General features: G+C 35.3%; 3 protein-coding genes across 5 annotated transcripts; 1 reads left to right on the forward strand and 2 right to left on the reverse strand.

Annotated features, from left to right (window-relative positions):
• Window positions 1-1601: 1601 nt before the first annotated feature.
• LOC111882671 (probable protein phosphatase 2C 33) lies at window positions 1602-6467 on the forward strand. 2 transcript variants are annotated; one of them, XM_023879043.3, is made up of 7 exons: window positions 1602-1978; window positions 2291-2338; window positions 2419-2783; window positions 2877-3239; window positions 3494-3611; window positions 4993-5216; window positions 5777-6467. In XM_023879043.3, exons 3-7 carry the CDS (start codon window positions 2529-2531, stop codon window positions 6128-6130), a joined length of 1314 nt encoding a protein of 437 aa, XP_023734811.1. In that variant the 5' UTR covers window positions 1602-1978; window positions 2291-2338; window positions 2419-2528; the 3' UTR covers window positions 6131-6467. The 2 variants fall into 2 exon arrangements, with proteins under 2 accessions (XP_023734811.1, XP_023734810.1); XM_023879042.3 differs by lacking the exon at window positions 2291-2338 and having other exon boundaries at window positions 1603-1978.
• A 23448-nt stretch (window positions 6468-29915) lies between these two features.
• On the reverse strand, window positions 29916-35080 carry LOC111882666 (probable auxin efflux carrier component 1c). The gene is made up of 6 exons (XM_023879038.3): window positions 33735-35080; window positions 33444-33660; window positions 33262-33347; window positions 31771-31928; window positions 30446-30522; window positions 29916-30254 (listed from the first exon to the last, which is right to left on the reverse strand). The coding sequence occupies exons 1-6, from the start codon at window positions 34921-34923 to the stop codon at window positions 30182-30184; spliced, it is 1800 nt and encodes a 599-aa protein (XP_023734806.1). The 5' UTR covers window positions 34924-35080; the 3' UTR covers window positions 29916-30181.
• A 1313-nt stretch (window positions 35081-36393) lies between these two features.
• Window positions 36394-45063, reverse strand: LOC111882642 (uncharacterized). Of its 2 annotated transcripts, none has more exons than XM_023879014.3 (11): window positions 44222-45063; window positions 43889-44146; window positions 43534-43776; window positions 43301-43450; window positions 41622-42904; window positions 38052-38125; window positions 37802-37883; window positions 37603-37728; window positions 37359-37465; window positions 37041-37192; window positions 36394-36946 (listed from the first exon to the last, which is right to left on the reverse strand). In XM_023879014.3, the coding sequence occupies exons 1-11, from the start codon at window positions 44666-44668 to the stop codon at window positions 36722-36724; spliced, it is 3147 nt and encodes a 1048-aa protein (XP_023734782.1). In that variant the 5' UTR covers window positions 44669-45063; the 3' UTR covers window positions 36394-36721. The 2 variants fall into 2 exon arrangements, with proteins under 2 accessions (XP_023734782.1, XP_023734781.1); XM_023879013.3 differs by having other exon boundaries at window positions 37041-37195; window positions 44222-45062.
• Between the last annotated feature and the right edge of the window lie 27026 nt (window positions 45064-72089).

The raw sequence follows: 72089 nt of genomic DNA on the forward strand, positions 1-72089 counted from the left end.
GTCTAAAATATTTATTGGTATTCAGGACGAGTGTTGCAATGTTATTTCTAAAGATCCTCCGATCATGAGGAAAAAGATTGTGATAATTGAAGATTATGTGTAAATTGGTAATCATTATTACGAGCATCTTGTAATTTATAGATGTTATATGGTATCTTTGTTATAAAAAAACGTTAAGCTAATTTTTTTTGTTAGTGATTGAAGGTAAAATAACACTTTTATTATTAGGGAATATGACTAATTAAGGTAATTAATTTTTCGGTTTGTTCACATGTATGCAACTATTTTTTTGTACACATTTAAGTAACAAACTTTTTGGAACTGTTCATGTATGACCATTACGACCTGCTGTAGCGGGTTACATCTAGCTACAGTAGGTCATAATGGTTATATGTGAACACTTTCAACAAGTTCGTTATCTAGATATGTGCAAAAAAAATAGTTACCCAAATATAAACAAAACCAAAAGTAAGAGTAAATTACACTAATGGTCCCTGTGGTTTGTAGGAATTTGTGTGTTTGGTCCCTAACTTATTTATTTTAATTCGGATGGTCCCTACTATTTATTTTTGTTGCGCTTGGTCCATGTCTTACCTGAAAAAACTATTGTGCCCTTATTAATTTATTTTTTTTAATTAATTTTCTTATTTATGTATTTTTTTTATATGTTTAAAAAAACTAATAAACCCCACATCTGTATCTCCTCATCTTCTCATCTCTCATCATCCTCAACTTTTATTTATTTTTCATCTTTAGTGACATCGACGTCTTCACCATTCATTTTTTTTCGGTCCTTCAACTCCAGCGAACTAACACCAAAACCCACTAAAGTGAAGAGACAATGAGTGGATTATGGTGTTTGTTCGCCAGAGTGAAAAGACCAAAAAAGAAAAGGATGATGAAGACTTCCATGTCATTAAAGATGGAAAGAAAATAGAAGTCGAAGATGATGAGAGATGGGATGACGACCGGTGGGACCCAGATTAAATTTCTCAAATGTGGTTTCAGGTTTACGATGAAGATATACAGATATGTGAGGTGTATTAATTTTTTTAAACATATAAAAACAAATACATAAATAAGAAAATTAATTAAAAAAAATAAATTAATAAGGGCACAATAGTCTTTTTAGGTAAGACATTGACTAAGTGCACAACAAAAATAAATACTAGGGACCATCTGAGTTAAAAAAATAAGTTAAGGACCAAACACACAAATTCCCCCAAGCCATAAGGATCATTCGTATAATTTACTTTTACTTTTGGTTTTGTTCACTATTTTTTTTGTACATATCTAGGTAACAAACTTATTAAAGATAATCACATATAATCATTATAACCTGATGTAGCTGGATGTAACCTGCTACAATATGTCATAATGGTTATATATGAACAGTTCCAAAAAATTTGTTACCTAGATGTATAAAAAAAAATAGTTAGCTATGTGAACAACTCGAAAAATTAATTACCTTAATAAGTCTTATATAATAAAACATTTTTAGTATATTGTAATTCATCGTAGCAAGCCCCCTTACGCGACCAATATACCGTGTCCATTTTTTTGTGTTTGACCGACCACCCTAAAAAAATCCTCTGGATTCTAGTAACTTGCTTATCCTTTCCAATTTCTATTTCAACATATAAAAAGGGGTCCATCATTGTTCCAATCACAAAACAATTCGATCTGGGGAGGTTATTAATTGATCACCAGCTCCTTTTGAACTTTGAACTCGAGTTTGATTTCTTAGTCGACATCACTGCAAAGCGAACAACGTTTCATTGAAATGTCCAGTTGAATTTCCAATCTATTAAAGCTTCAAAGTATATTGGTTTTGGTTGGTGGGTTACTAGTGAAAAAGTTGGATCCATTGATTCCAACTTTTCCCCTAACTCTTTGATCTTCGCATTTAGAGGAAGCGCGAAGTGTAATTTACGTTTTTCCAAGTTGGATCTGCTTCGTTTGTGATAGCTTTAATCAGGTACACACATTTTTCTGGTATATATCTTTAAAAGGGATTGGTAATCGTACTCCTGGGTTATTCTTCGTTTAATTACAATCGACTATTTTTCAAATTGAAAAGAAAAATCTTGGTTTAATTCATGAGAATTCTCTTTCTGGGTTTTAAGTTGTTCATTTCGAGCACTTTGTCGATTAATTCAATCGGTTTAATTCATGAGAAATGTTTTTTTTGGGGGTTTTGAGCTGTCGATTTCAACCTCTCTGTCGCTTAACTGTAATTGGTACCTTCAAAAATACTGCCGACTTATTTCAAGCGAATTGTGTATGTAAGGTTTTCAATTGTTGATTTCAAGAACTTATCGCTTAAAACTACAACTGGGTATGCTCAAATTTTACGAAAATTTCTTAATTTGCTTCAAAAGAATCGTGTTAATAGAGTTTTCGATTGTTAATTTGAAGGTGAAATTGTGTTTCCCAAACGATCTACAACGGATTCCTCAATCAATAACCGCGTGTTTGTTTCGTTTGCTGGTCTGGAGTGCATATTAGGCATCATCAGGGCCCTGAGGATGGGGTCCTGCTTTTCTGTAGAAAGCAGGAGCCCTATCCCAAATTCTCCAACTCCAACTCTTGGGATTAAAAAGAAAAAGAATTCAAAAAAAAGGCCACCTGGATTAAGGAGTTCTTCATTTGATCATAGAAGGGAAGAACAACTCCATAGAGTTGCAGGGAGAATGTGCTTAAATGGTTCTAGTCAAGTTGCTTCTCTTTTCACTCAACAAGGCAAGAAAGGAACCAATCAAGATGCCATGATTGTTTGGGAGGTTTGGTTTTCTTTTCCCCTTTGATTTCTTTAAAATTAACTTATTTGACTTTTTCTTTTATAAACCATTGATTTAATGGACTTACTTTTTCAGAATTTTGGGTCAAGAACAGATACGGTGTTTTGTGGTGTATTTGATGGACATGGGCCATTGGGTCATAAGGTTGCAAAGAGGGTGAGAGATTCACTTCCATTAAAGCTAAGTGCACATTGGGAAGTTAACCTTAAAGATAGCAATGATGTTCTTAAAGAGATCATCATGGGAAGCCTCAACTCTGAAGGGACATCCGTTAATTCACCTTCACCCTTTGAAGAAACCGATAAGAACCCTGAAATCTTTCAAACCCTAAAGGAATCATTTTTGAAGGCGTTCAAAGTGATGGATAGAGAGTTGAGTATGTATGCAAATATTGATTGCTTTTGCAGTGGGACAACCGCAGTCACGTTGATCAAACAGGTGAGATGTCATGTTTCAGGATGTGGAGGGCATTTACGTCTTTTTCCACTTACAAGATATCAAGAACAAGTATCTTTTGCATTCACACCTTTTTGGGTTTGACAAAAATTGCAACTTTTTGTCCTATTCACATCATGTCAAATACAGTACAACCTGTCATGTCATGTCTATGACAAACACAGTACAACCTGCTCTGTCTGGGCTTTAGGGTTATGAATATAATTTTAAAAAAATGGTTTCTTGTTTGGTTATAGGGTCAACATCTTATAATAGGAAACATTGGGGACTCGAGAGCTGTATTGTGTACAAGGGACAAAAACGACTCTCGTGTTGCAGTTCAATTGACAGTGGATCTAAAACCAAATCTTCCAGGTTTCTCTCTCTTTTCTCTTTGTTTCTTTGTTTACTGTGGACTATTTAAGAATTGCATATTTAAAGAAATATAAAAGAAAGAAATAGCAACGTACTTTTATAGGTTCATTTATTTGTGTATTTTAGCATTCTTTTTTAATTTCTTTCTAATTTCTATTGTCACGTTGTAATTTCAATTTATTCTTATTAAATAATGTACTTTGAAAAAATCTTCCTAATTAAAAGGCAACTAGTAGTAGTTTATTTCCATTGATTTGTTTATTATATTTATAGCATCTTACTTTCATTTCTTCCTATTACATCATTATACTTTCATTTCTTCATATTAAATCATTATACTTTGAAAAATCTTCCTAATTAAATGCAACTAGTAACAGTTTACTTTCATTGATTTGTTTATTATATTTATAGCATCTTACTTTCATTTCTTCCTATTACATCATTATACTTTCATTTCTTCATATTAAATCATTATATTTTGAAAAATCTTCCTAATTAAATGCAACTAGTGATAGTTTACTTCCATTGATATGTTTATTATGTTTATAGCATCCTACTTTCATTTCATCGTATTACATCATTATACTTTGAAAAATCAATCAATTTATAGAAATGTCATCCAAATACAAACCAATCTTCAATAAGAAAAAAAAAAAAAAAATTCAAGTACAATGCTATAATCAGATAGATTCCCCAACATACAAATACAATGCCTTAATAAGAAACGGGCTTTTGTCTTAAAAGTCCTTAAGTTTGTCAAAATGTGATGGTTTTGTACCTACGACGATTTTAGGTGCGTTAATGCCTAAAGTTTACCAAGATTTTTTCATTTTTGCCTTTAAGTTTACAAATTTGCACAAAAAACCTAAAGTTTACAAATCTTTTATGTTTTTACTCTTTAAGTTGTTTTCCAAATTTGACATGAAAGTCCTTAAGTTTGTCAAAATGCAACGGTTTTGTCCCCGTGACGATTTTAGGCATGTTAATGCCTAAAGTTTACCAAGATTTTTTCATTTTTGCCCTTAAGTTTTACAAATTTGCAAACAAAAACCCTTAAGTCTACAAATCTTTTATGTTCTTACCCTAACTATGTTCTCCAAATTTGACATGAAAGTCCTTAAGTTTGTCAAATTTTGTCGGTTTCGTCCCTAGAAACCTGCTATTACATGTAACAATCGCAAAAAAATAATAATAAAAAAATAAAAAAAAAACTTGGCAAACTTTGGGCATTAACGAACAAAAAATCGTCACACGGACAAAACCAACAAAATTTAACAAACGTAAGGACTTCAATGTCAAAAAGAGTGTTGTAATACATAAATGAATGAAAGTAGGTTGCTATTTCTTGCATATTTAGTTATGTTTTTTTTAATAAATGCAGCGGAAGCTGAGCGTATCCGTAAATGTAAGGGGCGTGTGTTCGCCTTGAAGGATGAACCCGAAGTGGCTAGGGTTTGGCTACCTAACCATGACTCACCAGGGTTAGCCATGGCTCGTGCTTTTGGTGATTTTTGTCTTAAAGATTTTGGTCTCATTTCAGTCCCTGAAGTCTCATATAGACGCTTAACCGATAAAGACGAATTCATTGTCTTGGCAACAGATGGGGTATTATTATTACTCAACCCCTCATTTATTTCCCATTAAGTCATGTCTGAATAAATGATGTTTCGTCTAAATGGAAGAAAATAGCAATGTTCGTTTCCAAAAAAAAAAGTTTATATCATCGTCCTTTCATTTCTTCTTATTACAACATTGTACGTGCAAATTATTTCTTTACGAGGGCGTTGTGCTTTGAAAAATCTACACAATTTTTTATAGCAGTAGGGTAACCGGTAACCTGCTACCTTTCAAACCGGTTTACCTTGTTGCTATAAATAATTGTGTAGATTTTTCAAACTACAATGTCCTCATAAAGATATAATTTGCACGTACATTGTTGTAATAAGAAGAAAAAAATGGAAGTATAATAATGCAATAAAGGGTTTGCATACCATGAAGCGTATTCAAAATTCAAACTACTTAGATGGTGTTACCCTATTGCTATAAAAAACTGTGTAGATTTTATTTTTATGGTAAGTCGTTCTTTCTGTATTAAGTCAAAAAGAAACAACAACCATTCAGATAAGTTAACTAACAAATTATTTATTTATTTATTTTTTGAGTAGATTTGGGATGTGCTTACAAATGAAGAAGTGATTGAGATTGTGGCATCAACCGATGCGCCTTCTCAAGCGGCTCAAGCCGTGGTGGAGTCAGCGGTTCGAGCCTGGCGGCAAAAGTATCCGACTTCTAAAGTCGATGACTGCGCGGTTGTTTGTCTTTTTCTCGGATTGGACACATCAGCAACAAAGCGGGACCCGGGGAAGAACGTGGAGGAAGAAGAGTCATCATCCACAATGAATATGGAAACGGGAAAAGACTGGTCTGCCCTTGAAGGGGTGTCTCGTTTGAACACATTACTAACCCTGCCAAGGTTCGATGAAGAAAACCATGAACCGGGGGACAATGGGAAGATTTAAGTGTGGGTATTATCGTCATTTTGCGTTTTTGTCCATGTTTTTGTTTCAAGATTGTAAAGGTTTCAACAACACAAAAAACAGCCTCGTAAGGTGTGGTCTGGTTATTGAAGAACCCCGGCTGTTTTAGAGGGTTGGGGATATTGTTTATTTTTGTTCTCTTTCGGGAGGGTAGAATGGGAATTTTGTGAAACCAAATCTTGTCTTTTTTTTTTTTTTTTTTTTTTTTTTTTTTTTTTGTTGTTGTTGTTGTTTCAGGATTGTGTGAATTGTCAATTAAATGTTATGTTGATTAAATTTTATAGTTAAATCATCAATGTTATATCAAAATCTACATGAATAGTGTGTTTATAAGTGCTTAAATACGAAAAACATGAATGGAGATACTAAATGATGAGGAAGCCTATGTTTATCGCCTATCTGGCAAAAAAAATGCAATTTTTTCTCTCATCTAAAAAGGTGAAACAAGATGCTGATATAGACTTTTTTATTTATCATATGAGAAAAAAACATAACAACCATGACCATCAAGAATAACATAGAACACCAAACATCGGGTATGCTCTTGAGCTGAAATTCTGGAAGGTTACAATCTTAGTTGTATTTTCTTTACACCAAGTGTTATCTAAACAAAGTATTGTCGAATGATGTTTAAAAAATATTTGAGAAATTGAAAAAGGTAGGATTTAATGGGAAAACAACTCAACGTGATTTCTCTGACTTTCTCTGTTAAGTTATTTTTTGTATTAAGTAAAAAAGAAGCATCCATAAATGAGGCATCACTTCAATATTTGTTTTATGAAGCTTACAATTATAAAAAGAGAACTTGCCGATATGGGACACTAACACACCCCAAGATACAAAGGCTCGATGAAATTCAACTAGAAGTTTCGAGTCCCTAAACTAGGTTGCAATATGATTTGTGAAGTCCTAAATTACTTCTAAAAGAGCCTTAAAAGAGAGTGTACTCTCTCTCTCTCTCTCTCTCTCTCTCTCTCTCTATATATATATATATATATATATATATATATATATATATATATATATATATATATATATATATATATATATATATATATAGAGAGAGAGAGAGAGAGAGGTTCTTTTGAAAACCAAAAGATTTATAAGAACCTACGAACTCATAATCAGCTCATCATTTTTCAAAACCAGAAACACAAATCTTCTCCAAATGGTGCGTCTAAATCATATCTAGGTTCAAAAAAATTGACAGAATTTTTTTTTGGGGTATTTTTGGAAATGTGGATTTATGCACAATCAACAGTCTATAAGACTGTTGATTATGCTAATCAACAGTCCATATAACTTTTGATTGTGCATACATGCAAATTTCCAAAATGAATTAAATAATTTGTCAAATCTTTTTTTAGCCTAGGAATGGCTTAGACGCATCATTTGGAGAAGATAGAAATTCATATATATATATATATATATATATATATATATATATATATATATATATATATATATATATATATAACAAAACTATTTGTTTTCTAAAATTACTATTGATAATTACTCGCGTTAAATGGTATCAGAGCCAAGAAAAGTTTTTGGAGTGGTTATGCATGATATATTTATTTCAAATTTATTTAATTTTGGTTTAGTATCCTATAAGAAATTTATAAGTTTTAATAAGCATGATTCAGAGACAAGACCAGTGATTGGTTGGACTAGCATAAAGCGCGCAGATAAGGACGTAAGTCGCGGTGCCGGACCACAATCATCGTCGGGACGATTCCCCTCTGCTCACCATTATTAAAACAAGTAAGTTTTCTTATAGAATTTTAAAGCAAAATTAATTAAATATGAGTAAATTTTCAGGCATACTATCCAAAAAATATGTTCCTGGTAAAAATATCAATAATGAACAAGATAATGATGATAATCAAATAAATTCTATTGAAGAAACCGTTAATAACATAGAACAAAGTTTGAATAATTGGACAATACCTAAAACTAATATTAATACAATATATAGAATAGGAACTTTTGATTATTTTCAAGGTTATTCTATTAAAATGACAAAACAAACTTTGTCTATTGGTCAAAATCAACAAAATTTATATTTGTTATCATCACGATCTATTCTAGAGCATAGAATGAAATATAAATTTTTACATGTCGGTTTAGTCCAAATTGTTATCAAGCCTCTATTTAGAATTGGAATAGATGCCCCTGTTCTCCTTATTTTAAGAGACAAGAGACATAAAGATTTTCAAAATTCTATTTTAGCTATGGCTGAAACAAATATTGCTAATGGACCTATTTATTTCAATTGTTATCCAAATTTCTCTGTAGGACTATTTGATAAAAATATTTTAGATACTTTGGTTTTAACTATAGAAACAAAAAATTTAGAATTTAAAGATGATACAAAGCCTTTAGCAATAATTTATCGTGTTTGTTACAAAACTATGACAACTACACTTGAACCAAAAACACGTTTATCAAGTCCTAGAAATGAAACAATTATTTTTGAAGTGAATACTAATCATACCAAAGTTCACACACCAAAAAGATTAAAATGGTCTGATATAACTCAATCATGTAATTGGAACTTACAAAATGTTATTGATCCAAAACCATTAGACTCTTCAAAACAAATCTCAAATATTATTGAATATAATGATGGTTCTGTAGATATAAAATTTTCTTCCTTAAATATTTCATCATCCAGATTATCAACTTCTTTTATCCCAGAAACAGGCTCTTCAAAATCTTCGTTATTAAAGTCGTGTAACACCAAGAATTTAAAAATAATTTTTTGCATTTTATAAGGCAAAATTCATTTAATATTCATAAAAACATCATTGTTTGTAATTCATTTCATAACATATAAAAACCCCAAGATCACATAATATAAAAATCCCGCGTGTGTGCACTGATCAGGCCGGCGCCTTCCCGCGATCCTCACTAGTACCTAAAACAATTAACACCAACACTGTAAGCATAAAGCTTAGTGAGTTCCCCAAAATACCACATAACACATATTAGCCACTCGAGGCTATAACTCTGTGGGTCCGTGCATCCATACTCTGTGAACCCTCAGGTTCTAACTCTGTAAACAAGCATAGCATAATCACATAGAAGAATGCAGTGCAACACATAACATACATAGCATACAAATTCTCTATCATATAACTCTGTTTACCTACTCAAGGTAAAGTATAGTGAGAAGACTCACCTCGCGTGTCTCGATATCTCACAACCCTGGGAATCCCTCGTGCCCGATTCTCCGAGCTCTAATCCTCCTATAACATCATATGTCCCTAGTTAACACTTTATATCTCTAATGTTGACTATCCCTAAGAAGTCAACACTGGTCCACTCTGGTCAACGGTCAACGGTCAACTTTGACCGGACTCGGCGAGTGCTAGGGCGACTCGGCGAGTCTAAACGTTCTCACCATTTCTCTAAGATTCCCTTTCTACACGTCGAGTATCCCCCCCCCCCTGACTCGACGAGTTCCTCCTGGAAGAATCACGGGGCCACCCCGACTCAACTCGCCGAGTCTGAAGAACAACTCGGCGAGTCCCAGTTCGACTCAGACCACCTGTTAACCCTCTCTAACTCGCCCTGACTCACCGATCCAACCAATAACCCGGACAGGACCACTCTAAGGCAATCTTCAAGCTACTCGCCGAGTCTGTTCATCGGACTCGGCGAGTCCATGCCATGCAACCGCTCAAACTGCTTTCTAAGGTCAGATTTGCTCCGGCAATTCATAGGTCTGGCCTTCCTAGACTGGTTCATCACGTAAAGTCCTCATTTCGGTGCTCATAATACACCCCATGACTCATAATTTACGTTTTGACCTAAGGCATAAGGATTCCAATCCAAAACCTCCATTGATTCCCGAAAAGCTCAGGCATGGGACATTTTGGATTTCCAAGGGTCCCAATATAGTGTTCCAATCGCTTGGGGGACTAAGGAAACACTCAATCTAGTCACAAAAGGGTTCAATAAACCCTAAATCCATATACACATCAACATAGAAGGGAACAACTCGAAAATATTACCTGAATAACGTTGCTTTGTGTCCCCAACCCTCAGAATATGGCTTCTCCTGTTGTTCCCTTAACCAAGCCTCCTCCTCCTTGCAAAATAACACTTCCAAGATCAATAATGGTCTTCTACCTTGCTCCAGATGCTCACAATCGAATTAGGGTTTCACTCACAGGACTAGGGTGAACAATGACGGCCATAAGGCCCCTTATATGTGTCCCAAACCTGGACGGTTAGAGTTTCGCTAAATAGCGCAGACTCGCCGAGTCCATATCCAAACTCGTCGAGTCCAGTCGCGAACCCGCGACCAGATCCGCGATCCTACTCGGCGAGTCTGAGCTCCAACTCGCCGAGTCCCCTCTTAAAACACCCAAAAATCATAAATATAACGATACCTGGAATTCCGGGCTGTTACAAGTCGAGATCTTTAAAACTAAAAACTGTTGACTATACTAATTCTATTCCCAAACCATTATATCAAGATGATCAAAATAGTGAAAATAGTCTTCCCAAACCATTCTATCACTCCCATTTTAGAGAAAAAAATATAAAGATATTATTTCTAATAAAGAAATTATTGCTAATTTTCCATCAAAAGGAGAAATTATTATTAACGATATGTTTATTGCAACTCCTTTAGTTCAAGCCCCAAATCAATTAACTACTGAAAAGGGTCTTCAAAAAATTATTTACCAAAATAATTATGCAAATGAAACCTTATCTAGTATTACTGAGCATTTAGTTAAAATTGAAGAAAAAATTTTCAAAGATAAAAACGTTAATAAGCAAGATATGGCAAGCACTAGTAATTTAAGTTTTGTTCCTTGCCAAATCGATGATAATTTTAATCTAGGAAATACATATTTAATTAACGAATTAGAAAAAAGACTTTCAAAACTTCATATCTCAAACATTAATAATATTAATACTCTTACAAATGAAGAATCTGAAAATAGTGATATTAATAGTGAAACAAATTTGGAAACTCTTGCTCAACAATTTGATACAAATGATGATATTAATCAACTCACTAATGACTTTTCAAATCTTAATAAAATTCATCAATCAAAGCAAAGCACTGTCGAAAAAAAATCCAAAACCAACCATAAGAAATTATTCGAATAGACCCTCTCTTCCAGATGTTCAACTTGAAGAACGAACTTTTCAATTTGATCGTTCTCAATATGATGGTAATTTTGTTTATGAATGATATTATTTGCCATTCTGAACATCAAACTATGAATATTGTACAAGAAATGACTATGGCTGCTAATGCTTATAAAGCTCATACTAACACTCAACTCCAAATTGTTAATATTATTACTTCTGGTTTTACTGACAGTCTTAAAGGCTGGTGGGATTTCTATATTTCACAAGAAGAAAAAGATTATATTTTATCTGCTAAGAAAACTATTATAAAACAAGAAAATAATCAACAAATACAAACGTTTGAAGATGATATGGTTAACACTTTAATTTTTGCTATTATCAAAAACTGTGTAGGAGATCCTACTACTTTTCAAGAAAAAACTTCAGAAATTTTAATGAATTTACATTGCAGAAAACTTACTGATTTTAGATGGTATAAAGATAATTATCTTGTTAAAGTTTTTTCAAAACCTGATTGTAAAGAGTCTTATTGAAAAGAACGTTTTATTGCTGGCATTCCAAAACTCTTTGCAGAAAGAGTTAGACAAAAATTAAGAGAAAATTTTAATAATACCATCCCTTATCAAAATTTAACTTATGGAGATTTAGTAAACTATATTAATAAAGAGGGATTAGCAGTTTGTGTTGATCTTAGGTTTAAAGAAAAACTCAAAAAAGATAGAATTAACAGTAAAAATGAATTGGAAAATTTTTGCCAACAATATGGTTATCAGCCCTTAAATGGTCCGTCTACTTCAAAATCTAAAGTATTTAAGAAAAGATCTTCAAAATATTCTAGGAAAAAGAAATATAATCTTCCAGAAAATTATAAAAAGGGCAAAGATTACGCTTCGAAATCTAAAAAAACTTATAGACCAAATTATAAAAAATCTAAAAGAAAATCAAAAGATATTATTATTTGTCATAAATGTGGGTGTAATAGTCATACAGCTAATAATTGTTATGCTAAGACAAAAATAAATGAGTTAAATGTCTCTAAAGATTTGAAAGAACAAATAAGAAAAATTATTTTAAATACTGATTCAGATTCCGATGAAAGTATTTCTGATTTTCAAACAAATGATTTAAATATTCTCGAAAATACTACTTCAAGTTCAGAAGATTCTGATATTTGCGAGTGTATTGGTAAATGTCACTGTAATAATTTAATCAATGTAATTACTAGTAGTTCCATTAATGTTCTTTCACAAGATGATAAAGATCTTTTAAACTCTCTTGATTCTATAAAAGATAAAAATATCCAAGAATTGTTAATAAAACAGATGCTTAATAAAACTAATAGCATAACTCCTGCTAATAATGAAAATTTTAATTTAAAAAATATATATGAAAGATTTACTAAAGCAAAACCAATTTCTATGCAAGAACTTCAAGAAGAATTAAAAATAGTAAAACAAGAAATAAAAGAAATAAAAAATAAAATTTTAATTTTAGAAAAGGAAAAACCTTTTACTTTTAAAAACAAAAATATAGAAATTAATAACGAAGAAGAAAATAAAATTGAAAATGTAACTATTGGTAAACTTATAAATAATCAAGTTTCTCAAAAATGGAACACTCAAATTACTTTAGTCAAGGATAATTTTAAAATCAACCTAACTGCTTTAATTGATAGTGGTGCTGATATGAATTGTATCCAAGAAGGAATTTTTCCTACACAATTTTATGAAAAAACTGCATCTAGACTTACTGGTGCCGGAGGTACAAAATTAATTGTAAATTATAAAGTTTCCGATGTTCATATTTGTAATGACCAAGATTAATGTTATAAAACTCACCTAATTTTAGTAAAAGATCTCTCTTTTCCTTTAATTCTAGGAACGCCTTTCATTACAAAACTATATCCTTTTATGGTTCATGATGATTGTATAAGAACCAATGTTTTTGGAAAGGAAAATATATTTAAATTTTGTGAACCTCCTTTATATTCTACGATTAATGTCCTTAATTATAAAACGCAAAAAGCCAAATATCTTATTAACGAAATAAATAATGTTCGAATAACTAATCAATTAAAATGATAATAATATTCAAAATAAAATAACAGGTTTAAAATTAAATTTTGAAAAAAAAATGTTTGTTCTAATATTCCTAATGCCTTTTGGAATAGAAAGCAACATATTGTAAAACTACCATATATAAAAAAATTTCAATGAAAAGGATATTCCTTTAAAATCTAGAGTCATTCACATGAATAATGAATTAGAAAGTCATTGTAAAAATGAAATTCATGATTTAATAAATAAAAAACTCATAAGACCTTCTAAATCACCGTGGTCTTGTTCAACATTTTATGTTATGAATGCTGCAGAATTAGAAATAGGATCACCAAGATTAGTTATCAATTATAAACCTTTAAACAAAGTTTTAGAATGGATTCGTTATCCTATTCCTAATAAACGAAATTTTCCAAAAAAGCTTTATGATTAAAAAATATTTTCAAACTTTGATATGAAATCAGGATTTTGGCAAATACAACTTCATGAGGAAGATAAATACAAAACTGGTTTTAATGTTCCCTTTGGGCATTTTGAATGGAATGTAATGCCTTTTGGATTAAAAAATGTTCCTTCTGAATTCCAAAATATTATGAATGATATCATAACTCCTATAAATAGTTTTGCTATTGCTTATATTGACGATGTCCTAATTTTTTCAAAATCAATTGATCAACATTTTAAACATTTAAATCAATTTCATGATTTAATTTATCAAAATGGTTTAGCTGTCTCTGCAGCAAAAATGCATTTATTTAAAAATGAAATTCGTTTTTTAGGACATGATATTGTCAAAAACACTATTAGACCTATTACAAGAAGCTTGCAATTTTCTACTAAATTTCTAATGAAATTAAAGATAAAAAAGCAACTTTAATGATTTTTAGGATGCTTAAATTATATCCATGATTTTTTCAAAGATTTAGGGATCATATGTAAACCGCTTTATAATAGATTAAAAGACAATCCTGAACCATGGACTCAAAAACATACATATATAATTAAATATATAAAACAAAAGGTCCCTATTGTGCCATGTTTAAATTTACCTCATCCCGATGCCAAAATCATAGTTGAAACCGATGCTAGTGATATTGGATTCGGAGGAATTTTAAAACAAAAATTTGTTAACTCAACTAAAGAGAAATTGGTTCGATATTACTCGGGTGCATGGAATGATACACAGAAAAATTATTCAACTGTCAAAAAAGAAATTTTAAGCATTGTTTTATGTATTAAGAAATTTGAAGATGATTTATTTATGAAAAGTTTTTTTTATTAAGAATAGATCGTCAATCTGCATGTAACACCCAAAGTTTTGAAGGCCAAGAAAGGAAAGGAAACCCTAACTTTAAGGAGGGACTCAGCGAGTCCAAGGAGGAACTCGGTGAGTCCGAGCGGGATCCGGGTCGAGGAGTAAGTGACCGACTCGGCGAGTCGACCAAGGAGACTCGGCGAGTCTGGTCTGTACGAGGAAAACCCTAAATTCGGGGCTTGGAGCCTATTTAAGCGCCTCATTCTCTTCCCTAGGGTTCCTTTACTGCCTCTTTAGCCCAGACTGTCGAACCCTAGCCGCCATATCCATTGATTGAGCCAATTGTTGCCTTGAAGAGTGCATTAAAGCTTGGAGAAGGAAGAAGGAGCTTGAAGGTGCAAGGAGGGGGCTATAGATCTGGGATTGGGAAGATATTTCTGAGCATTTGAAGGTATTAAGTCGTTGCCCTTCCTTTAGATCTATTTTGGTGGTGAGTTTTGGGGCTTTTTAGCCATGATTAGTTGTCCACTCGAGTTAGAAGCCGGATCTGGAGTTGCTACTTCAGATCCAAGCATATTATGGTTTAGAGAAGCATAAAGTTTCAGCCCTTGAGTTGATTGTGGAGCCTCTTTGCCTTAAACCCTAGTTTATGGTATATTTTGCCTAGATCTTCATCTCTACACGTAAAGTTTGCAACTTTACGTGAGGAATAGGATTGTGAAGGGTATATCTACAGTTTGGAGTCCATGCATGACTCAAAAGTCCTCTGCATGTATGTAGATCTAAATGGACTCGGCGAGTAGCATGAAGATGAGGAGGAACTCGACGAGTGGGATGAACAACTCGTCGAGTCAAATGAAGTTGGGCATGAACTCGGCGAGTTGGAAGAACAACTCGGCGAGTGGGTTGAAGATTGCCTTGGACTCGGTGAGTCTATTCTTGGACTCGGCGAGTCAGGTCGCGAAACCCCCAAACCCTTCGAGTTGAGACTTGAATCAGTGAGTCGGGTGGAGACTCAGCGAGTTGGCAGGACAGGACTCGGAAATTGTTGGACTCGGCGAGTCATGGACTGACTCGGCGAGTCGAGTCGCAAATAGAAGGACCCTGAGCATATGAACTCGGCGAGTCAGTAGGTGGACTCGGTGAGTAGGGTTGACCTGGAAGGTTGACTTTGACCAGGACTTTGACTTTGGCCAGAGTTGATTTGATTGTCTTTTGGGGGTCAGTTAGAGTAAGTGTTGCATTGATATTGATAGCTCGAGGAGCTAGTGGAGCAGGAGTTCAGTGAGTTGTCGGGCAGCAGCTAGTGGGATCATCAGCAAGTTCAGCCAGTGCTGGTGAGTTTCCTTCCAGTAGGAACGGATCTAAGGCCACAATGTCGGTCCGTTCAATTAGTAGTAGTTTCCGGACTTTGGTCTGATGCAGTAGTTAGTATGTTTGATGCCTTCGTGGCTCAGACAGGTTTGCGTGTTATGTGTTCCGGGTTATGGCCCGTAGCAACATGCAGTATATGTTGTTGTGTTAGTTGATATGTTTATGCTATGCTATGTTCAGTAGTTCCGGACTTCTGTCCGATGTAGTCAGTTCCGGACTTCGGTCCGATGCAGCTAGTCTCGGACTTCGGTCCGATGCAGGAGGCAAGGCCTCAGTAGTTCCGGACTTCGGTCCGATGCAGTTTACGGACTTCGGTCTGATGCAGAGGGCAAGACCCTGGTTAGTTCCGGACTTCGGTCCGATGCAGTTTCCGGACTTCGGTCCGATGCAGTGGGCATGGCCCAGTATGTGCTTTATATGTTATTGTATGGTATGTGGTAGTTTGGGGGATCTCACTAAGCTTCGTGCTTAAGGTTTTTAGTTTTGGTTTCAGGTACTCAGTTTTCAAAAGAGGAGCTCGGAGAGGTTGCAATGCACACACCGTAGTTAGTTAGCCTGGGAATGTTTTACTCTGATAATGAGATTATGTTTGAATTAATACTCGAAAATTATGTTATGAATTATGATACAATTTTATAAATATGGTTTTAGTAATGTTTTAAAAGAAATTTTTAGTCATGATTTTTGGGTCGTTACACTGCAAAAACTATTTTAGAAAAAGATGTAAAAAATATTATTTCCAAGCAAATTTTTGCTTGTTGGCAAGCCCTCTTAGGTAACTTTGATTTCGAAATAGAATTTATAAAGGGAGAAAATAATTCGCTTCCTGACTTTCTTTCTCGAGAATTTTTGCAGGGAAAATGAGTTCGTCGTCCTCTTCCAAACATGATGACAAGAAGCCAGTCTCTCAAAAGCTAGTTCCATTTCAAAATCAAAATCGTTTTTCTCCTTTAAATCCTACTTCTAAGAATTCACAACTTTATTCTAATATCCTTCAGTCAAAACTTGTTACTCCAAAAGTTACTTCAACCCACACAATAAGCCCTTTTGCAAAACCTATCACTCCTCAAACTCAAAAATCTGTTACTCCTAGCCCTTCTACAAAAACTCCTTATGTTCTTAATCCAAATTTCCTAAGAGTTCAAATTCTTGAATATTTTCAAATCCATAAGTTACATCAAGGTTTTCATATTCTCACAAATCATCTCTTTGGACAAGGGAAAACCTTTTATATTGATTCATATAAAACCCGGGAATATTATCAAGCTATTCTGCAAGAATCTGGTTCAGTCAATTTTGTTCATCGTTCTAATTCAAAAGAGGGAAACATTGATTTTAGCAAAGCTCATATTATCAAAATCATTTCTCCAGAGAGTTGGGTTCCAAACCTTCACTCTGAAAAACCTCTTATAACCTATCCTGCTTATCCTATATTTTCTTACTATGATTATCAAGATGCCTGGACTAAGGCATTATTTACTCAAAATTATTCACACTCATGGTTTATCTTCTTTGATTTGAACTTCAATTGTGAATATCCAAGATGGTTTATCAATTGGTACAAATATATGGGAATTCTTCCAAATTGTTTACCAAAAGAAATTTACGCTGGATATCTCAAATTTAAAGAATTGTTTATTCAACAAATTCCAGAATTTGAATACATGTTACAATTCACCATGATATTTAAAGTTCCATGGATAATGTCTTGGAGTTTTCATTATCAAGAAGAAAAGGATTCCTCTCCTCCCTGGCTTAATCGCCAATTTTGCTCCAAATGGTGGGATAAAATGAAGATTTCTCAAGCCAGTGAACAAGCAGTAATTTAACATTATCAAGAAATGTGTATTCAAAAACCAGAAGTTGAAGCCACTTTTATCAACAGTCTTCCCAAAAGTGATGTGGATCTAATTGCAAGAATTAAAGATGCTGCTACCTCTTCCCCTGAAGAACTTCAAAAATTACTTCAAGAAATTCGCCAAACTCCATCAGTTTCTGACGATTCTCCAAAATCTATAAAGAATGATTTATTTGAAGACGCTCAAGACCCTTTTGATGATCCTTATGAAGAATAAGAAATCATTATCCATAAATTTGATGTAATACCTTAAATGTAGGATATTTCGTTTCTTCTATTATCAAATTTTCGTTTTTCAAATACGAATGCATATATACTGTGTATGTATTCATGTATTTATGTATAAACAATTATTATCAAATCTATGATCAATGATGATATGAAGACAAAAAAAAAACTTTAGAAGATGATCTATAATGGCTTGCTTTATCAAAAGAAGATGGTCATTGATTACAAACGACAATTGCTTCAAAAGATGAATGACAACCACTTTCAAGGACAACCACTTACAAGTAATTATTTCTATTGATTGGCCATGGGTTCTTACGGCAAAAATATTACTAGATGATTTCAAGACTTTGAGGACTCCAAGATGATTATAAATAGAGACTGTCCTTTAGTTAAAGACACAAGAAAAAATTCATTCTCTAAAAAATGTTCATCCCATGTCTAAAAAATCTCCAGGAGTCTCTTTTTCTACTAGTAGATGTTCAAAGTCTTTAGATTTTCAAATAATTCTTTCTCCAGAAGTATGTACTGATTGTAATTCAAGCTTAATTCAAGAAGGCATTATCTAAAATATTTTATCGTTGTATTTGTTTCTCTATGATAATTTCATTTCGAGTTATTCTAACTATTAATTCTACAAGATTTGAAATTTTTGTTAAAATAGTACTCGTTTTTAATAATCAAATTAACCAAATTCATGCTTAAATCATTTAATTATGTCTAACAAAATCTTGATGAATTGTATTCCTAATAGAAATATTCTTTTAAAAATACAGCAAATCCAAGAATCTATAAATAACTCCGAGCAAAATCTTAAGGATTCTTATAAACCTACTAATCTAGGTACAATTTTAAACAATAATCATATTCATGATGCTAGACGGCTCATAAGAATAATCAAATTCGTTACAAACAGATACGTTATCTAAAAACAAAACTATTTGTTTTCTAAAATTACTATTGATAATTACTCGCGTTAAATGGTATCAGAGCCAAGAAAAGTTTTTGGGGTGGTTATGCATGATATATTTATTTCAAATTTATTTAATTTTGGTTTAGTATCCTATAAGAAATTTATAAGTTTTAATAAGCATGATTCAGAGGCAAGACCAGTGATTGGTTGGATTAGCGTGTGTATATATATATATATATATATATATATATATATATATATATATATATATATATATATATATATATATATATATATATATATATATATATATATATGACAACGTCTAGCCAATATGAGATACTAACAAACATCATATTATTTGTGACATTGTGATTTATCTTCCCATGTTATTAACATGACAAATCATAATGGATGCCAAATAGCGAACATTACAACCATGTAAAATAAACAAAAATAAGTAAGTTCAAAGTTAAAGGACCAGACTATACAAATGAAACTTCAACACTATATTTAATGTTAAGAGTGGACGGTATGGGCAACTCTCAAGTTCATTTTTGTGAGCTGGCAGTAATTAATGGCGTGACAACCGGGGGGGGGGGGGGGGGGGGGGGGACACCCCCTCCCATTATGTGGGCTTTTGTTGGCGTTGTAACGATTGATAACGCGATTTTTTTCTCCATTTCGACTGTTGAAAAACGATAACATTAAAAAAAAATCTTTACCTAAAAATCCATACTATTATTTATTTAATCGCCACTTTTCTCTATTCCACATACTTTCAATACATTTCAAAAAAATGAATTTGTTCGATGATAGTAATGATGATGATATGTTTGTCTCTATGATGTACGAGTATTGCATGAACGTGCTGTACAACCAAATCCAACTACTCTATTAACCAGACGTGCGGCGTTAAACATAGATCGCGAAGAATGGCACAGATGTCTAGTTCACGATTATTTTGCTGATGATTGTGTCTACCAGCCATGCAATTTCAAAAGAATGTTTCGTTTGCTGAAAAATGTTTTTGTTCGGATGGCCAACGCGTTGGAAAGTAGGTATTGTTTCTTTCAACTATAGTTTTTACATAATTTAAATACATTGTTTCTTTCAAATATAGCTTTTACATATTAAATATATGTTTAGGTGTCACACCCCCGAACCAGACGGCGGAAACATCTGGGGGCTTGGTGTGACTTCATCTTTGTAGTATCATCACATAGTATATAATTGAAACATAACATCATCATCATCACATGTAATATAACAACATACATTGTTTACATTGAATATTATGTTTGAATATTACATGCCAAAATAGTTAAAGTATGATGAAACAAAATATCCATTAGTTTGTTTGGCTCAACCTGCTTCAACGGTTTCCTGAGAATACAAGTTAATTTAAAAAGGTCAACATAAAAATGTTGGTGAGTTCATTAGCATGTTTGAGAAAATGATTTGTATAATTTTGTAATCACCAGAAAATCCTATATTTTCTGAAAAAAAAATTAGTATGTTTGTGAAAATGATTTGTATGACTTTGTATCGCCAGAAAAATCTTGTATTTTCTGAAAACAATTCAGTATGTTTGTGTGCGATCTTGTATTAATGCATGTGTGTTATTGTTTACTAGTATGCATAAGAGAATGAAGAAAATGTAAAGAGAATGAACAGAGAATGCCCCCAGACAACCCTATGTTGTCTGTAAAAGAGAATGTTGGTATACCAACCCCCGAGGTTGAGTACCAGTGCGAGTATGTTCCCGAGTAATCTAATTAGAAAAGAGAATGGTCTCCCATATATTTATAACGTTAATTCCTCTAAGTGATTCGTTATAACCATACTAGATAATGACAAATTCGCTTGTCTTGGCGTTGTTGAACGCCGACGGAAAATAGAATAAGTTTTTTGTCACCCTAGACTGGCCTAGTCTAACTGTAGCGAACAACTCAGGTGTGGGGTGTGTCACACCCCAAAACCGAGAACGGAGGAATACGTTCTGGGGTAGAGGACGTCATGTACAGTATCATAACAATGCATAATAGTAAGAACAAGCAACAACATCCATTGCATTAATATAGTAATCGTAATACAAGCGTGTTCTGTACAGTTTGATAGACACCAAAAAGTATAATCAAGATAAAGAGGAGTCTTGTATGTGCTCCATCTTCTCAATATTTGCATTTGTACCTGCCTACTGATGACCTGAGAATACAAGTTATTTTGAAAATGAGTATCAGCATAAAGTTGGTGAGTTCATAAGTCTTTAGTGTCATTGCTTGTATAAAAGTGTTTACAATCATGTAATATAATATCAGTTCTCAAGTTTTTGAAAATAGTATGATCCTTAGAAAATCCTATATTTTCCAGTAAAAGTAGTCTTCTACTAAGACTCGGTTATTTATAAGTTTAATTCTCTGAAAATGTAAAAGTTTTCCCAGTGGAACTATCAGTATGAAAATACAATTTTAAATTCCGTTCATATAAAGAAATCGGGAAAAATAGGGTTTTACCCCAGCAGTGTCACTGCCAGCTGAATATAGTAGAGATGCAAACTCCAAATAGTATTATATATATATATATATACACACACACACACTTCGGGGAGTCCGTTTTACCTTTAATTCTTAATGTGTTACTTAAGGTCTGAATGTGAACTCGTATGTAACCATGCTGAGTGATAATAGAGTGACAGTTGACCCTCCAGGTCACACGTAGTGTAGTGATGTTTTGTCACCCCTGGGCCTAGTCGGCTCAGACTGTAGCTAGCAGTCGGGATGTGGAAGTGTCCGTCCCATATAGATCTATACACATAGTGTTCGCTCTCCGTCCAGGAGGCTCTAGTTACACGGTGATCGCATAGTGGAGTGTCGTATCGAGAAGTAGTGTATCACATTCTATTTAGTATGTTGTCTCATAATTAGAGTATAATGTACTTATTAGTATAATGTATTGAATGTTTGTTCTCTTGTATAGTATATAGTATTCTCTTCGTATAGTGTATAGGGTTCTCTTCGTATAGTATTTAGTATGTATAATCTCATAACTGTACTAACTATAGTGAGTATCATAGTAACAATAGTAATGAGTGGTAATCCTTAACTATACCTATTATAGTTAAAATAGAGATGTTAGTTGAATGCCTTTGATACACAAAGGTGTTGAATTGAAGTGAAGACCTTTATATCCAACACGAATATATATGATATATAACTAAGAATTCAACGACAGTCGGACAGATAACAGAGTACCCTAAGTCCACAATCAAACAAGAACAGGAAATAAGGTGAGCTATCAGTTCTAAGTCCTTCAATCCTTACTTATATAAATATATTGGTGTAGATATGCTTTGGAAATAGAATAAGTTTAAAAGCATTGAAAAATAGTTTTAGAACAATTAAACATGAACATGAGTTTGATAAACGTTTAAAACAACTTTGTTGGCAAGGTAATTTGAAAGTATAGAAAATCCTTTTGGTAACACGTTATAAATCACATGTGATTGATATTATAACTTGTTTGATTCAACTTGTATCCCCCCCCCATAAAAGCATTTAAAAACATTTAAAAGGTTGATTAAGGGGTATGAACTCACCTGCAGTGAGTGGAGTGGATGGGATTGTCGGGTAGGATGCTAGGTGTCAAACGAGGACTTGAACACACACGTGGATCCTATGTAACATGTAGTGATACATAATTGTATCTAATTAGACATTTAATCACTAATTAAGTAAGTAAAGACCCTCTAATGCATGAAAACACCTTGTTTCAAGTGCTTAGGGTGTTAAGGGTTGCATCTAAGGAGAGTATAGTCTCACTTTGGAGTTTACTCCTCAAATGGTAGTACCTAGGAGTGTTTACGGTTTTTGAACCATATCCCCCATGAGTTTATGGCCGTAAACTCATGGGAGTGGTGTATTTGTGTGCTTTAAGGCTTCATGCTTCACAAAGAAAGGTTCTAGGGTTGATTCAAGGGCTTAGGAAGTGGTTAGGGCATGAATTGCCTACTTTTTGGAGTTTACGGTCCTTGGACCATTTTTGGGGAGTTTACTACCGTAAACCCATGAGTTTACGGCAGTAAACTCATGGTTACTCTATCCACTTCGAGTTTTGGGGTTCATAGATCATTCAAGCAAGTTGCTAGTCCATAAGTCATGCTAGAGAGGGAGTTAGGGCATCAAAACCCCCTTTTTGGGGTGTTTACGGTTTTGGGAGATTCCCAAACCGTAAACACTTGTTCTTGGGGTTTATTCCATAAATTTTCAATCATACTAGGAAGGTAACTAGGTAGGAGTATACTTACTTATATGAAGCTTGTAAGAGGGTTTTAAGACCCAAAAACACTAGTGTGTTCTTGGTGATTTGAAGATGCTTGAAGATCTAAGTAGAAATCAAAATCCATGGATGAAAATGATGTATAAACACTAGATTTAGTGTTGTATAAACAAATTTAGAGAGGAAACACTTACATTTGGCGGATTTGGAAGGATGAATTTATGATAGTTGAGAGAAAAACCTTGTGTTCTTGAGTGGAAAGTGTAGAAATGAAGGCAAAAGGAGTAAACTCATGCTATATGCATGAGTCTTGGGGAAAAGGGTGTTCACGATCCAAACACCTCTTGTTTGGCCGTGAACACCTAACTAAGGTGTTGGGTTGTTTTGCCCGGGTACACTTTACTAACGACGACACTTATTTAGTCGTTTCACGTAAATAAATAAAAAATAAATAAAACACCAACTGACTTAAATCCTGCCAAAAATGTAATAAAATATTTTTTACTAATATTTGGAGTGTTTGGATATAGAAATTATACAAATGAAAATTTCGGGTTGTCACAGGGTGTCATCTCCGTATAGATCTATACACAAACCCTCGCTCTCCCTCCAAGAGACTCTAGTTATAACTACAGACTACGATCGTACACTCAATAGGTGTCAACCAACACGTCTCACTAGATCCTTAATCGAATTTACGCGAAGAGAAACATATAAAACACATTCTAGGCCTAAATGAACATGTAAGTGAACGACTAAGCCACACTAAACATGTAAATCATTTCTAGGCACATAAGGAATGAGATATATAACCCTGGCCCAAAATATATATAAAAGGACAATTAAGGCCCATTTCACATGTAAGATATTTACAGGCCCAAATAGCACGCAAATAGTATCAAATGTCCGTCGAGCATGTTAATGGGTCAATGAGGCCCTATAAGCATATAAAGAGTATTCAGGACCTATTAAGCGTATAAATGGGTCACTAAGGCCCAATGATATGGGAAAGGAAAAATTAGCCCATTTGTTATATTATTGCTTGTTTTAATTCAATTATTTACCACAATGGCATAAAAGGCCCACTTTTTGTAAAAATGACATTCTTGGCCCATTAAGCCAAAAATTTACAATTAAGGCCCATTTTTGGTAAAAATAGCATTTTAGGCCCCTTTTTGGACAAAAGTTGCATTTAAGGCTAGTTTTTGTAAAAATGACATTTTTAACTTACTTTTGTCAAAAATATCATTTTGGCTTGATTTTTATAAAAATATGTATTTCGGCCCATAATAGATAATTTCATCTTTTTGGCCCAAATTTTTATAATTTCACATCTTTAACCCTTTTTATCAAAAAAATTTGTATTTTTGGCACAACTTTCTTGAAAATGACATTTAAGCTCACAAAAGATCAAATTTTACAATTTTTTGGGCCTAAAATCGTGAAAAGCCCAAATAAGGCCCATTTATGAAAATGTTTACATTTTTAGTCCTTATAAGGTCTCAAATGTCAAATTAGCCATGTTTAGCAAAAAAAAATCTTTTGAACCCCTTACTAGCCGTGAGTTACACAAATAACCCATTCTTTTTTCATTTTGTCACTTTTAGCCCCTTTTATGAAGTTTTTCTTAGCTTTGAGTAACTTATATGTATTTTAAACCTTTTTCTTGTAAGATAAGTTGAAATAAGTGTTATGTTATACCAATATCATCATCTTTTAGTCGATCTTTGAGTTCATGAAGTTGACAACACCTAAACACATATATAACTAGAAAAACACACATAATCATGCATACACACATAGATCTACACAAAAAAACTTATATTCTCCCCCAAAAACAAAGTAAAAATCGAAAATAGGGGGTATGAACTCACATTGCTTTCAAGTTTTCAGTTTTTTGTGAGGAAATGAGAAGATCTCGACCCTTGATGTGTTCTTGAGAAGTATGAAGTTCTAAGAGCATCGATCATGAAATGATGTGGGTTAAGAAGAGATTTTTGGTGTAAACTTGAAGTTAAACCATAAAGTCAAACAAGAACTTACCAAAAGTGATGAGATTTGATGAAGAGTTCTTGATCTTTCACAAGATGCACTCGAAAATTTGGAGATATGGTGGGTGAATTCTTGATGTTCTAGAGAGCTTTTTGGTGGAGTTGAAATGAAAGAAAATGAGAGTGGTGAGACACTCTTTGGCAGAGAGTTAAGAAGAAGAGAGAAGGAGAGGGAAACCTTGCATGGAAGTATGAGATTGAGTAATTACATGAAGTGTATGAAGCTTAATTGCATGAAGGATATTAATGAGGTGTCAAGATCTTAATATGTCTCCATATTTCATTTTTTTTAATTGGGCCGAGAATGTGTGACAACCCGAAATCTCTACCTATAAGCCATCTCGATCAACGAAAGTCATACTCGTTTCTGTTATCGCTTTATTGTGCTCAGAGTCAGTTTGAGAGTCTCTAAGCCTAGTACACTTAAGAGTTGGATGTTGAGAAGTGTTAGCTTGGGATTAGAGGAATGCAATCGAACCAGAAAACTCTTCAAAGGGTGTTCACGACCGCAAACTCGGTTCACAACCGTGAACCCCCCCCCCCCCTCATTTTCATCACCATCTTTATGATCTTGAAGAGTTCACGGCCGTGAACCCTTCATAGGGTCGTGAACTCTTCATAGATGGGCCGTAAACCCTTCAAATGTTCATGAATGGGCTATAAACCTTTCATGTGTTCATGGGCCGTGAACACATCTTGGGCCGTAAACCCTTCATGTGTTCATGGGCTGTAAACACATCTTGGGCCGTGAACCCATGGTGGTTTGGCCGTGAACTCCTTTTTATCCATCATTCTTGGTTCTAACACTTCATTGTAAGTGTTTCCTACATCCTAAGGGTGTTTCCTATACTTGTTAGTGGTTTTAGACACTAATTTTAGGCCTATACATGTTAATATGTGCTTAATAGGACCGTATTGTGCTCGTGACTTCACTTAGAATACCAAGCATCATATCTTTGTCATTCATCCAAGTCATTCACAATCAAGTGAGTTCATACCCCCCATATTTTACAAGCTTTTTAAGGGGGGGGGGGGGGTACAAGTAAAAGCACGAGTAATCTTGTGTTTAAAAATATAATTTGGTTTATTATATTTTCCTATCATTAGCACGCATTGAACGTAGAACCTCCTAAACATGATAAACATAGCCACTATTAGATTTGCGGACAGTTTTATAAACATGTTAAGATACAAACTTTGCAAACACAGTTTTCAAAACAGGGAAACAAACTTATGAATTATTAAATAAAAGGTACTATTTTATAAGAACTCATGTTAATAACAAAAGGGGTTTCATAGTATTATTCGTGGATTCGTTGAGAGAACTACAATGTGAGACACGTCTTCTGGGAAGTCTACCCCTTATAACCAGAGTCTCCTGGAGGGAGAGCGTGAGTTTGTGTATATATCTATACGGGTGTGACAATCCCGCACCTTGACTATTAGCTACAGTCAACCTAGGGTGACAAACGTCATTCAGTTCACGACGTTTGAAGTATGTCATAATGTTTATCGTCCATAGTATGGTTATAAGAACTCATTGGGGAAACAACAACTCGTTCACGTAATAATGTACTTAACAATAAGTCATCAGGGTTAATAACTAGGGGATTTCTTAGTATATACATCAGGGTGATATGAAATTAACCTCTGATATGTAGTGGGATGTATGACTTCCGCCTTATTCCCTGTTCCTTGTTTGGTTGTGGGTTTAGGGCAGAATCACCCAATCGACTGTTCGTTCGATCTCGATTTCTACAACTCGTATGTATTAAGTGATCAGAGGAGGGTATTCACAACAATTTCAGTATACAGAACAATACGTTTTCAACTATTTTTATTTATGTAATAAAACTACTATACATTATTGGTGGTAGCCAGAGTTTTCAAAAAGAACAATTCTTAAACAGCATAAGTATGGTAGATACTTGTACTCTTCGATTTGGAACAGATACTTCAATAACTTACACTTAAGGAAAATATAGGATTTTCTAGGATAAACATCAGTACTTTACAGACAATGGGATTATTATTCAATTAACGAATATTCATTATTAATTCTATAAATCCTTAGTCTATACAGCCGAGTTACGTATGAAGAATATCGGATAGGCTGTGGAATGTGTGGTTTCCGCCTCATTCCCTGTTCCTTGTTTGGTTGTGGGTTTAGGGCAGATCCACATAATTAACTATTTGTTCGAGATTGGTTTATACATAACTAGTATGAACTAAGTAATTATAGAAGGAATGGGTTTAATCAAGCTTTTCATAAGAAAATATTGGATTTTTTAGGAACAATATCAACAGATATCAAAGGACCAATACAGTTAAATCTGTAAGTATCTAGTGCATACTTTAGGGTTATATACTTGAAGATCCCACTTGCAGTGGGATATGTGACTCCGCTTCATTTCTTGTTCCTTGTTTGGTTGTAGGCTTGAGGCAGAACCACACAATCGATTGTTTGTCCGATTTGGATTGTATATGATTTGTATACACTAAGTACTCGCAAGAGGAACTAGGAAGAATCATTTGTTTTTACTTAACATTCATTACATAAAAAAAATATAAGGTTTTCTAGAGAAACACAACGCACTTTTTGAAAGAACACAGAATAGTTTTCTAAAACAAAACGCTTATGAACTCACCAGCTTAATGTTGATACTCTTTCAAAACCTACTTGTATTCTCAGGACATTAGTAGACAGGTACACGCGTTGGGTTCAAGAAGATAGAGCATAGTAGTTTCGAGTCTTTACTTGTTATTTACTTTTGGAGTCAGCTGTTTATGTTTCGAAAACAATGTAAACATTATACTATTAATACAATGGTTGTTGTTGCTTGGATTACTATTATTCAATTTTTGTGAAACTATACATGACGTCATCTGCCCCCGAACGTTTCCGCCGTTCCGGTTTGGGGGTGTGACAGAATGGGATAGTGTGAGGAGAAATATAGTGCTAGAATTGAATATACTCGAAACTACAAGGTCCAAGGTGGAATTTTTCTACCTATTGGGCCCTGTTAGGGGTTTACGGCCCAAAAGAGTGAATATAATAGGTTTTTAGGCCCATTTAGGTTCAAGAAAACATCTATGGCCCATTAAGGCCCATAAAATGAAGTGAGTCATTTTAGGCCCAACATGGCCCAAAATACTTTAGCTTGAAGAATGTGGGTCCAATTAGAGCCCAAATAAGGTTCCTTGGCCCAACTTACCCAATTTGAAAGTTTATTGGCCCATTAGGCCCAATATGAGGATCCTAGTCTATAATAAATTTGAACTGAGATTTTTAGGGTTTTCAACCCATAGTTGAATATATGAGATGTATTGTATTAGGTTTTGAACTTCATTCAGAAGTTTTGAATCAAATGGATGATTTTAGTTTAGCATAGAGTATGATATTCGTTTAGAGTACAAGTCTTACAATAGTTGATGTTTACATGAAAACAAAATTTCCTAGCTAAAATGCTAGTTGTGACATTAGATATGAATTTTCCAAGTGAGATATGATGTTAGAGGTAAGCGATGATTCACATTGTTGTAGAAATGTATTGTTGCAATTAAGCTTATGGCAATGAGAGAGTCGCCTGATCCGATTGACGATTATATGAGAATGTCTGAGAGAACTGCAAGAGAAAGTTTGTATAGATTGACGATAGGTGTTTTCGAAACCTTCGGTGAAGTTAATTTGCGCAAACCTTCGTTGAATGATATACAACAACTATATGTTGCTCATGAAGAAAGACACGTTTTTCCGCGTATGTTTGGAAGCATTGATTACACACACTGGAAATGGAGAATTTGTCTTGTGGTGTAGAAATGCCAGTACACAAGTGGTCATCATGGAGTGCATTCGTTGGTATTAGAGGCTATTGTTTCCCAAGATTTATGGATTTGGAACGTGCTTTTGGAGCTCTAAAGTTGAAATGGCACAACGTTGAACATACGGCACGACCATATCAGCTAGGCGTTCTACAATATATTATGTATTCATGTACATAATGCATAACATGGTGGTTGAAGATAAATGACTAAATATTGTAGAGTATTCGGCTTTAGAGCTCAGACACATGCAATTTCAACTCGGGACAGTGAAATATTTGCATAGGGTCGTAGATATTCAAGACGCATGAAAACACAAGCAACATCGAGAAGATTTGACTGGTTTTATGTACGATTGAAATGAAAATGAATAAATTATGGACGAAAATGCAATTTTTTATGTTTTTAAATGTTTTTTTTGTTATAATGTTTTTTTTTAGATTTTTAAATGTTATGTTTAATTAAAAAAGTAGGTTTTATTTAATTAACATGTTTTAATTAAATTTGTTTTTATAAATATAAAAAATTAAATCGAAAAAAATGATGACATGGAGTGTTATAATTAGTTGTCCATTTCATTTCTTTGGTATTATAACAACATATTGACATGACATGTGGGGTGACAATTTTTAGATGTGATAACTAGTTATCCACATTCATTAATCTAATGAATAGTATAACACTATGTTTAGTGTTAATGAATAGTATAATATTATATTTAATGTTACAGTATTCTCCAAGACTATATATAATGTTAGTATAGTATAGGGTTGGAGTATTATTGTGTAAATTAGTTCTTTAGTGTAAGGTTAGAGATGTCATAAGCTAAGCATTTTGCAACAATTTGAATTATAACATAATGCAACAAATACACAAACTACATTAAACGAGACGAGTTTATCGTGTTTTTGTATAACATCGACTCGACTAAACAATGTGGAACAAACCCAATTAACACCACGTTTTTTTTTTCTATTTCTACCAACTAAAAACCTTAAAAGCTACATAAACAATTACTTTTGAGCATGAGTTTCTTGACATATTGTTAACCATTATGATGACGTCATCCTTGAGTAGCTTAGCTATTTCTCTAGTCCAAGCAAAATATAGTAGACAAGCGTTATGGGTAACGCTATCAGCATTCCAAATATTACACTGCAAACATTACATAAAAGAAATCAAGCATCTTCAAAACCAAACAGAAAAATGGGATTTTTAAAGAATTAAATAAGAATAATTTAATATTATTTGTAGGAAAGAACATTATAGTTACAGAAGGAATCAATTTTGGAAAGAAAAAAGAAAGAATAAAATAAAGTGAAAGGAAAAAAAGCTGAAAGACGTACCCAGTGCTAAGGATATCAGGGTGGACATTGTACTCCTTCGCAAAGACAAAGGGGACAATACCCTGTGGTAAAGCAGCCTGTTTGTTTTTTTCACCATTTTTATCATCAAAAAGAAAAAGTTAGAGGACTAAATTTGTAAAATAACAAAACTTACTTTATATACATACGTATATATAATCACGTAAAAAGTAAAAGAAAAAAAAAAACCCTTGGATATAATGAAAACATTGAGAATCAAATTGAGAGCATTTTTGTATTTAACTACAACTTTAATGTACACTCATATTTGTTATGTTATGTGTACTTATTTAACATGTCATTCATGTTATGTAATAATAATGATAATAATAATAATAATTATCTTCATGATTTTCACTATATACTATAGGGTTCATACATAGTCTCAACCATATGTATATGCATAACTTTACTTTAAAAACTTTTTAAAATTTTATATTTCTCAAATTAAAAAAATCGATTTATATCAGCTTAGTCTTCAACTATATCTAGAAATAATAGATACAGTTCAAAGACCAAATTCACTTATAATATTTTATTTTGAGTGTATCTTGATATGTGCATTCGGATTATTAAAACAAAAAAGTAACATTAAAGTTAATGATAAAATTAAATAATTAGTTATTATGATTCATTGGATATATATGTTTTTTTTTTAATTTTTATTTTTTGTGGTTTATCCTTTTAAGGTTACGAAGAAGCATATAGTAATTATAAACGGAGTGGCAGACAAAATGTGGGTGTCGGATTTAGTGTTTAATTAAATAATCCGAATGCACGCTTTGTTTTGCTTTGATCAAGGCATGGACATGCTCCACGTGACTCTCACGTGACCCTCATTATCACTCTTTTGTCATAAAATAAAATAAATCAAGTTATATTATATCTTAAAAAGTTGTAAACAAGAAAATGCAAGATACAACTTTTTATCTCTTTAACATAAAATGACCAACAATGTTAAAATAACTCCATTGCGATTGCAAAATTGCTTTTCGAATTGTTTTCACCATAAAAAAATCTTAAAGTGCTTTTTTTTTTGCTTAATATATTATGAAAATATAAATCCATGATTTATCATCTATTTAGTTTTTTTTATGTGGGGACCATTCAAAAAGCTTTGCATATGGAAATTCATTTTATACCGAGCATATAAGTTTACTACGTATATAATTGTTTGATTTTAGATAATCATAAACCTCGATAGTTTCTCATATTAAATAAGTAAAAAAGAAAAAGAAAATAATATAGATATAAATAAATATTTAATGTAATTAAAGAAGGAAAAAAGAAAAGAAATTAATTAACACCTGGACGATGGCAATACGTAAGAGAACGCCGCGAAGTCCGACGGCTATGGAAGCAGCTGCCATAACAGCCGGTCCTGTAAGGAATCTCACAGCCATTGCAAAAGTTGCTACGGAATTTCCACATGCGATTATCTTTGGTTGCAATGCCATAAATAAACCTGTATAATTTGTTTTGAGGAATTAAATTACCTCATACATTTTATATCTATAATTATTCATACCCACTAAAATTATGACAAATCATCATTCAATTTAATTTATTTGATATATTTTTAATATAGTCTTAATGGGTTAGTTAAAAAAATATGAAATAATGATACTTTTCATAATTTTATTGGGTAGAAACATTTGTAGGCATAAACAGTATGAAGCAATTTAATTTATCGTTTGTTTTTTTTCTTAATAAATATATATAATAAATTAATAACATTTCATTTTCAATTATTTATTTATTTACATATTATAATATACGTAATCATGACACCAACATTTAATGGCTGTTTGATACGTAACATTGTGAATGGTTAACGAACAATAGATTCACTTAACCATTAAGAGAATGTATAAGTCCTAATGAAAACAAATAAAAACAATATACTCTTCAACATTTTTAACTGTATTAAAATTTCATTTTGGACAAGCTGCCCATGGAATCTACTACGAAAGGACAAAATATACTGTTATTTTGGGAAAACAGAAATCAGCTTTTTAGTGAATTTACGAAATTACCCTTGAGGGTCAAGAATCTTATTCTGTTGATTCCCATTGACACCCAAAATCAATCAAAGTCTTTTACTTTTTCCCCCCGACAATCTAAAACACCTTTCCATCATCATCCCCACCACTACTACTTGAAGGTAATCATCATCATCATCACCATGCCTAACTAATTCCAATACCTTTATTTATTTTTATTTTCACTGTTAATTTAAAATAAATACAATATTTGTGTTTCACTTTTAACGTGTATCTACTTTTTTTTACCACTTGATATTTGTTCCAAAAGTCTCATTTCTTTAACCGAATAGTAAAAAGAAAGTACTACTTTCTTTTGGTGAATATTAAATTAAAAAAAAAAAAATAGTATTGTACATCAAAATTCAAAATTAGGCAGACAACATACTCCTAATCAGATTCCTATTTAATTCAAAAAGTGATATATTACAAAACGAATATAACGATTTGATTTGATGTTGATTTAATAATAATAATTAAAAAAAAAATAATCCATATTCAAATTTATCAAGAACTATGTCCGATGACAAGATAACATTAATTTGCGTTCGTAAAAATATTACCTTGTCCCAAGGAACAAAAATGTTTCTTTTTTTCATAAATATTTCGTGTCAAATTTACTTATTTGTCTATTGATAGAAAATATTATGTCATAAGGTTAAAATATACATTTTATTAAACTATAATATATCAAATCAGATATGACTAAATAACAATAAACATGAAATAGGGATAGAGAGAATGTTTGGTACTAACCAAGACTGAACATAGCCATGCCAAGGCCTGCATCAGACAGTATTGATATCGACTTTGCTATGATTGCTGGCATTTCAACATTCCACCTATAAATTAAATATAGTTTTATATTATTTAAAAAATCTCTTCATTTATATATAAAAATATAAAAAATTAACATAACGTATTCATCATATTTTTACCTAAAACACACTAAAGACCAAATAAGCCCGATTAAACTCGAATACGTATTCGGGTTTCGGATCAACTTCCGCCACACCATTATCAGTATAAGCCTCGTCATTACACTGGTTGGTGGCATTGCAGTGCCACCAACACCTTTCCCCTTTCCGCCTTCGATATTTATATTGTTATTTCCAAAAGAAAATTCTGCTCTCTCCAAGTATTCTTCTCCGTTCCCTAATAAATAAAACATTTTTTTAATTAATTACCTAAAAGTGAATATAATTAAAACAACAACAACAATGACTTACCTTTTAGGGGCGATATCGGCGTTTTTACATCTTTTGTTGTTGGATGATCAAGTGCTCCGTATTCGCGTGCAGCGAATACGTCCGAAACTGGAGAAGCACTCGAGCTCCAAACAAACATGTGAAGATCATTCGAACCTTCATCTGTTTTCTGTCCATTGGCTTTTTTAGTCAATGGAACAGTCGGTTTTCCCGTTGAAGGGGAAAACATCCCTGGATTGGGTGCCGGGTAGTTACTACTCGGCACTCCATGATGAAAACGAGACTTATTGGGAACGCTCCCACTGCCTTCCTCTTCATAATTGGAAGGTCTGGGAGTGGGCCCTCTGGACACAGACAACCCGTAAACATCATTAGCCCCAAAGTTCGAGTTCCTCGCACCACCACCACCACCACCGCCCGCCATTGAATAAAAATCAGTATGGTTGAAACTCGACCCTCTTGGGGTCGGGTTTCGTGACGATTGCAGAGAGTAAATCTCTGCATTCGTCAGATTCGATGGACGAGGGGTCGTAGAGGAAAAACCCTGCGACCTTCTCGAAAACACATCCGATCTTGAAGCATTTGATTTCCTAACTGTAACATGAAGCTTTCCATCTTCTTTAATCTCAGCTTCAGTCTCAAGAACTTGTCGTCCATCTAATGACATGATATCAGAATCGACATGAATTGAAGCAATGGCACCAGCAGTTCCCGGAAACTGTTCTGAAATCAACAATCTTGCACCACGAAACTCGAACAAAAACAACATCAAAGTATACCAGATTATACATTGAAGAACAACGATTTGAACCATTAAGCTACCAGATTCACCACCATACATTCCTTTAAGCAAAGGAATCCCCATAACGAGTGTATTAGGTAAAGTCGATAAAGAGAAGAGTGTAATCGACCATTCTAAGCAACCCCTTTTGCTGACGTTGCTCCAGACGGCGAGGGCGGCAAGAACCACCAGTTTCTGGAGGGTGTCGGCGGCGATGAAGCGGAGGTTCATTTTGTAAGGGTTGTTGGTGGAGATGAAGTGGAAGGAGAGGAGAGGAACGGCGAAGAGGGCAACAAAACGGTTGATGCCGGAGCATTGATCGGGAGTGAAGATCTTCCACCACTTGACGGAGCCGTAAGCTAAGATCATGGCGACGTAGAGGGGGACGACGGCGGTCATTACATGGTAGAAGTCTGACAGAGTGATCATGGTGAATGGTGAAGATGAAGAAGAAGATCAAGAATGGAGGTTTGAAGGTTTATGGGGTTATGAAGAAACTGAGATGGTTGCAGTTTCCAAAGCTAAAGGGAAGGGAGGAATGGTTTTGTAATATTTGATTACTTTCCCACTTCTTTTTTTAATTTATTTGTTGTGGTGTTTGTGGGTATTTATATGTTAATTTAGGTAGGTGGAAGCTCGAATTGAGGGTGGAAAAGGGATAAAAATGCTTTTGTATTTTATATTATTTTATTTGATAATAAGAATAATATATGACTTATAATAATAGTTGAATTGTAAATGTTTATATATTTACAATTGATATTTACATATATACATTTTTATTAAATAAGACTATGTAACAAGTATGCATATACCTCTTGTTGAACAATATGTTAGTTATTTGTTTGTGACGTATACTTTATTATTTGTCTTAGAACTCAGAAATAGAAATAACCGAAAATAAATAATATTTCAACTACAATGTAAGATAAATTATAAATACAATGTTGGAAAAATACGTACGAACCCAACCTCGTTTTTTGAGAATATGCAAAGAGAGGTAGACCTCGACTCGTCTTACAATTTGGGGACATGAAGCATATTAGGAAGTTGTTCCCGCAATACATTTCGTACGTTAAAATCTTTGTGCGAATTTAATATAACCTACAAAAATAATTAAAAATATAAAAAATGGAATACTTCAATATTTTAATAAGGAGTGGCGGATCCAGAACAAAATGTTAGGCCTAGCACACATGAATTTAGAAATAACATGCCGGAAAAATTACATTATACCGGAAAATTTATTTAAAAAATTTGAAGTATAGAATAGGCTATTCTGAACAACTATATAAATCTGCGTCTGCTAATAAGTTATAAGTCACAAAACTTTCATCGTTTTGAACCAATTACTACGTAAAATTATCATTACTCGCGATTTAATAACTTTATTCTTATTTCAGTATTATTTTATATAGTATTTATTATTTTTCTTATTATATATATTTTTTTTAAAAAAGTTATCTTTTTGTACATGCTTTTAAAGAAATTTACATAGCATTATTAATTAGAAAATGCATTTTCTAGCATTTAACCACGTAGCATTAAAAGATTTTTTTTTGCAAATTGGTTTTTTTTTACGTATTCATTTAAATTATGCTTTGCCTATAGTAATATGTACATACACAATTTTTCAGGAAAATAGCATCACAGCCTCTATCTTAGTTTACAAAAAAAGAAAAAATACTACTTTAAATTGTCACGGGCTATATTCAAAATTGGTTAAAAACATGAAACACTACAAATAGAAAAAACAAGGAACAAAAATAAAGCTGATCCGACTCCGAACCGTCGAAGTCAAACCCAAAAGCAGCCCGAATAAAGCCCATTATTAAATTATCGGACCACCTTTTTTTTAGAACGTTACTAAATAAGTCTGAATTTATTATCAAAAGAAGCTCATGAAAATGAAACCATTTTAATAATAAAAAAACATCCAATCCATTTCTAACACTAAACTGTACACATTTATTCTGTACAAAACAACATAACCTAAACACCAACTAACATCCTTCCAACTTTCAAAAAAAAAAAAAAACTATTTAAAATCAACAAACAAAACTATAACAAAAACCACTAAATGTAACCCAACGAATAAAATGAATCGTCAAAAATACATTCAAATAAAAAAAAAAAAAAAAGTTTCTGTAGAAGAGTTATTCTTCCACCAACCCCTTATCTGATCCACACTGTAACTGCTGAGACTGGAACCATTTGATCAAGTTTTTTAAGATGTGTATCGTATGATTATACTCGATGTGGGCCCCACTCCGGCATGGAGCGCCTTCACGAGTGCAACAAATTTTAACAAACCGTCTTCACTTATCCACCTCAGCTTCCATGTCACGGGGACCGTGTTGACCGATTTTTGGGTTACATCCCGAGGGGAAAACACGGATGTTACGGATTTTAGAGATAATGTCACGCAACACCTCTCATTCGTCTCAATCACCTGAAAATAGCAATGTACTTTCCATTGGTTATTTTGTTATATACATAAAAAGAAAAAAGAAAAAAGAAAAAAGAAAAAAGAAGAGATGATTTACCATTTCTAATGCATTGATAAGAGAAGAGCAAGTATCAAGTGAGAAATATGGAGCAAAGGTATCTTGTGAATCAAATCCGAATTGTGAGATGTCTTCGATGCACACAAGCATATGTTCTCCAAGAACAAATAATGATCTTGAAAACCATTCATCTTCTAATAAATAAAAACAAAAAAATTGTTTCTATTAAATTTTAAAATAATTACCCATAGCCATTAATTTTTGCCAGTGAGCTAAACTTAGCCTTAAAGTACAATGTTGTAATAAAAAGGAACAAAAAGTAGAATGTTATTCTTCATTAAAAAAACAAATAAATACCTTTGAAAGTGTTGTTCCAGAATAGCACCATGGAATATTGAAGGATGTTTGTTTTTGACCCCCCACAGACATCTCTCTCAAACAAGGCAACCTGGATCTTATCCAAACTGAACATAACACATATATAAAATCATGTCAAAAGAATAAATTGGAAAAATGTTGTTTGTAATAATAGGAAGAAATGAAAGTAGGATTGAATTTAACCCTTTTTTAAATGGTAAAAACAAAGTAGAATTCCATTGACCTTATGAGAGGAAAGCCTTTCTTTTTAACATTTGAATGAAAGACTTCTAATATAGATACAAGCAGCCTTGATTTCTCTATACTCCTTGTTATGAATGTATACCTTGCCCCTCGTTTCGCATACACCCTATCACACCAATAATAACAAAACATCAATTTTTCATTAAGACCTCAGGGAAAAAGACGAAAAAACCTTTTACCTCACGGCTTGAAGCCCTAAACCTACTAAAACCTCTTTGATATCTTCAGTCCCAAGGCAACCGACTAGACTTGCACTAGATCCTGCAAAATGGAAATGGAAGAAGCTTCTTAGATTAGATGATTAGAAAATAAATAAAGTTACATCATAAGTAGTAGTATTTAACTATTTATTGAAAGGATTATAATATAAGATTATAAGTTATAACGATTTTTCAATTTGCATAATGGTCATACCGCAACGAACCTAACCTGACCCATGGTGTCGCCCATTGAGAAGCAGGATGTACAGCTTCAATTCACAGCTCAGTAATAATGCCACACCACTGTTTTTTATCAATAAAACAGGAAGAAAAATAAATATGGTGAGAGTTGTTTAACCATTGATGCATGTAAGATGTTGATATATATTCAGCCACATATTTTTTTTTGCAATAGAGGCATTTATAATTCATAAAGACAAGAAAAACATGAAACATGTGTGCAACTGTACAAGCACCTAACAAGGGAAAGGAAAAGTGTGAGAGAGAGAGAGAGAGAGAGATTGACAATTAGGTGTTGTTTCTTTTTTTCCCATGTTCATGGTTTGGGAAATTGATGATTAATATATATATATATATATATATATATATATATATATATATATATTTGTAAAATCATAGCAAATTTAAGGCAATGGAAGGAAAAAAAAACTATATGTATGTGTGTATGTGTATGTGTATTTGTACATGTACATGATATATGTATGTATGTATTTATGTGTATATATGTATATGCATGCATATGTATGCGTATATGTATATGTATGTATGCAATATGTATATGTACCTATATGTATGCAATATGTATATGTATATGCATGCATATGTGTATATGCCGTATTATATATGTATATCAGCATATGTATATGTATATACCCATATGTATGTATGCAATATGTATATATACCTATATGTATGCAATATGTATATGTACCTATATGTATATATTATGTACATGTACATACATATTATGTATATGTATATGTTGAATCCAAAGTGTGAAAGTGCAAGAAGTTAAAAATAAAATCCATACAGGTTTCTGTCATCATGCTAGTAAATAGATGCTCGTTTGGAATAAAAACAGGTTGAATTGTGGTTAGAGAGTAAAATCCATATTGAGATATGTTAAGAGCACATGAAATCCCCATAAGGGGTAACAAAATGGTGTACAAATGCAATCATGGTCCATATACAGCAAATATATACTGAATACATAACGAGATATGGTTATTTAACCAATGGTGGTTGATGGTTAACTTTTTGATGCATTATGTAATTGTTAAATGGAATCATTAAAGGGGTCTATGATCATAAAGAACAATGGATTTCACGACAATCTGATAAATCTTTCATGAATCAAAGTGTTGAGTTATGGTGTTATTGGTCAAACTTTGGATTAAATGAATTTTCAGGATATTATTAAATGTTATGATGGAATTGTGTATAGTAAAATACTCAATGGTAAAGTAATGGAAGAATGTGAAGTACAACTTTTGAAAGTAGGTTGCGTAAATTGGTGTATGACAAGAAACTATTCTTGCTAAGGTTAAAGGGAATGCAAAGGGATAATGATAACCTTTATCGTATATTAATATCTTCATGGAATCGGGTTGTTTAGAATTCATATGAGAAATGTATGATAAGTGTCAAAATTATGTGTATTTGACACGGAATTAGAAATAGAATGTGATGCAAAATGCTTTTATGTGCCATTTGTGTTAAACATAAGTGTTATACAAGGCAATTAATTTAGGACATTATTGTCTAAAAGCCGTTTTCCCTTGTATAGCTACAAAGGTACATCACGGGAAGAAATAGTTGGAAAGTCAAGCACGATAAGGAGGTGAGTAACATGCAACTTATTACTTATTTATGTTTATGGCATATGATTAGCATTTTCATTTGCGGATACCAAGGAAGTATATATAGTAATGTAGGTATTTACCTCCCAAGTTTATGGAAAAACATTGAGGCAGTTATTAGTAGGTATCTACTCGAATAGGTAGCATACTGACATAGTATCTACCCGTTTGGATGGCATACCAAAGCAGTTAGTCATAGTTATCCACTAGGTTTGGTTGGGTAGCAGATCGAGGCAGTTATTCATAGGTATCTAGCCAGTTAGGTAGCATATGGAAGCAGTTATACATAGGTATCTAATCGGTGTAGGTAGCATACTAAGGCATTCTAGTACCTAGACAAATTAACCTATGAAGCTCTAATTAAGTGGCCACCCAATTTTAGTGGCCACTAAAAAACAACCAAGTAATTAAGAGTGATGCTACACCTTCCTTCTTTCCTAACTTATTTTTTTTAACTCGGAAGGTCCCTATTGTTTGTTTTTGTTATGCGCTTGGTCCTTACTGTTTGTTTTTGTTACGCGTTTGGTCTCTGTCTTACCTAAAAAGACTATTATTTAAATAGGAAAAAATGGTGGGTAGGTAAGGTAAGGTGAGGGGGTGGGTGGGTTTGGAGGTATGTTTATTTAATAAAAATTAAAAAATTAAGGCCAAAATAGTCTTTTTAGGTAAGATGGGGACCAAGCGTGTAACAAAAAACAAACAATAGGGACCTTCCGAGTTAAAAAAAAGAAGTTAGGGACCAAATACGCAAATTACACTAAACCATAAGGACCATTCGTGTAATTTACTCTTAGTTAATTGAATAAATCATGGCACAATCACATATGGACTGAGACATATGAACATATAAACAACTAAAACTCCTAAAACCTAGAAAAGGGGATTTTAGACTTTCTAGACTTTCAATTGATCCGTTCTCATTTATGTCTAACTATGATTAATTACATATAGAAAGTGAAACAACAATAACAAGTCTTGATTATCAATAGCTTGTAGTGACAACAAGTTCTCTCTAAACTATCTCCATATTATGTGTAATTGTCTTCAAAACACTATCAAGAATTCCCAAAAGACTGTAACTTTTATTTTATCATTTTCCTTATATCCTTATATATTGAATTCCCTAATCCACATATGCTAGACCTAGAGGTGACTTGTAAGGAGGTGAGAATCCATAAGTAAGGTCTCAGGTTCAAGGACATTATGATTTACCTTTCCCATGTGTATCCTCTTTTTTTATCTATTGATTTCTCCCATGCATTGGGTATAGAATGTGGAACAATGACACAATGGTACTTATTTTTTATCGTTATCTATCGATTTCACCTTATCTATTAAATTTGCAAATATAATCGCAAAGCCCTAAGTGAGAAACTCCTAAAGTATCTAACTTAAACATCTAGAAATCGGAAGCTCAAACAAACAAGGACGATAGAAGTCATGGGCATGTACTTTCATTTCATATTAAAAACCTAATTAGAGAATCATCAATACGACTATATAAGGAACTCAAAGTTGTAAAAAGTTCAATATAACATCATCATTCATCTTTTAGAGACCAAACATGCATCTAGTCAATTGCATCATCAAGAAAAGCAAGTGGCAAATCACTTAAAATTTTAGATGGTGTTTTGTGTATCATCCATCCACCTTATTCTCAATTATACCCGTGTATGGTTAAGTTAGAAGCTTAGTCACATGCAACAAAGAGCACAATCCACATTGGAATTGGAACTCCCACACCCCACCACGCACCACCATAGTGACACATGGCGGATGGTAGGTGGTCAATGGTCATTCAGATAGATCCTCAAGCAAACAATTGCAATACACCACATACTATCTACATATTTCTATAACACATAAAAATATAAAATGTACATGTTCTAAATATATGGCAATATGGGCATGGCATCTACCTTTTGCTGCTTCCAGATGGATCCTCAAGCAAACAATTGCAAGACACATGTTGGCTACATGTTTCTTCAATTCCAAATTCTGAAAGATCCACTTCAAAGTTCTTCAAGATAAATTCTTCTGTCTCAAGCCCTGATAGATTTTTTTCAGTAACCATTTGGAAATCACTCATATCAGCCTCTTGGCTATACTTCAATTCATTATCATCTGTTTGTGTTTGTGTTGGTGTTGTCTTCTCTGTTAGTGAAACAATTCTTGGCTTTGGTTTTCTTTTTGACATTTTCTTCTCCAACCAATCAGCTTCTTGCTTCACTAAACCAACTATTTCACCATCATTAACACTACTTCCTTCATAATTGTTGTTTAAAGAACACGACCCGTTTTCTGTAAACTGAAACACATGATCTTCAGAAGTAGGGATGAATGATAAACTATCCATACTTTTTGAAAAATCATTATCAGTTGTTGAGTCAATTTCAACAGAATCATCTCCACTATCACTTGAATAGCTATCTGAAGACACCACTGAAAAAGACTCAACAGATAGCTGCAGAAACTCTTCTTCCAAATTATGGCGTCGATGCAGAATGTCTTCTTGATAATGAGGAGGTGAACGAGGAGCATCGATGACATCATCAACAGATTCCAAAGGAATGAACCTACTATTTGAACTTGTCATTTCAGGTCCTTCAACTTTGAAACCATTGTCTGAATGTGCCATTGCCCCCTTGTCTTTTAAAGATTTGATGTTTTTAGAAACCTCGTTAACCTTTTTATCATATTTCATATGATTTGAAATAGATGCATCTTCATCAGCAAGATAATTTGATTCTGTTTCAGGGTATTGTTCAGAAACAGTATCGATAGACAAATCATCATATGGATAATAAGACACTGGAAGCTCCATTCGGTGTTCTTCAAAAACATCAGCAGAAGCAGATATGTATCTTGTTTTTTTACCAAATTGTTTTACTCTTCTTTTCTTTCTTGAATCTTTCTCTTTTTCAGGAATCAAAGGAAGCCCACTTGGCACATGATTAGCCTTTATATGATCACTAGAAACAGGATTCATCCACTTTTGAAACTCCTCCAGCCATGAAGCAGAACGTTGTTTTTTCATGAACTCGATTTTGTTCATGAAATCATCAATTTCAGCTCCTTTATTTAAATTAGTGTTCTCCTGTTTGCCTTCTTCCTCATCCTCATAAATTATCGATTCGTGATCAGAAGATGATTCTGTGCTTGCCATTTCACTTTCAATACTGGCAACACGTGATAGTTTCTTCTGAAAAATAAGTCATGAAAAAGTTAACCATGGTCAAAGAAATTCAAGAAACCACTTGTAAGAAGTATGTAAATTAGGACTAATGCAAGAAACAGAATTCATTTCTTTCTATTACAACGTAATACTTTCAATCTTTTTCTGAAAAATGTGCATCATATTGCGTTTTTCTTATTAGGACATTATAATTTGAAAAATCTACCCAAGTATAACAGTGAAAATTGCTCTGTATTTGAATGACATTCTTATAACTTGGTAGATTTTTGAGAGTAAGATGCTACAATAAACAAATAAATGGAAGAAAATTGCTATTTCTTGCATTTAACCCTATTATAACAAGCTTTGGTTCATAAAACCATCAAAAACAAATATTAAAAAGTTGATTTACTAATTACTAACCATTTTGTTGTGAACACTTGCTTCTGTTTCAGCTTCATCTTTGGCTGGGGAATAAAATCCAAAGCTAGCTGGTTGCTTTTGCCTACTGGCAATGATGATCTGGCGCTTCCAGACTTCTCTAGTTGAGATCTTTTTGTCATCCAATATCAACTGCAATGTTATACATATAAGAAAACACTAAATGCAATCTCAAAAAGTAAATCAAATTGTATATTTTTTTTTTGTATTCTCACCTTTTCTGGATCAGTGAAGAAGCTATAAACTTGTGGTCTATACCAGCTGGCAGAACATACTGGATTTCCTTCTAACCACAAAGTCTTCAGTGATGGAAGAGCTGCTAGGAATTCCAGCTCTGAAAAGCTAGAAATGATATTGTAGGAAAGATCAAGCCCCTCAAGTGATTTTAGATTCTCAACCCCACGCATAGTAGTAAGAGCATTATTCCTCAATACTAGTTTCACAATCTGACATGTGACCTGTATCCAAGAATATGTTTCCAAAATCATTGATTTGAAATGTATTTGGACTTTTGGGGATCAACTCATACAAATATACAATGGGAAGAAGCAGAATTTCAATTAAGGTTACCTTACTAAATGATGAAATTGTTCTCAGTTGATTGAAACCGAGGTCTAGGTGCTTCAGCTTGCTACATCTCAAAAGATTATCCACTTTGGTAAACTTGTTCCGGCTTAGATCAAGTGTTTCAACAACAGGAAGGAGTCGCAGGGAATCATCCATTAAAACCAACCCATTATAAGCACAAGAAACGAATGACAGTCGCTTCCACTGAGGAGAATGCTCTATCTCAGCAATTCTACTAGCAAAAACATGTCGAAGAGCATCCTAGAAGTAGAATTGATCCAATTAGTATTAGAATCTGAACATTCAGTTCCATGAAGAAATGTAAATCAATCTTACAGTTGAGTTATGACAAATAATCTTCTCCAGAGTATGCCTAAGTTCAAGAAGACCTCGAGCAGCAGAGGTAGAGAGATCGCATCCACGAAGTTCGAGAACCTTCAGGCGACTAAAAGGCAGCAAACAGAGAGGCGTCGGGTCTCTACAGGAAGGCGGTGGTAATACAGAAATAACTTTGAGTGAGGTAAGTATCCGTAGGATCCGTCGGAGCTGTTCAAGCGCCCGGTGATCACCAAGGTCAGAGACATAGGCACGGAGGTAATCAACAGGAGCTCCAGCGAGGAGCCTCTCAAGCTCCGCCAACGATTCGAGCCGGGATTGAACATAGTGAAGCCCAACCGGATTCAACTTCAATACAAGGGTTCCTTCGATCAACGGACCAGCCTGCTTCTCGACGAACTTCACTAGCGATTCGAGATACCGATCTCCGGTGACAATTGCCCCCATGTTGACTTACAAACTGGAATTGAAAAGAGGGTTTCGAGGAGTTAAGGTGAGAGAAACGGCCATGGTTGTAGAAGAGAGAGAATGGGAATAAAGCTGTCCATATGCGAGGTAAAACCGCAACGCAGAACACTGTTCCCTGGTAGTTCCCATTCCTATTTCACCATTACCATTTCCAATTCATCTGTTGGATTTTTGTGCCAATTTCGCAAGGATCAAAAAACTCCAACCATCGAATCGAAGCTTTCCTTGATTTTACCTCCTGATTCGGTTTTGATATGTCAAATTTTCAAACCCTCCATGATTGTTTTCTTCGGTCGAATCAAACCTATATATAGTAATTAGTATATGTACATATTAATTTTCATATATCTATACACACGAAGTAATCCAATATATCGGTTTAACATACACGATACAAGTAACAAAACGAGCAGGTTAAGTAACACGTTTAATGGACAAGGACAATTATTATATAAAGTTTTTTGTTCGTCTTTTAAAAACAAAAATAAATAAAAATTACATAATCGGTCTTTGTGCTTGCTAAATGTACCAAATGTGGTCATTACGTGGAATTTATTGCAAATATGGTCCGTTAGTTTGAAAACCCTTGCAAGCATGGTCCTTAATAACGACAACGTTACTTTTGTACCGTTAATGACTAAGGTGTGCTCCTCACGTGAAGGTATTTCCTTAATTTCACTGCATCATCTCCTCCAACGTTAATGTATCTCCTTTTATATTACCCTCGCAGAGTGTAAAACTTCATGAAAGACAACGACGACTTCATTCTGTAAAGATGGAGACGAAGATGAAATCAAAGACGAAGACGAATTCAAGATGGTGTGATGTGTTTGTGGTAGATAAGTTGTCAACATTACCTCATGGTCTAAGCTCAATCCAAGTAAAAGATTTTGGTCTTATGGGCGTTACAGAAGCAATTGAAGGTGGATAGACCCGCCCATATGTGCTAGACCTTTGGAAGTCATACCATTTTTACTACGATCCACGAATAATCTACAAGACTCCTTGCAACAAATTTACATGGAATCAAGGAGGTTGAAGTTATTATTTTTTTAGTTGGACATTTTTTTCTTTTGTATATCTACAAATCTTGATCAGGAGTAATAGTTTGTAATTGATCAAGTATTTTGGGTATAATGTTCACTGTGATCTAGCCTTATTAATTGGTCATATTTTGTGTAACATTTTGGTATTAATGTATGATTTGTAATGGTTAACCTTTGTTGTTGTAACATCCCAAAATCCATGACAAAAAATTCCATTTTATTAAAAACATTTTCATAAAACCAAACGATGATCAACCATTGTTTTCAAATCAAATCCATAGAATCGAAGTGTCAAATGATCCCTCATGTATAATTCAGCAGGAGGATGTGTACGATCACATATTCGTCTTATCCGATCAACTGAAGTACTTGAAAACATTGAAATCAACAATTGTAAGTCAAAGGTTAGTAAGTTCCCCCAAAATACTCCACACAACAATATATATACAATGCATGCACATTGGACCCACAACATAAGACTGGATTGCCCCTGAGCCCACAGCATGAGACTGGATGCCCCTTCCCGGCTCATAGCTTATGATTGGCTTGCTCCCGAGCCTACAACATAAAACTGGATTTCCCTCTCGGCCCACAACTCATGACTAGCTTGCTCCTGAGCCCACAACATAAGACTAGATTGCCCCCCCCCCCCCCCCCCACACCCACTCGACCCTCAACTTATGATGGGATTGCTCTTGGGTTTGTTGGCTTACAACATAAAGCAGTATCACCTCAACCCAACCATACTATGTCGCCATATACAACAAATAAACAATAACCAGTAATACATGTAATCATACATATCTACCGATCTAGCAAGCCACTAGATCATAGCAACATCCTATACACAAGGATACATAACACAATAATGAGTCGGCATTGGTGCCTTCAACCCACGAGTATAATGAGAAACTCACCTCAATTTGAAGACAAGATGGACCACACACCCAAGCTGACAATATCCAGTCTCCTCATGCTAATGCTAAACACATAATAAAACCCTAATTAATAATTAAGGTAATAACTAACTCATGAAAGATCTAGGCTCACAATTAAACCTCCTTTGGGCAAAATACCATTTTTCCCTTCCAATACTAAGTCCCAATATGGTTGATCAAAAGTCAAACCGGTCAAAAAGTCAACGGTCAACCCTCGGTTGACTTATGCTCAACGTAGCATAACCTACGCCCAACATAGATTCATCCCCAATTTCACAGCTAAAAAAGACCGATTTGTTTATGTTTATCTAAAATCAAAGTGTCCATTTTGAAGAATAATATTGCAGATTTTGTTCCCAAAAAACATGATAATGATATTATCAAAGCATTTCCGAATAAATGTATTTTATTTATATTAAAAATGTTGGGATGTCATCGTCAATACAGCACATAAGCATAAATGGAAATAATACAGGCCTTACAAACATCTATCATTCTACTAGCCTAAAATCTATAAATCCCTCATTTGATCATCATACTTGTGCTCTCGTACCACTACCTATAATGTAAGAAACTGAGTGGGCCAGTCATGGGAGCGTGTTGAGCACATAGGGTTTTCAACCCATAATAATATAATTAATATTTTTAATCATCAAACAATTAACCTAATTTCCCATCTCTATTATCTTCTTTATTCATAAGTATCTACCCTAAGGATCATCTATGCTGACAGTAAGTTTTCTTCTATATTTATTCCTAAGGATTTCTCCTAAGGAATAGGCATGAAGTCCATCGCTGCTAGGTTTTATCTAATAGGCACTAAGTCCATAGTTGTCAGTGTTTATCTATTAGGCATTAAGTCCATAGTTGCTAGTGTTTATCTATTATGCACTAAGTCCATGGGATCATCTTCTTTATTGGCAATATTATTTTAGGGAGTCCACCCATAATACATGTCAATGGGTTTTTAGAGTACATCTGATGAACCAATGGTTCACAAACACCTACAGGTTGCGAGCCTGCTAGCGTTCCACTGAACTGTTTAGAATAGTATGTGGTTGCCATCTATACTCTGTTAGATGATGTCATCTTTAAAGTCAATGCATCTCATCATCTATTTCATTTTTCATCTCTCATCATCTATATCATCTTACATCTCTCATCACCTATATCATCTTTTATCTACCTATATTTACCCAATATATTTCAAACGCTACACAAATAATCCTACATTGTTGCTGTTGCTGCGAACCGACTCCCGAACTGAGCCAAACAACCTAACACCATAATCAATAACTAAACAAGGCTAAACCCCAGCACTAGGCCCAAAGGCGGCCCAACTAACCATACTCACTAATAGCCCAAACCCATTGGGACCACTGAGGCCCAAATCTGTTGGGCCTATAAAGGCCCAACAAGGAATACGCATAATCAAGACCAAAGAGGAGTCCAATTCCGAAAGCAAATCCTCAGACCAAGAAGTCCAATTCTCCAAAGCCCAAGACCCAAAAACTAAAGCCCAAAAATGTCACATGAGCCCAAAATGGCACTGGACCATTTACGTTAGGCGTACCCACAGGTACACTAGGTGTACTCGCAAAATCCTCAGTACGCGGGGCATACAATCAACTATGATGGGCGTAGACGCGCATTCTCCTGTAGGGTTTTGAGCATTCTAACACTCATAAGTGTACATGCAACCCTAAATACCTTGGATCTATGTTTTCTCTATTATACATGCAATCATGAACATCCAAGGTATTATCCTAATCTATCATACAAAATAATGAATATAACAAGATAGAATACATACCTCTTTGATGTAAAATGTCTTCATGAAGCTTGAGTGCCTAGTGCCTCAAGTGTGACACCTCAAATGGTTCACACAACACCAAATACACTTGGAATAACTTGAGAGAAAACTTGAACACACCTAAATCGGCTAGCCCTTTTTCTACACACACTAGTGCCGATTTTGGTGAATAATATGATGCTTATATAGTATGATACACCATGTAAACCCTAATTGTCATGACCTTTCATTTCCATGACCCATGGATTATGTAACCTCCATGGAGCATCCTATGGGTTTAACCCAACTTGATTATCCATGGAGCTTTGGCCCACTATGTAAGTTATGGATGATTTGCACAATCAACCCATATATTTAATTAGTCTTCTTTTGATCATATAATTAATTCTTGATCAATACTAATTAAATATTATTATTCTTATTATTAATATACTAGAACTTATAATATATTAATAACCATAAGTGTCTTATTTCTCTCATTTAGTCTATCCAAGTGCATGATGTCATGCAACCCAAATGGACCATGCCGGGTCGGGTCAAGTCTTACCAATTATAGTTATGGACTTAGACATTAATCCAACAATCTCCCACTTGGATAAGTCTAAAACTATTATTGTGTAGGACTTCAGGAACCGACTGGCAATCGTAGCTCTCAAAAGCTTCTGTCGAACTCTGACCTTGTAGATGAACTCTGACCTTTGTCAGTGACTTGTCCATTAGATAAGGGATCATATATTCCTCCATTCTAGATATCATATGGACTGAGACATGGATTATAATCATTCTCTCTATCCATTTGTTGTTTCCCGGTTTCCGATTTATGACGACTGACTAATTGAACAAATCAAATCAGTCCTGGCCCGGCCGAGCACTTCCATTTGTCATCATCAAATCATCGAGGGGCCCACAGATATCGCTTTTATCCCGAAGGTAAATGGATGGATAAACTTCGACTCATATGGCTTGTTCTACTACTTGTTGAATTATACACAAAGACACGTTTTATAACACCGAGTTACCGAATGCGTTTTCGTGCAATCAATGTACAACCAACTCATAGTAACAACTCATATCTCTAGGTTTGAAGAATATAAGATATTATCGTCTCATGATCACTCGTGATAAAATCCATGAAGTGATTCCAATGAGCGCGGGTTGAATCAAATACTCAGAACTTATGAGCACTCATGAATGTTGTAGCCCTTTTGTCCAACATCTTAGACCTCTACAAGCCAACCCATGACAGTCTTAATTCATATTTACTTCCAACATATGACTGACTGTGGATGGTTTGAATAACTTAGTCATCCAGAACAATGACCTAGTTTATTCTAGAAGTCAAAACATGCAAAATGAAACACAATAATAATGGAATCTAATATGGTCTCAAAACTTATGAACATAAATAAAACATCTTTTATTTATCACCATATGCTTACACATTATTCATTGTATAATATTTCAGCTATCAACTTTATTCTTGAATTAAAACAATTGTTTTCCCATGCTCCAAGCATGTACACTATGCTTTTCTAAACACTAGTCACGCCATACACCAAGTATGCATACTATGTTTGTCTATGATCTTTACTTTGTGAAATAGATCAATTGAACATAACTCCAATGATCCTCTTTTCGCAGTCCCAATTCCTTACTACAAATGCAAGAATTCCAAATTCATGTCATTTACTGAAATCTGTTAGATTCTAAACTTATATGCATTGATCATCTTGTAATGATTATGCACAAAGTCAGAAAGACTTGACAACAACGATTACAGAGCATTCCAAAGGAGATCAGCTCCTTGGAAACATCCTTCTTGCATTAAGTTTCCTAATCTTACACAGATTGAATAATTTCTAACTTTGAAACATTTCCATATTCCATTTTAACTATCACTTCTGAACAAGAGTTGCCTCCTTACAGATTATGTCAATATGGTCCTTCCAGAATTATCACTATACTTTCAACTGTCCTTGAGCAACCAATCTTTGGTAAACCTTAGATTGTCCTCAACAATTGTTTAATCATTTTAGTCATATCCAATTCTATACCTTTTCCATTCTTAATGCCCCAGGCATTAGGAAAATTTTAGAAAGGATAAATATAGCACATGTAATTGATCCTATATCCGAAGCATATGGGACACGATTCATGATGTCTCACATAAAGACTAAACCAGTCTTTTGCTATAACATTTCCATTTCTATTTTCCAAGTTCTCATAATTCAGATTATGAAAAGGGATGCCGTAATCATAATCGAATTTTAGAACGCAAATAATGGACTCATATACAAAATTTCCTTATGTTGAGCCATTCCAACATGAAATTCATATATATATATATATATATATATATATATATATATATATCCTTGACTAAATGATTAAAACCTCACGATCTAAGCTTATAGATTTGAGATGAAGTATAATTTCCTCTCCCTTAATTATAGCAAAACAACTGTTTCCCAATTGAAACTTTTGTTTTCTATAATTAACATTGCTAACTTGCAATACTTATCATAATTATCATGCTCCCACTAACATGATGATTATTAGCATAACACTTATGCTCCCACTAGCTTTGACATGTACTCAGAAATTAGCTGACTTTCTTACCAAAGTTCAGATTTCTGATACTAGATTGTTTTGATAAAACTTTATCAAAATCATACACCTCTTTTAGATAGCTCACAGGTGTGTCTAAACAAGTTTAGAACTATGAAAAGGGATGCCGTAATCATAGTCTCAATTGTTTAGACTTTTTTTCCACTTCTCACAAGTCCATGTTAGTGTGCCGGTTAACCACACAGCTCCACTAACGACTTTGAGAATGCAAATATCATAATTGCTATCTACTTCAAATCTACTTGGTGGAAGTGTTTCCTCACCATCATTTTCATGAATCGGAGAGAAACCTTATGACCCTTAGATTTAATGGTGTATGTGTTCTTATCCATGTGAATTGTCAAAACCATAGTCACAAGACAAGGATAATGACAAATCCAAACTCATATGGACTGAACTCAATCTTAATTTCTTGCCACTTGGCAGCTCAAGGGCCTCCCATTGCTTCCAAGTTGTTGTACAACCAATTGAGAACTCTAAGAACTCATATGCAAAGCCAACTTTAATTGGAATGGGCACAGAATATGTCAACACGATAGGTTATGGACCTCAAGTCATGTGCTAGTGAAGAACTTCAGGTTTTATTCTTGATTAGTTCTTGAGACTTTCAAGACCTTCAAGACTCCCACTCACCTCTTGACATATAAGACTTTCTTGTCATATATTCAAGAGATAGTGTGGATTCTAATCAAGACAAACACTTCACACAATTGGCCTTATTTGGTCTTTGTTTTATCCAAAACATCACAACTTACCAATTTCAAATGTACAAGAGTAGAAAACTTTTACTCTTACATTTGACATGTGTTTTAAACCTTCTCTAAGACATGTCACTCAAGTTACAATCTTGGAGTACGACTCTAAGACTTATATTGGAACGAAGTATGACTCATCTTCTTGATTTAACCATTTCAACAATTCAAGATTCCTCTTCTTAGTCATAAGAATGCACTAAGATTCCCTTAGAGAACTAATTGTGCTATGGTTTCTTAATCATTAAGATGATCACAAAACTGATACTAAAGTACTCTCCCATCTTTTCAGATTTGAGAAACTTTTATCTTTCTGCCTAAGTTGATTCTTCTTATTCGATCTGCCTTACATTGGAACCTTTTTCAATGTCTCAGAATTACACTTAAGCTTGTAAGTATAACCATATTTACTGAGCTTTAGTAAATTATGACGAATAGTCTTATCTATCTTTGTGGTGGACTTAGCCAGTGCACAAGAATGTGTACTCGATCCCTTAGTCCTTCACTTGACTCACACATCCATGTGAACAAGTAGTTAGTCTTAATTTTTCCAATGCTTGAAAGTTCTCATTCAACATGCTATACAACTTGCATGATTCCAAGTTCCGGTCCAATTGAAACTTGGGTGATGAGAATCTTTCCTTATTTGGTAAATTTAGACATTACCACAAATGAAAGAATCAATTTCATATTTCCACTCTTGCTATTAATGGAATCATATAAACAACCATTTTTCCTCAAATGCCATTGTAAGGATATTTTAAAATAAATAAAATCATCATTTTTCCTTTTATTTTAAAAACTTTGCGGAAAAACTATCCTTACAATGCAAAAGATCATGAAAACTTTGTTGTTATCTATTCCTAAGCAATATTTCATAACTCCTAAGAAGTAGCTCAAGAGTCCGATCTTCAAACTATGCGATAGAAATCCATCTACGCGATCAGATTCAGCATATTCTTTCTTTAAGTTTCTTCATTTTTCTCTGATTCTTAAAACATCAACATGTGACCCAGTCACATCATGTATCAAGAATCTCAAAATAGAAACTTAGCAGAGTTAGATAGTGGACTTTACCTGAAGTAGAGTCAAACTTATTGACTTTAACACCCTTAGGTAAATTGGCAGCTTCACAACCAATGCCCCTTCCTTTGGCAATATTAACATATGGAAACTTTGGTAATGGAACATGGGACTATCATAGACTTAGCCTTTCTCTTTACCATTTGGTCAACCAAGTTGACTATGGCCGATCCCTTTCCACTGGGAAGAGAGAGCTTTACTAGATATCCAATGTCATCATTGTCAATGTCCATAAAGTTTTAGGAAGTTGATCTTAGCAAATAGATAAGATCATTATGGGTCTTGTCATAGTCTGTTTCATAGGAGTCCCAAAGGAGCTCACTATGTGACTTAGAAAGTGATTGAACCACCAACTTTCTCAAGACTTTGACACCCAACTCTCCTGGCTTGTCAATATGTGACTACATCTCCAAGATGTGATCACACCTAGACCTTGCCTTGCCAATAGGGCTTGAGTGACCTTAAACTTTTCAAGAACTTGTGGGTTAAGGAGAATAATTGGAGGAGGTGAAAGAGGTATGATTTCCATGGGACATCATCTTCATTTAGGAAAGCTTGTTTCAAGAGATTTGGGAAGATCATATATGTCTAAACCAGACATCTTTTGGGAGATATTCAAGATAGTTGATCTAAAGTCCTTAATATGACACCCAATATGAAATATTAAGGCTAGGACCCAACAAACTATTTTATAACTTAGAAGAGGGATGCCGTAATCCAAGCTATAAAATATTTGAAGGTAGGTGAATGACGATTCACCAATTTCCACCAAGATAAACAAAATGTATTATTAGGTTTTAATTTGATTTGAAACTCCTAGATCTTTTGAGATTCATTGAACTGTTCAATGGCATGTTTCAATCTCGAGTGTGTCCTTCAGGTTTTGTGACTGGGATGCCGAGGATCACAAAACAAGGTGTGAAGTAACCATGCAAATTACTTGGTACCCTTAAATGTTTACCCCTCAAACGATGTGCCGGTTAACCACACACGCTCCATCGATACTATGATAAACATTAAGTTACCCTTTGCCTACCTTGTTAAATATGAGTTAGTGTGTCGGTTAACTACACACGCTCCACTAACCGACTTAAACAAAGTGCAAAGTGTAATTTCATGGATTAGCAACTTATTCACATTTTCCTAAGTAACTAAGATTGGGTATTAATAAATGGTTTAGTTACTTAGTATTTATCATTAATACTTTTAATGAAGGGAGAATTCTAGTCCTTGTCCTACCCGTTCGGCTAACGACCCTCCACCAGTCAAGGAAGCGGTGGGTGAGAGTGGACACCCATTAAACTGCCATTTTATAGGAAGTAACCTTATACCCCCCTTATAGATCGGCTTCGTGAATGAGGCCTACTAACGGTAAGACTGACTTTACTCTTATACATACATATATATATATATATATATATATATATATATTATTAACTTATAATATTATAAAGTATAAGGGTTGAATTTTAACTTTTAAAATTCTAAGGGCTAACTTGGAATTAAAGTATTCATAAGTGTAAACTTTTTCAAATTCCAAAACTTGAGGGCAAGTTTTGAAACTATTCAAAACTAATTAATTCCATAACCTATGTGTTTAAAGTAGTTTTAATCCAAAAACTCTTCAAGTTCCATAACTTGAGAACAAGTTATGGAAGACTTTAAACTAATAAAAGAATTAACTTTTCTTTATTTAATAACTTATGGAATTAATTAAGGTTACACATTTTTATTACTTAATGAAGTGACTCTTGAACTTCCATAACTTGAGGACAAGTTATGGAGTCATAAAACCATTCAAGCCTAGGCTCGGCAAGTCCATTCATGGACTCGGCGAGTCTGCAGGGCAGACATCATCAAAACTCGATTTTTCAGCTACTTTTGCAAGTATAACAAGAAAACAAGCCTAGGCTCTGATACCACTGTTGGGTTTTGAGCATTCTAACACTCCTAAGTGTACATGCAACCCTAAATACCTTGGATCTATGTTTTCTCTATTATACATGCAATCATGAACATCCAAGGTATTATCCTAATCTATCATACAAAATAATGAATATAACAAGATAGAATACATACCTCTTTGATGTAAAATGTCTTCACGATTCTTGAGTGCCTAGTGCCTTAAGTGTGACACCTCAAATGGTTCACACAACACCAAATACACTTGGAGTAACTTGAGAGAAAACTTGAACACTCCTAAATCGGCTAGCCCTTTTTCTACGCACACTAGTGCCGATTTTGGTGAATAATATGATGCTTATATAGTATGTTACAATTAGGGTTACACCATGTAAACCCTAATTGTCATGACCTTTCATTTCCATGACCCATGAGTTATGTAACCTCCATGGAGCATCCTATGGGTTTAACCCAATTTGATTATCCATGGAGCTTTGGCCCACTATATAAGTTGTGGATGATTTGCACAATCAACCCATATATTTAATTAGTCTTCTTTTGATCACATAATTAATTTTAAATTAATTCTTGATCAATACTAATTAAATATTATTATTCTTATTATTAATATACTAGAACTTATATTATATTAATAACCATAATTGTCTTATTTCTCTCATTTAGTCTATCGAAGTGCATGATGCCATGCAACCCAAATGGACCATGTCGGGTCGGGTCAAGTCTTACCAATTATAGTTATGGACTTAGACATTAATCCAACATCTCCAACATTGACTTATGACTTAATCCCTTAAGCACTTAGCTCCAAAACCTCATGAAACCTTCATAAGAATCTCTTAACGGATAAAGTTGGCAACTTTACCAATTTGCATGACTCAAACGGTCCCAACAACTAAATTAATCCTTTCAGACCCATAACGGCCACCCTAACACATGCATTGGTCCATCCTTAAACATCAAGCAAGCATCCTTATGAACTAATAACCTCAAAATACTAAGAGTAGCAACTCAAAGCTCCTGGAGTGGTGTCAACCACTAAATTTCACCCATGAGACAAAAATGGGACCAAAACTCATATAATGATAGATCTAAGCTTCAAATAAGCAAGGTTAGAGCTTTATACCTCTAATGAGCTGGAGATGAAGAAGATAGTCCATATCCATAAGCCTTCCCTTGATTCGCCACCTTGCATCAAGCTTCCACTTCTTGAATAATCACCAAAACCCACCAAAGATGAACACAATGAGCTCACAACACTATTGGATGAGGCTAGGGTTCGAAATTAGGGTTTAAGGACAAAAGAGGCTAATAAATGAGGTTATAATGATGTTTATATAGTGCCCAAACCCTAAAAATGTAGGTTTGGCACTCTGCCCATTACGCGGGGCGTACGTGGTCCTCACACACGTTCTTTAGTGGACACGTTCCTTAGCGATGCCCAAGGGACTAATCAGCCAACATATTCCACCAAAGGCCAAACTTGCCAAAACTTCAAACTGTCATAACGTCTTCATTATAAGCTGTTTCCAACAAATTTTATATCCACAGAAATTAAGTAACGAGAAACCCTACACTTCTATCAAATTTATTTTCCTGAAACCCAGTCGAACTCAGATCCAAAATTCATGAAAGGCCCGGATCAACACCTTTACTGATACCCTTGGGCTCTAAAACACAAACCAAACTCTTTAATCACACCACCTACCTTACCCACATCCAAAAGGGTCTAAACCTTTCTTCTTTAAAACCTCAAAACCTTCTCATACACAAATTACGACCCACGAGCCTTAAATCATAGAATGATCCGAAACATAATGTTACGATTCTCCCCCATTTAAACTGATCTGTAGTCACCATCATCTCCGGCCCCCATATTGGCCTATGATCTATCCAAAAACCAAGAACGTTGTGGCTCTCCCACAACCCAACATGAAACGACCCAAAAAATTTTGTTTTAATATTACTAAAAATCACATCATCCAGTGTCATATATAACAAGAACCATGGAATGAGTACTCAAAAGTCATAATAACCGTGTCAAAACAAAACTATATCAATCATAACAAAATGTCTGAATAAAACTCCCAGGATAAAATTGAAGCTGTGGTGGGTGCGATGTCATCAACCCGAGCTCTTCCCTTTGCTAGCGGAAGTACCTGAAACCAAAACTGAAACTGTAAGCACGAAGCTTAGTGAGCTCCCCCATACTACTACATACCATACAACAACATATAAACACATATTGGGCCTTGCCCACTGCATCGGACCGAAGTCCGGAAACTGCATCGAACCGGAGTCCAAAACTAACTAGGGCCTTGCCCTCTGCATCAGAGCAAAGTCCTGAAACTGCATCGGACCGAAGTCTGGAACTAACCAGGGCCTTGCCCTCTGCATCGGACCGAAGTCCGGAAACTGCATTGGACCGAAGTCCGGAACTAACCAGGGCCTTGCCCTCTGCATCGAACCGAAGTCCAGAAACTGACTGAACATAGCATAACACAATCATAACTACTAGCATAAACACATATACTGCATACTGCATCGGACCCAAGTCCGGAACACATAACAAAAAGACAGGCTTGAATCACAACGACATCAAGCACACTGAACTACTGCATCGGACCGAAGTCCGGAACTACTACTAACTAGTCGGGCCGACATTGTGGCCATAGACCCGTTCCTACTGGAAGGAAACTCACCTCATAACGCTGGCTGCTGAGATGCTAAATCTGAAACTGCCTGACTGTTGCTCCGGAACTTCCGTGCTACAAATCCCTTAAACACTAAATCCAATACTGATAACTAATCTCAGGGTAAAATGACTATTTACCCCTGGTCAAGTCAACTTCCTGATCAAAGTCAATTTCTAGTTGACCGGACTCGCCGAGTTGGGCCGCCAACTCGCCGAGTCCCTATCATCCAGTCTAATCCTCTACCCGCTTCTATTCATCGAGTTTGGCAAAGACTCGATGAGTTCTTCTTTGATACAACATCGAGTCTAACTTCATCCGACTCGCCGAGTTGTATGAACAACTCGTCGAGTTCTCCTTCAACATATGAACACGTCCAGACTGTGACTCGCCGAGTCGTATGAAAAACTTGTCGAGTCTGAAGAACAACTCGCCGAGTCTGAAGAACAACTCGTCGAGTCCCAAGCATGCTATTACTATACAGTCGATTCTAGTCGATTTCAGTGCTTCCATATCATAGATCTGAGCTTCTAGGACTGGTTTTACACATAAAGTTTCCAACTTTACGTGCATGCACAAGAGTATAAGGCTAAAAATACCCAAAATGATCAAATACTAAGCACTTAGGGTTTGGAAAAGGGCCATGATTGCATAAAGGTGGCTATAATGAGCTCCTGGAGTTCAATAACGTCCAGATCTAAGGTTTCCATCCAAAGGAGAGTCCATATCTCAAGTTTTGAATCATATTAGGCTCCAAAAGAGACATAACAAGCATAAAAGAGGGTTTAATGGAGGAATACACAAGGTAATAACTTTATTGCCTGAATGAGAAACAGATGGAAGCTAACTCTTGGATCTCCTTTCTCTTCTATGGACCTTCTTTCCTTCCTTCTCTTCCAAAGCTTCCAAACTAGCACAAACACAATCAAGCTCAACAATGGGGGCTAGGGTTTACAAGGAAAATGCTCTAAAGGTGCTGGAGGCTGGGGTGGGAGGCTATAATGACGTTTAAATAGGGTACAAACCCTTGAAATTAGGGCTTCATCCAGACAGGCAGACTCGCCGAGTCCCAACATATGGACTCTCCGAGTAGCCAACTTAAATCGCGAGCTCATCCTGCTTCTACTCGACGAGTCGGGCCACAGACCCGTCGAGTACCCCTTAAGACATGGAGATACTTTAATTAAATTTACATACCATAAATGGGGCGTTACACAACACCCACTTCTACAATGGCACAAATCCTCCTAGAGAATGCTATGAGCCAAGTCATAGACTTCACACACTCCCTCAACCGCTTACCAACTTAGTGGATGCTACAGCTACCCTGCAGTCATACAACACTCCTACACTGACTATTGAATGCTTCGGAACCCACAATCTTACAACACTCCCACACTGACTAGTGAATGCTACAACACACCGCAGTCTTACAACACTCCCACGGTGACTAGTGAATGTTACGGCACCCTGCAGTCTTACCACACTCCCACGCTGACTAGTGATTGCTACGACACCCCGCAGTCTAACAAGACTCCCACGCTGACTAGTAGTGAATGCTACGACACCCCGCAGTCTTACAACACTTTCACACTTGCCATGAGCTCATCCCACGGTCTTTCCACGACAGACATGAAGATGCATGTAGTCAGGGTTCAGATAGGCGGTTGAACAGATGATCCACCTGAGAGCGAACAATCATACAAGAACATCACAAACAGGCATTAGACCAAGAGTTTTCAGGCTATCCAACTCAGACTACGAGAGATCCTGAACCGTAATTCCCATGGACCTGATCAACCGGTTAAGGCCCCTTTGGCCTAGCTAAAACTTGCTCCACACTCACAACGACACTTATCTTGGATTCTTTCTGATCGCAAGGAACTCTGGCGCTCCTTCCAAATACATATTCAAATTCCGACATGGGTTCGAACCCTAAAATGGCTCACACTTTGAGCTATCCCCCGACAGTCCCAAGCGATTACCCTCCCTTGGATTCATTCATCCTTGTACAACCTCGTCACTGCTAGATTACCGAACCAATCCACAATCTCATTATCAAACCACCATCATACTGAGTTACCGAACTAACACCTCATGACCAAACATTAATAGGTGCCCACACTCAACCCTTATTAAGCACTCTACTACTCTCAACGAAGATTGTCACATCCAAAACACCTTCCCACTATACAATTCCGCACCCTTGAACAACCCCATTTGACAACAAAGAAATTCTAGTCCCACAATTGGGATAGGTAGATAGTCGATCCTTTTCTCCACTTACTACCAAGACAAACACGAGTCTTACAATAATTCTACAATACAACAATTTAGGCAACATACTCGGAAGCCAAGATACACCATCATAGAATCCGATGATAGCTTGTCACGACCACTGATCTGCAACTTATACAACCCGAAACCTTCGAAGTATTCCAACTTATTAATGAAGAACGGAAGATAGTCGGCGATTGAGAATGATTTGAATACAACCCGAAATCCCAATATTTACCGAACAAAACCCACACAAAACTACACATACCAACTCTGGAGTTGATTGACAGATCAATCACTGCTCTTCCGAAAGTATAGATAGCAATTTATACATTGAACTGACAAATTATTCAACAACTAGAACTTGACCATAACGAGCTCCCTGACCAACGGCTACCTTTCGTGAAGACACTCATTCATTCCTGAGCACATACAACATGCATCATCTCCTTTTGCACCTCACCCTGACCACATCTAGAGTCAAGTCTCATATACCTGGACTGCAGAGCCCTATAACCCAAACTTCTGAAGCCGCAAATCGAACAGATCGATGATCCTTCAAACAGAATACCCAGTCCCCCTACACACTTAGAGTTCGAACTACCGCCAATTAGCATTCCGAATTGACCGAACTTCGAACTGGCTCACTAGATATACCATATCGACTCTTGGATCGTACTACGCAACACACAATGACCTTCTAGATAATGACCAATCAACTCCATGCATTCTGAATCTCAGAGGGAGGCCTCAGAAGCTCCTCAATCGTGACTGTCCCCAATCACCAAGAATCTTATACAGTTGTACAAATAGATGTTTTGATAGTCTTAAAATAGCACCGACTCTTTATCTGGGAATAAATGGACTATCACACACTTCACTCTGAATCCTCGACTAACACCCCATCGCAAGAATCATCCTAAAAATAGGAGGCCTCACTCTCACAGCCGATACACAACATAGACAATGAGGGTTGTTGTTTCCGATTCACTCCTCCTAATCACCTGAAACAATTGCTAGAATACGCCTTACTATACTCACATAAGGCATATTCTTGTCCTTATCTTTCACAGTCCCCACTGTAATGACTCTCTTACGACAATAAATACCTTAAGGCAGTCGTACCACAAGAACCTTTTGGCGTAAATACCGCAATTATCTAGTACCCCACGTGGTCTACCTCTCAATTCTGAAATCTGAAGCTCGCTCTCTCTTCGTTCCAATACGGAAAAATGGAATAATATAATCCTCGTCATAGAAAATGACATCATAAACCATCGGCCAATCACTTGACTCAAACTACAAATCCTTAAACAGCTCATCACATCCACTTGCTTTTTGAATCCTGTGACTCAAACTGGAACCTTACCGATCAAATCCTTCGGGACCTAAATTCAACTTTCTCGTAAGGCCTACTCCATTCAAACCCGACTGAATTGGCCCTCTGGTCAAACAATCACCAAGCCCATTCTCAGTTTGAACAACGGTAGCCGGATAATCGATAAGGACGGAAACACATTCTGCAATGAATCATGGCACCCAAACCATGTTATCCACCCTTAACCTGCTACTTAGAACCCCTGGAATTATCCTCGATTCGAGTATGGATCCTCTGATTTTAGTAGTATGGGCCCAATACTACCTTCCACATTTATCCATACTTTCCTCGAGAATTGTCCCAAATTTTCTAAGTAGCTACTCAACTCCACTACCGACCAATCCCATTCCGCATACCCGCTCTCCAGCGAATACTCACCGCTAAACAACATACTTATCGGACTGAAAATAATTCTTGGCTCTCCTAGGATTCCCTTCACTCCTCTCTCCGCCATCAACTGTAAAAGGAACTCCCTTTAATACCTACTAATTACTTTTCGGATACAATTACATGCTACATGCACTAGGTAATTCTTCGACTGCAAGATCCCACCTTACAACGGTTAGACTCGAACAAGAGTTGCGCAATAGGGCTAAATCTAACCTTATAAAATTATCTAATCCCTGTAACATGCAACCTAACGTATTCGATTAATAGTTAGTCGATATTAAAGGAAGTCTCTAAAAGCACAAAACAAGCAACATTATGGCATCAAGCAAACTCTACCAACACATAACCTAACAGGCTATCCAAACCAACACATTAACCCACACTAGCATGCAACCCCAACTGTTCTAACCACAGAACTCACAATTCCTGGAGATCACTAATCATAAGCATGCAACACTACAAGTTTGCATAACATGCATAAAGGCATCTCTCCTAAGAAAGCACACTAACATGTAATACTGAGCAGATCCCTAGCCCTAAACTAGCATGCAAATTCTATCAACTCATAATAAAAACTCATCACAACACATAATCAAGTAAGGGTATTTTGGGAAATCACTGTTCGGGCTCTGGTTGATTGTACACATAGTGTCAGACCTGCTTTCAAAACTCTTTAATTTTCTTGAAAAATCGTGTGATGAAAAATCATTTCTTTTGAAAAGTTATCACTCCTCAGTTTAAGTCCAGACATACCCGAGGGTATGCCCAAATCCCTCAAACCAAGGCTCTGATACCAAATTGTAACACCTCGAATTTCAAAACAAAATTTTCATTTTTAATTCACCAAACATTATTCATAAATTCAAGTCGTCACGGAATTATACATCATAATTAAAACAATATCAGAGTATCCCAAAATCCACAAGACATCATAAGTCAGCGAATGTGTACAATCATGCCTCTGCCTTCCCCGAATCTACAAGAGTACGTGAAATACATTTAAACCAACAGTGTAAGCCTGAAGCTTAGTGAGTTCCCCAAAATACCACATACACAAATAATTAGCCTTTCATGGCTAAATCTCGATAAGGACCCTCCAATCATGTGTTTCAGTGAAGACCCTCCGGTCTCACGACTTGGTATTGACCCTCCGGTCATAACTCAATATATGGACAGGATAATATAACAACATAAGTCACAAAGACAGGATGCATAACAACATATATCTTAGTATAAGCAAATAAGACCCTCCGATCAATAATACGAATAAGACCCTTCGGTCAATAATATGAATAAGACCCTCCGGTCAATAACACGACTAAGACCATCTGAGAAGACTCACCTCAAACGCTACTCGAATAATCCTACACTGTCGTTGCAGCTGCAAACCAACTCCCAAACTGAGCCAAACAACCCAACACCATAATCAATAACTAAGAAAGGCTAAACCCTAGAACTAGGGCTAAAGACGGCCCAACAGACCAGGCCCACTAATGGCCCAAACCCGTTGGGCCCACTAAGGCCCAAATCTGTTGGGCCTACAAAGGCCCAACAAGGAATACCCATAATCACGAACAAAGGGGAGTCCAATTCCAAAAGAAAATCCTCAGACCAAGAAGTCCAATTCTCCAAAGCCCAAGACCCAAAAGCCAAAGCCCAAAGCCCAAAAATGTCACACGATCCCAAAATGGCACTGGGCCATTTACGTTTGGCGTACTCCCAAAATCCTTAGTACGCGGGGCGTACAATCAAACTACGTTGGGTGTAGACGCGCTTTCTCCAACATTGACTTATGACTTAATCCCTTAATCACTTAGCTCCAAAACCTCATGAAACCTTCATAATAAGCTCTTAACTAATAAAGTTGGCAACTTTATCAGATTTCATGACTCAATGGTCCTAACAACTAAATTAATCCTCTAAGACCCATAATGGCCACCCTAACACATGCATTGGTCCATCCTTAAACATCAAGAAAGAATCTTTATGAACTAATAACCTCATAATACTAAGAGTAACAACTCAAAGCTCTTGGAGTGGTGTCAAACCACTAGATCTCACCCATGAGACAAAAAATGGGACCAAAACTTATATAATGATAGATCTAAGCTTCAAATGAGCAAGGTTAGAGCTTTGTACCTCTAATGAGCTGGAGATGAAGAAGAGAGTCCAGATCCATAAGCCTTCCCTTGATTTACCACCTTGCATCAAGCTTCCACTTCTTGAATAATCACCACAGACGCACACAATGAGCTCACAACACTATTGGAGGAGGCTAGGGTTTGAAATTAGGGTTTAAGGACAAAGGAGGATGATAAATGGGAGATTCTTGAGGTTATAATGATGTTTATATAGTGCCAAAACCCTAAAAATGTAGGTTTGGTACTCTGCCCATTACACGGGGTGTACCTGGTCCTCCCACACGTTCCTTAGTGCTACCCAAGGGACTAATCAGTCAACTTATTCCACCAAGGGCCAAACTTGCCAAAACTTCAAACTGTCATAACTTCTTCGTTATAAGTCCGTTTCCAATGAACTTTATATCCACAAAAAGTAACGAGAAGCCCTACACTTCTATCAACTTTATTTTTCTTGAAACCCACTCGAAATCAGATCCAAAATTCATGAAAGGCCCGAATCAACGCCTTTACCGATACCTTTGGGCTATTCCCCAATTATTATCTGAAGTTGGGATTTTCCCCAGTATATCTTAAGTTGGGATTTTGCTAGTATTTCTTAAGTTGGGATATTCCCTAGTATATCTTATGTTGGGATCTTCCCCAAGATTTCTTAAGTTGGGATCTTCCACAATATTTCTCAAGTTGGGATTTTCCCTAGTATTTCTTGAGCTGGATATTCCCCAAGATTTCTTAAGTTGGGATCTTCCCCAGTATTTCTCAAGTTGGGATTTTCCCCAGTATTTCTTAAGCTGGATCCTTTCCAAGATTTCTCAAGGTGGGATCTTCCCCAAGATTTCTTAAGTTGGGATCTTCCCCAGTAAAACTCCAAGCTAGAATCATCCCCGGTGAATTACCTAAGTTGGGATCTTTCCTAATATTACCTAAGTTGGGATTTTCCCCAGCAAGAGTTAAGTATGGATTCTCCCCAGTAATTTGCTAAAGTTTATAACACTGACACGTTATCTCATGTTCAGATTTTCCGCATAAAATACCTAATGTTTATAACATTTTCATGTTATCATACAGCTTGGGATTTTTCCCAGTAATATACTAAGATTGGGTCACTCCCCCAAATATATGCAAGACTTGTAGCATTACCATGTTACAAACAAGATTTTTCTTAGTTATTTACCAAACCGGATTTATCTCCAAATGATTTCTAAGACGAAATCCTCCCTAGTTCAATAAGTAAAAGCTAAACAAGGATCTTCCATGATGAAATCCTAAAGCCAAGCTTCAAGATCATGTGGAGCTAAAATACTTACAATGCAAAACATCTCCTAAGTCAAAAGTCTTCGAAAGGTCAAAATTAAACCTAAGGGTCATCAAGTTCTATCTATCCTTTTTTCCTAAAAATTATCCTTATGAGAAGATTCTCCTACGTTATAATCAAAAGCTTATCTTTTCTAATTAAGGATCCTAATGGTTTCAAAGCCCTAGGAAGATGATTATCTATCCTAGATTATTAGGATCCTAATTGTCTAGGGATCCTCAAGAAAACCTATTTTGATTATGTAACCGAATCAATCACGTAAGAAAAGAGATAAACCAGAGCATCAGTATTAAAAGGGGTTACCCTCCAACCCAACAAAAAAAATATTGTTTTACAGAACAAAAATTTTAAATTGTTTTTAAATTTTACCAAAACTTAATTCAAGGTTTGATCACCCTCAACTAGAATATACTTTGTCTCTTTCTTCTCTTCTCTACAGGATCCTAACCAACATTTACAATCTTTCCAGTCAACTTAGCCAGGGTTTCATGCCATTCTTCCACGTTCTAGGATCCTGCATTCTCCACATCCTTTGCCAGCTTGATCTTTACCTCTCAGATGACCTCAACAACACAACTCTTAACATCATAAATCAGCTCCTCGGTCTCCAACGCATGCTCCGCCCAGTTAAGCTTAACCTTCATATCTTCGGTCGATCGAGAAAAATGATTAAGAAACATGTAAAAGATCACGGTAAGTAAATTAAAATCAAACAGAAAAAAGCATAAATTTCCTTACAGATTTCCAGAAAGAGAGCAGCTTCCTCAACGCCTTGTCCACTCCAAGGCTCTCCAAATCTAAGGTCTCAGCCGACTTCCTATTTTGGGATCCTGGAGTACTAACGGTCAGATTTATCGAGGTTCTCTTCGAAGGAAGAGAAGATGAGGTCTTCTATTTCTTCACCACAAGTTGGCCATCGGACACGGTAGAGTCGATATCAACAAGGGAGAACCTGTTGGATAAGGTGTCTAAGTCTGTAACTATATTTGGTATGTACTTGACCCGACTCGACATGGTCCATTTGGGTTGCACTTTACCGAAACAATTTATATGGATAATCTTCTAAGAATAGTATATTTATGATTTATTAATATATTATAAGTTATAATATATTAATATGGAATCATATTATTTAATTAGCATTGATCAAGAATTAATTTAGTGATAAAAAAGAAGTAATTAAATATAGACTCTTATATATATAGAATGGGCCAAGTTCATTTAGGATGGTTAAACTTGCATGGATAGTCCATGGAGTTTTTAACCCATGGATCCTATTGAAATGAAAGGTCATGGGTATTAGGGTTTACATGATTGTAACCTTAATTCTCCATACAATATAAAGAGGTCTTTGGCATATGAAATGGCACTAGTGTGTGAGTACAAAGGGTGGGCCGATTTCTACTTAGTGCATACTATTTTATCAAGTCTTCCAAGGTGTTATGGTGATTTGTGATTCCACTTGAAGCATCCACATTATTGGTGCTAAGCTCTCAAGACTCCAAGCAATCAACCGCAAGAATATGTATGTTATTCTACTAAAGTTTTTATTTCACAAGTACCCCATAACATGCTAGTTTGGTTGAGAACCTTGGAAATCAAATTTGCATGTATAATAGAGAAAACATAGATCCAAGGTTTCTAGGGTTGCATATACACCATAGGAATGTTAGAATGCTCAAAACCCTTTAGTGGTATCAGAGACTAGGCTTGTTTTCTTGATACTTGATGCAAATTGCTTGAAAAAATCAAAAATTATGTTCACTGTTCAGTGGACTCGCCGAGTCCATGGTGGGACTCGACGAGTCCAAGAGAAAATTCGTCCTACTCGTCGAGTTGGTTCTTGAACTCGACGAGTATGAGGCCCTATGTGTAGATTTTTGAGTTTTACTGTTGGAAATGGACTAGAATCATTACACTAAACTGTTTTGGACTTATAAAACTTGTTTTTGATGTGGTAATGATTATGCTAATCCATTTTCAAAGGTTATTATCAAATTTTCAAGTTTTATATATGTTTATATGATTCTTGAAATTGTTGATATGAATATTCATGCTTATGAGTTTTGGTAGATCATAGGAATTATTTGCAAATTGTTTGATGATGTAATTCTTGATCTAAATGGTATTGATGGAGTCCATAATTTGTCCTCAAGTTATGAATTACCAAAAGTCACTTCTTTAAAGAGTCATTAAAGAACCATATGTTACATGAAATGAAGAGTTTTCATTTTAATAGACCATTAAACTCATAAGTTATGAAGTTGAAAAGTCTTGAATAGTTTCAAAACTTGCCCTCAAGTCTTGGAATTTGTAAAGTCTCACACACACTTTAATTCCAATCCATAGAGTTTAAAAAGTTAAAATTCAACCCTTATACTTTATAGTATTATAAGTTAGTAATATATATATATATATACATATATATATATATATATATATATATATATATATGTATGTATAAGATCAAGTCATTCTTGATGGGTTTTGAGCATTCTAACACTTCCTAAGTGTACATGCAACCCTAATAACCTTGGATCTATGTTTGTCTAATTATCATGCAAAGTTGAATTCCAAGGTTATATTCCTATCTAGCATACATGGGGAACAATTTCCAACTTGAATGAAAGATAGAATAACTTACCTTGTTGTTGCTATGTTCCTAGAAACCTTGTGAGCCTAGCACCCCAAGTGTGATGCCTCAAATGCTTCACACAACACCAAATGCTCTTGGAAAGACTTTTGAGAGAATACACACTACTTGAAATCGGCCTAGCCCTCTAGTTTCTTATGTGTAGCCGATTTTGTGGAGAATGGGACTCTTATATAGTGTTGTCACATCTAGGGTTACACCATGTAAACCCTAATGTGTCATGGCTCTTCATTTCCATGACCCATGGGTTTGTAACTCCCATGGAGCATCCATGGAGCATCCTATGGGTGGAACCCAACTTGATAATCCATGGATCCTCTTAGCCCACTACACAAGATATGGATGATTTACATAATCAACCCATTTATTTAATTAGTTATCTTTTGATCACTTAATTAATTCTAAATTAATTCTTGATCAAACTAATCAAATAATATTATTAATATATTAGAACTTATAATATATTAATAATCTCCAAGTGTAATTTCTCTCATTTAGCCTATCCAATTGCATGGTGCCATGCAACCCAAATGGACCATGTCAGGTCGGGTCAAGTACTGCCCAGAAATAGTTATGGACTTAGACACCTTATCCAACAGTCTCCCACTTGGATAAGTCTAATAACTATAACTCCAGTACTTCAGGAACCGACCGACAATCGTAGCTCTTTCAAGTTCTCTCGGAACTGAGAAGATGTTGATACGCCATTTAAGATAAGTGATCATATAATCCTCTGTTCTAGATATCAGCCGGACAAATACATGGAACAATGTCTTACTTATTGTCCAGCAGTTTGTTTCCCGATTTCTGATTTGTTTGACAAAGAACTTAATTGAACACATCAAGTTAGTTCTGACCGGGCCCGGTACATAGGTCAAAACAAAATCATCGAGGGGCCCAAATATCAGCTTCTAATCCAAGAAGGAACAGATAAACTTCGACTCATATGTTTGTTCTACCACTTAATGAATTATACACAAAAGCACGTTTTATAACATCGAGTTACCAATGCGTTTTCGTACAATCAATGCATAACCAACTTGTAAGTAACAAATCATATCTCTAGGTTTGAAGACTTATATGATATTACCGTCTCACGATCACTCGAGATAGAATTCCATGAAGTGATTCCAGTGAGCGTGGGTTGTGTCCAATGCTCAGAACTTATGAGCACTCATGATTGTTGTAGCCTTGTCCAACACCTTAGACCTCTGCAACCAATCATGACAATCTTGATTCATACCTACTTCCGAGATATGACCGACTGTGGAGGTTTGAATAATGTGTTATACCAAACAAAATTATTCTGGAAGTCAAAACATGCAAAAGAAATATAGTAAGCGATCGACAAGAGATAGCAACACTTTACTCATAAATAAAACATCTTTTATTCATCATCTAATGTCAATTACACTTTACAAATTTCTATGTTATCTAACTACTAAATCTAATATCATCCTTCAGCCCTATGCTCTGAGCATGCTGGAGATGCTTAAGCCGAGTCAATCCCTTTGTGAGGGGATCTGCTGGGTTCTCATCCGATGATACCCTCTTTGCCACAAGGAGTCCTTCTTCTATCCGATGTCTGATAAAATGGTATTTTTTGTCGATGTGTCTGGATCTCCCGTGATCCCTTGGTCCCTTGGCTAAGGCAACAACACTTTCACTATCACAGAAAATTTCCATTGGCTCTTTAATAGCTGGTACAACTCCAAGGTCTCCAATGAAGTTCTTCAGCCATATCGCCTCCTTTTCCGCCTCGCTAGCTGCAATATACTCTGATTCACAAGTTGAATCAGCCACTGTCTCTTGCTCCTCCATTTAGGGTAAAGACCCAGCCCGACTGAGAGCGGAAATTATCCCTATCAGTCTGAAAGCTAGCATCACTATACCCTACAACTCTCAATTCATCACTCCCACCGAGGGTAAGGAACCAGTCCTTAGTCCTCCGTAGGTACTTGAGGATATTCTTTACCGCAGTCCAGTGTGCCTTTCCAGGTTTCGCCTGATACCTGCTAACCATGCTGATGGCAAAGGCTACATCAGGTCGAGTACACATCATAGCATACATGATCGATCCTACTGCCGAAGCATAAGGTATTCGACTCATTTCTGCTATCTCAGCCTCAGTGCTAGGGCTTTGTGTCTTACTCAATCTGGTGTTACTCTGGATGGGTAACTCTCCTTTCTTGGAGTCCTGCATGCTGAATCTCTTCAGCACCTTATCCAAGTAGGTACTCTGACTAAGTCCAATTAGTCTTTTACTCCGATCTCTCAAGATCCTTATCCCTAGAATATAGGCAGCTTCTCCTAGGTCCTTCATAGAGAAACACTTCCCAAGCCAGGACTTAACTTCCTGTAGCATTGGGATGTCATTTCCTATGAGCAGTATGTCATCCACATACAATACCAAAAAGCTAACTATACTCCCACTAGCCTTGACATACACATAAGACTCATCTTCACTCCTAGAAAAGCCAAATTCCTTGACCTTTTCGTCAAAGCAAAGATTCCATCTGCGAGGTGCTTGCTTCAATCCATAAATGGATTTCTCAAGCTTACACACTCTATTAGGGTACTCGTTGCTGACAAAACCCTCTGGATAACTCATGTAAACATCTTCAGCCAACTTTCCATTAAGGAAAGCGGTTTTGACATCCATTTGCCATATTTCATAATCATGAAATGCAGCTATAGCCAACAGAACCCGAATAGACTTAATCTTGGCTACTGGAGAAAAGTTCTCATCATAGTCCACTCCAGGAATTTGAGTGAAGCCCTTTGCAACCAGTCTAGCCTTATAAGTGTGTACTATACCATCCATGTCGGTCTTCTTCTTGAAGACCCATTTGCACCCTACTGTCTTACGACCTGGTACATTCTCAACCAAGTTCCAAACTTGATTGTCATACATGGACTGTATTTCGCTGTCCATTGCCTCTTTCCACTTGGCTGACTCAGGGCCTGCCATGGCTTCCGCGTAACTGTTAGGTTCATCTAGACCTATCAGTGTCTCATCACTGATAAGTGTATCTCCTTCTGCAGTAATATGGAATCCATAGTAATGCTCAGGAGCATTCCTAACCCTTGTGGAATGCCTCAGAGGTACAGACTTGTCAATTGGCTCAACAGGAGTTTCCTCCTCATGTTGAGTGCTAGAGTTTGAAGTTCCTTCACCGCTTGACTCTTGAATTTCTTCAAGATCAACTTGCCTCCCACTTATTACTAGGCTTATGAACTCTCTCTCTCTAAAGAAAGCCCTCCTAGCTACAAAGACCACATTTTCACTAGGTTTGTAGAAGAGGTAACCAAAGGATTGTTGTGGGTAGCCGATGAAAATACACCTCTCGCTTCGGGGTTCAAGCTTATCATGAGTCTCGCGTCTCACGAAAGCCTCGCAACCCCAAATCTTGATGTGGTCTAGTTTGGGTACTTTACCAGTCCACATCTCGTGAGGAGTTTTGGCAACTTTCTTTGTAGGGACTAGATTAAGGATATGGGCGGCAGTCTCTAAGGCATACCCCCAGAATGAGATTGGTAGCGAAGCTCAACTCATCATGGAACGAACCATATCTAACAAGGTTCGATTACGCCTCTCAGCCACACCATTCAGTTGTGGTGTCCTGGGAGGTGTCAATTGTGAGACTATCCCACATTCCCTTAGATAGTCAAGAAACTCTGAACTAAGATACTCACCACCACGATCGGATCGAAGCATCTTAATGTTCCTGCCCAATTGATTCTCGACTTCCTGTTTAAATTCCTTAAACCTTTCGAAAGTCTCTGACTTATGCTTGATCAAGTAGACATATCCATATCTACTGTAATCATCAGTAAAAGTCAAATAATAACGATTAGCATCCCTTGTGGCATGTTTGAATGGTCCACACACATCCGTGTGTACAAGGTCCAACAAACCTTCACCCCTCTCACAAGAACCTGTGAAGGGTGACTTTGTCATCTTTCCAAGTAACCATGATTCGCAACTATCATCTGACTTTAGGTCAAATGACTCCAAGACTCCATCCTTTTGGAGTTGGCCTATGCGTTTCTTGCTTATATGTCCAAGACGACAATGCCATAATGATGCTTTATCCAAGTTATTATTATTAACAGAATCAATACACAATACATTATTTCCTAAGTTATCAACCACAGATACTGTTTCATACACGCCATCACAAGGTAATGCTTTGAAATAAAGAACATTATTAAAGAAAGCATTAATCGAACCAACTTCATTATCAAATGATAAGGTGAAACCTTGTTTATACAATGCATGAAAGGAAATAATATTTCTTGCCATTTCTGGCGAATAACAACATTTATTCAAATCTAAATTAAACCCACTACTTAGCGATAAAGTATAAACTCCA

The sequence above is a fragment of the Lactuca sativa genome, chromosome 2 (genome assembly GCF_002870075.4).
Source record: "Lactuca sativa cultivar Salinas chromosome 2, Lsat_Salinas_v11, whole genome shotgun sequence".
Taxonomy (NCBI): Eukaryota; Viridiplantae; Streptophyta; class Magnoliopsida; order Asterales; family Asteraceae; genus Lactuca; species Lactuca sativa.

Bases quoted from the DNA above. Each gene is read 5' to 3' on its own strand.
- LOC111882671 (XM_023879043.3), top strand. From the start codon at position 2,529: ATGGGGTCCTGCTTTTCTGTAGAAAGCAGGAGCCCTATCCCAAATTCT. The intron at 3,240-3,493 runs GTGAGATGTCAT...GTTTGGTTATAG, and splicing joins CAGTCACGTTGATCAAACAG to GGTCAACATCTTATAATAGG. The intron at 5,217-5,776 runs GTATTATTATTA...TTTTTTGAGTAG, and splicing joins TTGTCTTGGCAACAGATGGG to ATTTGGGATGTGCTTACAAA.
- LOC111882666 (XM_023879038.3), bottom strand. From the start codon at position 34,923: ATGATCACTCTGTCAGACTTCTACCATGTAATGACCGCCGTCGTCCCC. The intron at 33,348-33,443 runs GTAAAAATATGA...TTTAATTTATAG, and splicing joins TGGTCTTTAGTGTGTTTTAG to GTGGAATGTTGAAATGCCAG. The intron at 30,523-31,770 runs GTGTTAATTAAT...AAAAACAAACAG, and splicing joins TACGTATTGCCATCGTCCAG to GCTGCTTTACCACAGGGTAT.
- LOC111882642 (XM_023879013.3), bottom strand. From the start codon at position 44,668: ATGGGGGCAATTGTCACCGGAGATCGGTATCTCGAATCGCTAGTGAAG. The intron at 37,196-37,358 runs GTATTTATTTGT...TTTATTTATTAG, and splicing joins CTGGAACAACACTTTCAAAG to AAGATGAATGGTTTTCAAGA. The intron at 36,947-37,040 runs GTAAATCATCTC...TGCTATTTTCAG, and splicing joins TTATCAATGCATTAGAAATG to GTGATTGAGACGAATGAGAG.